This window comes from Ranitomeya variabilis, chromosome 1 (genome assembly GCF_051348905.1).
Source record: "Ranitomeya variabilis isolate aRanVar5 chromosome 1, aRanVar5.hap1, whole genome shotgun sequence".
NCBI classification, from domain to species: Eukaryota; Metazoa; Chordata; class Amphibia; order Anura; family Dendrobatidae; genus Ranitomeya; species Ranitomeya variabilis.
In genome coordinates this window covers 368,072,045-368,144,133 of record NC_135232.1, presented here as the reverse complement: position 1 = coordinate 368,144,133, position 72,089 = coordinate 368,072,045, and positions in this window count along the sequence as shown.

The window sequence follows — 72,089 nt, the reverse complement described above, 5'->3', positions numbered from 1 at the left end:
GATAAATAGGAAATGCTACCTGGCTATTTCTAGTTGCGCGGCAGGCTTAGTTCATGGTCAGTATAGTTCCATCTTCCGAGAGCTTGTCCCTCTATAGGCTTGCTATGATCTCTGCCTGCAGAGATCATGACAGCGGTCATTTGTACAGTCCTGTGGTACTTGTGCTCGAGCTAAGCCTTGCTGCTCTCGTGCCAGCGGGTTGCTCTTGCCCTTGCCTGTCCCGAAGAGACCTTGGACACACATCTCTATGGATTTCATTTCTGATCTTCCGGTGTCTCAGGGCATGTCTGTCATCTGGGTGATATGTGATCGTTTCTCCAAGATGGTCCATTTGGTTCCTTTGCCTAAGCTGCCCTCCTCTTCTGATCTGGTTCCTGTGTTCTTCCAGAACGTGGTTCGTTTGCACGGCATTCCTGAGAATATTGTGTCGGACAGAGGATCCCAGTTTGTGTCCAGGTTCTGGCGATCCTTTTGTGGTAAGATGGGCATTGAGTTGTCGTTTTCATCCGCTTTCCATCCCCAGACTAACGGACAAACGGAGCGAACTAATCAGACTCTGGAGGCTTATTTGAGGTGTTTTGTCTCTTCTGATCAGGATGATTGGGTGACCTTCTTGCCGTTGGCTGAATTTGCCCTTAATAATCGGGCTAGTTCCGCCACCTTGGTTTCGCCATTTTTCTGCAACTCTGGTTTCCATCCTCGGTTTTCCTCGGGACATGTGGAGCCTTCTGACTGTCCTGGGGTGGATTCCGTGGTGGATAGGTTGCAGCGGATCTGGGGGCATGTGGTGGACAACTTGAAGTTGTCACAGGAGAAGGCTCAGCGTTTTGCCAACCGCCGCCGCGGTGTGGGTCCCCGACTTCGCGTTGGGGATTTGGTATGGCTGTCTTCTCGATTTGTTCCTATGAAGGTCTCCTCTCCCAAATTTAAGCCTCGCTTCATTGGTCCTTACAAGATATTGGAAATCATTAATCCTGTATCCTTTCGCCTGGATCTTCCGGTGTCGTTTGCCATCCACAACGTATTTCATAGGTCCTTGTTGCGGCGGTACGTTGTGCCTGTGGTTCCTTCTGCTGAGCCTCCTGCTCCGGTGTTGGTTGAGGGCGAGTTGGAGTACGTGGTGGAGAAGATCTTAGATTCTCGTCTCTCCAGGCGGAGGCTTCAGTACCTGGTCAAGTGGAAGGGCTATGGTCAGGAGGATAATTCCTGGGTGGTCGCCTCTGATGTGCATGCGGCCGATTTAGTTCGTGCCTTTCACGCCGCTCATCCTGATCGCCCTGGTGGTCTTGGTGAGGGTTCGGTGACCCCTCACTAAGGGGGGGGGGGTACTGTTGTGAATTTACCTTTTGGCTCCCTCTAGTGGCTACTAGTGATTTGACTCTGGGTATGTCATTCATCCCTTGTATGCTCACCTGGGTCGTTAGGTCAGGGGTGTTGCTATATAAGCTCCCTGGACCTTCAGTTCAATGCCTGGCAACGTTGATATCAGAGCTAATCTGTAGTGCTCTTGTCTACTGATCCTGGTTCCTGTTTGATTAAGCTAAGTCCGCTTTCTTGCTTTTTGCTATTTGTTTTTGTTTGCATTTTTGTCCAGCTTGTGTATAATCTGTTTCCTGACCTTGCTGGAAGCTCTGGGGTGGCTGGTGTTCTCCCCCCGGGCCGTTAGACGGTTCGGGGGTTCTTGAATCTCCAGCGTGGATTTTGATAGGGTTTTTGTTGACCATATAAGTTATCTTACTATATTCTGCTATTAGTTAGTGGGCCTCTCTTTGCTAAAATCTAGTTAATCTCTGTGTTTGTCATTTCCTCTTACCTCACCGTTATTATTTGTGGGGGGCTTCTATCCTACTTTTGGGGTCTATTCTCTGGAGGCAAGAGAGGTCTTTGTTTTCCTCTTCTAGGGGTAGTTAGTCCTCCGGCTGGCGCGAGACATCTAGCGACCAACGTAGGCATGTTCCCCGGCTACTGCTAGTGTTGGCGTTAGGAGTAGATATATGGTCAACCCAGTTACCACTGCCCTATGAGCTGGATTTTTGTACGTCGCAGACTTACTTGTTTCTCTGAGACCCTCGCCATTGGGGTCATAACACCCCTAACCTGAAATACGTGGCACTGAAATACGTGGCACTGAAATATACGTTTATATACGTATATACGTATATAAGTGCCACGATATTTCAGTGGCCATGTATATAAGTGCCACGTATTTAAGTGCCACATATTTAAGTGCCACGTATTTAAGTGCCACGTATTTAAGTGCCACGTATTTAAGTGCCACGTATTTACGTGCCACGTATTTACGTGCCACGTATTTTTCAGTGCCTGAAATACGTGGCACTGAAATACGTGGCACTGAAGTATTTACGTGCCACGTATTTTTCAGTGCCTGAAATACGTGGCACTGAAATACGTGGCACTGAAATACGTGGCACTGAAATACGTGGCACTGAAATATTGTGGCACTGAAATATCGTGGCACTTAAATACGTGGCACTTAAATACGTGGTACTTAAATACGTGGCACTTAAATACGTGGCACTTATATACGTGGCACTTATATACGTGGCACTTATATACGTGGCACTTATATACGTGGCACTTATGACTGTCAGAAAATGTTCAGTAAACGGTTAGGGGTAGGGTTTCAGGTAGAATTGAGGAGTTTCCACTGTTCAGGCACATCAGGGGCTCTCCAAACGCGACATGGCGTCCAATCTCAATTCCAGCCAATTCTGCGTTGAAAAAGTAAAACAGTGCTCCTTCCCTTCCGAGCTCTCCCGTGCGTCCAAAAAGGGGTTTACCCCAACATATGGGGTATCAGCGTACTAGGGACAAATTGAACAACAACTTCTGGGGTCCAAGTTCTCTTGTTATCCTTGGGAAAATAAAAATTTGGGGGGCTAAAAATCATTTTTGTGGGAAAAAAAATATGTTTTATTTTCACGGCTCTGCGTTGTAAACTGTAGTGAAACACTTGGGGGTTCAAAGTTCTCACAACACATCTAGATAAGTTCCTTGGGAGGTCTAGTTTCCAATATGGGGTCACTTGTGGGGGGTTTGTACTATTTGGGTACATCAGGGGCTCTGCAAATGCAACGTGACGCCTGCAGACCAATCCATTTAAGTCTGCATTCCAAATGGCGCTCCTTCCCTTCCGAGCTCTGTCATGCGCCCAAACAGTGGTTCCCCCCCACATAGGGGGTATCAGCGTACTCAGGACAAATTGGACAACAACTTTTAGGGTCCAATTTATCCTGATACCCTTGTGAAAATACAAAACTGGGGGCTAAAAAATCATTTTTGTGAAAAAAAAAATAATTTTTATTTTCACGGCTCTGCGTTATAAACTGTAGTGAAACACTTGGGGGTTCAAAGCTCTCAAAACACATCTAGATAAGTTCCTTAGGGGGTCTACTTTCCAAAATGGTGTCACTTGTGGGGGGGTTTAATGTTTAGGCACATCAGGGGCTCTCCAAACGCAACATGGCATCCCATCTTAATTCCAGTCAATTTTGCATTGAAAAGTAAAATAGCGCTTCTTCCCTTCTGAGCTCTGCTATGCGCCCAAACAATGGTTTACACCCACATATGGGGTATCGTCGTACTCAGGACAAATTGCACAACAACTTTTGTGGTCTAATTTCTTCTCTTACCCTTGGGGAAATAAAAAAATGGGGGTGAAAAGATCATTTTTGTGAAAAAATATGATTTTTTATTTTTACGGCTCTGCATTATAAACTTCTGTGAAGCACTTGTTGGGTCAAAGTGCTCAACACACATCTAGATAAGTTCCTTAAGGGGTCTACTTTCCAAAATGGTGTCACTCGTGGGGGGTTTCAATGTTTAGGCACATTAGGGGCTCTCCAAACGCAACATGGCGTCCCATCTCAATTCCAGTCAATTTTGCATTGAAAAGTCAAATGGCGCTCCTTCCCTTCTGAGCTCTGCCCTGCGCCCAAACAATGGTTTACACCCACATATGGGGTATCAGTGTACTCAGGACAAATTGCACAACAATTTTTGGGGTCCAATTTCTTCTCTTACCCTTGGGAAAATAAAAAATTGGGGGTGAAAAGATCATTTTTGTGAAAAAATATGATTTTTTATTTTTACGGCTCTGCATTATAAACTTCTGTAAAGCACTTGTTGGGTCAAAGTGCTCACCACACATCTAGATAAGTTCCTTAGGGGGTCTACTTTCCAAAATGGTGTCACTTGTTAGGGGTTTCAATGTTTAGGCACATCAAGGGCTCTCTAAATGCAACATGGCGTCCCATCTCAATTCCAGTCAATTTTGCATTGAAAAGTCAAATGGCGCTCCTTCCCTTCCGAGCTCTGCCCTGCGCCCAAACAATGGTTTACACCCACATATGGGGTATCAGCGTACTCAGGACAAATTGCACAACAATTTTTGGGGTCCAATTTCTTCTCTCACCCTTGGGAAAATAAAAAATTGGGGGTGAAAAGATCATTTTTGTGAAAAAATATGATTTTTTATTTTTACGGCTCTGCATTATAAACTTCTGTAAAGCACTTGTTGGGTCAAAGTGCTCACCACACATCTAGATAAGTTCCTTAGGGGGTCTACTTTCCAAAATGGTGTCACTTGTGGGGGGTTTCAATGTTTAGGCACATCAGGGGCTCTCCAAACGCAACATGGCGTCCCATCTCAATTCCAGTCAATTTTGCATTGAAAAGTCAAATGGCGCTCCTTTGCTTCCAAGCTCTGCCATGCGCCCAAACTGTGGTTTACCCCCACATATGGGGTATCAGCGTACTCAGGACAAATTGTACAACAACTTTTGGGGTCTATTTTCTCCTGTTACCCTTGGTAAAATAAAACAAATTGGAGCTGAAATAAATTTTGTGTGAAAAAAAGTTAAATGTTCATTTTTATTTAAACATTCCAAAAATTCCTGTGAAACACCTGAAGGGTTAATAAACTTCTTGAAAGTGGTTTTGAGTACCTTGAGGGGTGCAGTTTTTAGAATGGTGTCACACTTGGGTATTTTCTATCATATAGACCCGTCAAAATGACTTCAAATGAGATGTGGTCCCTAAAAAAAAATGGTGTTGTAAAAATGAGAAATTGCTGGTAAACTTTTAACCCTTATAACTCCATCACAAAAAAAATTTTGGTTCCAAAATTGTGCTGATGTAAAGTAGACATGTGGGAAATGTTATTTATTAAGTATTTTGTGTGACATATGTCTGTGATTTAAGGGCATAAAAATTCAAAGTTGGAAAATTGCAAAATTTTCAAAATTTTTGCCAAATATTCGTTTTTTTCACAAATAAACGCAAGTTATATCGAAGAAATTTTACCACTAACATGAAGTACAATATGTCACGAGAAAACAATGTCAGAATCGCCAAGATCCGTTGAAGCGTTCCAGAGTTATAACCTCATAAAGGGACAGTGGTCAGAATTGTAAAAATTGGCCCGCTCATTAACGTGCAAACCACCCTCGGGGCTTAAGGGGTTAATTGTAGGGATGACAAAAATATCTGTATGATATGATAAATGTATGGTAAAAAATGAATTTCTGCATAAACTGGTAGCTGAACATGGCAAGAATATTAGACACTTTATTACTATCTCTGTAGCCTAATTCATGCAAGAAAGGGCTGCAATTGAATTTGACACATTATTAGTGATGATTATTGTTATAGATAAATTAGATTGAACAGAAAATAACCTTCATTTTTACCATGTTTTAGCTCTCAGAATTAATGTGATTTGGTGAACACATATAAATAAAATCTGATGAGTCCCCACTGACTGTGAGTGTGAAGTGTATTAATTTCATGCAGATGATGAATTCCTTAAACATTCAATGATAATCATGCTTGATTTGACAAGACTTTCTCATGCTATTTTAGGGCCTTAATTTTCTGTGAAGTTCTGTCAAGTACTCATCAAGAACCCACTTATCTCCCTATATTAACCTGGCATCCAATCACAAGGTTGCCTAACAGTGTTTCTGCCAAGTGCCGAGCCATTATTATTCTGATCATGTGATTGTCCAACAAGAGAAGCCAATCAATGACTGATTAATATTCAGATCACATGACTCCCAAGGAGAGTAAATGAGTTACACAGTGAGACATCAAACAAATTTTCATCTTGAAAGAGTGATTGCTTTTCCTGCTGCTGTGATGTTTGTCAAACTCGCTCTAGCCTTGTCCAATTAAGCTTCATGAGTTGAATTAATAATGAAAAGATGTGAGCTCTGTGCCAGCACGATAGCTAGCAGAAGCATTTCGGCTGAAAAACATTGACAAAATGATTGAAACACATCTGGATAACTGAAATAATTGCTTTCACAATTCTGTTTCCTATTCCGTAATCTCTAGTGCAAAGTGTGAATTGATGTTAGCTCTTCGCGAGCACTTTGTGTGGCACTTAACACGTCGAAAGGGGTTGTCTGTTTGAACATAGGCTCGTAATTAGGTCAAATAAATTAAACAAATATAGGTTAATTGAGAGATTCACAAGCCATGTTATAATCAATTAATTGTTAATGGTTTCTTCCTATTTAATCACAAATATGTATTCCACTGTATTAGTACTGAGCAAATATTAGTTTGTCATATGCAAGACACAGTAGTTCAGATGGTAGCTATTTAGCATTAGCATAATCTATCTGCAACTAATAATATTCAGGAATTGTTCATGTTTAATATTTCTAACAATTTGTAAAATAGGGTATAATTAATCAGGAGGATTAGCAACTAAGTCAGCATTGTTGAAAGTGACCCTTCAGGAAAATCTATAGCTACTGATTTTGCACAGAGGGAAGGTTTTTACCTTGTGCTTATGTTATGCATACTCGTTCCTTGCAATAATGAAGTTCAATGGCGGTCTTAAAGGGAATTTGTTAGCAGGTTTTTGCTACCTCACCTGAGAGTAGCATAATATAACATAGTAACATAGTAACATAGTAACATAGTTAGTAAGGCTAAAGACATTTGTCCATCCAGTTCAGCCTATATTCTATCATAATAAATCCCCAGATCTACGTCCTTCTACAGAACCTAATAATTGTATTATACAATATTGTTCTGCTCCAGGAAGACATCCAGGCCTCTCTTGAACCCCTCGACTGAGTTCGCCATCACCACCTCCTCAGGCAAGCAATTCCAGATTCTCACTGCCCTAACAGTAAAGAATCCTCTTCTATGTTGGTGGAAAAACCTTCTCTCCTCCAGACGCAAAGAATGCCCCCTTGTGCCCGTCACCTTCCTTGGTATAAACAGATCCTCAGCGAGATATTTGTATTGTCCCCTTATATACTTATACATGGTTATTAGATCGCCCCTCAGTCGTCTTTTTTCTAGACTAAATAATCCTAATTTCGCTAATCTATCTGGGTATTGTAGTTCTCCCATCCCCTTTATTAATTTTGTTGCCCTCCTTTGTACTCTCTCTAGTTCCATTATATCCTTTCTGAGCACCGGTGCCCAAAACTGGACACAGTACTCCATGTGCGGTCTAACTAGGGATTTGTACAGAGGCAGTATAATGCTCTCATCATGTGTATCCAGACCTCTTTTAATGCACCCCATGATCCTGTTTGCCTTGGCAGCTGCTGCCTGGCACTGGCTGCTCCAGGTAAGTTTATCATTAACTAGGATCCCCAAGTCCTTCTCCATGTGAGATTTACCCAGTGGTTTCCCGTTCAGTGTGTAATGGTGATATTGATTCCTTCTTCCCATGTGTATAACCTTACATTTATCATTGTTAAACCTCATCTGCCACCTTTCAGCCCAAGGTTCCAACTTATCCAGATCCATCTGTAGCAGAATACTATCTTCTCTTGTATTAACTGCTTTACATAGTTTTGTATCATCTGCAAATATCAATATTTTACAGTGTAAACCTTCTTCCAGATCATTAATGAATATGTTGAAGAGAACAGGTCCCAATACCGACCCCTGCGGTACCCCACTGGTCACAGCGACCCAGTTAGAGACTATACCATTTATAACCACCCTCTGCTTTCTATCACTAAGCTAGTTACTAACCCATTTACACACATTTTCCCCCAGACCAAGCATTCTCATTTTGTCTACCAACCTCTTGTGCGGCACGGTATCAAACGCTTTGGGAAAATCGAGATATACCACGTCCAATGACTCACCGTGGTCCAGCCTATAGCTTACCTCTTCATAAAAACTGATTAGATTGGTTTGACAGGAGCGATTTCTCATAAACCCATGCTGATATGGAGTTAAACAGTTATTCTCATTGAGATAATCCAGAATAACATACTTCAGAAACCTTTCAAATATTTTACCAACAGTAGAGGTTAGACTTACTGGCCTATAATTTCCAGGTTCACTTTTAGAGCCCTTTTTGAATATTGGCACCACGTTTGCTATGCGCCAGTCCTGCGGAACAGAACCCGTCGCTATAGAGTCCCTAAAAATAAGAAAAAATGGTTTATCTATTACATTACTTAGTTCTCTTAGTACTCGTGGGTGTATGCCATCCGGACCCGGAGATTTATCTATTTTAATCTTATTTAGCCGGTTTCGCACCTCTTCTTGGGTTAGATTGGTGACCCTTAATATAGGGTTTTCATTGTTTCTTGGGATTTCACCTAGCATTTCATTTTCCACCGTGAATAGGGTGGGGAAAGAGACCCTGATATCAGCAATGCATCACCTACTTTACTAAATGCAACAGTTTTGCTGCAATGAGAGTTTTCTCTTCTCTAGATGTAACAGAGCTCAGAAAGCTAATCTCACGCACACCAATGAATAGTAGTTTTTTATGTACATGGTGCAGTATTTCTAATCAGCGCTGAGGGCGCGATTGGATCAGGAGGCATGACACACCTAGTCATCTAGTAATAATCTGCTAAGTAAAAACACAGAAATTGGGCTGGAGTTTGAGTTGGCATATATGCAACACATAAACGCATGTTCACATTGGTCATTAAACAGACAATACCTGAAAGAAAGAAAATGAGCATGTACCCTGCTGTGACTAAAGTAGTAAAGAGTTTGTGTCTGTATTTCAATTAAAGGAATTTTCTCTGTGTGTCTTTATTACATTTGACTACGGGGTTAGTAATGGGGGCGTCTTATAGACGCCTCTCTGTTACTAACCTCTGGGCTTGATGCCGGCTGATAATAGAAAGCTGACATCAACCCCAATACTATCACCCCAATTGGGTGGGAAGAGCGAGGCAAAGAGCCAAATTTGGCACATCTTATGGATGCACCATTCCTGGGGCGGCTGAGAGCTGATGATATTTATTTTAAACAGTTAAAATGGAAGTAAAGAGATAGAAATTTAGCACCAAAGGGTGCTAAGCATGAAAGCTTGGATTTCTTCCAATACAACACATGGTAAATATATATATATGTTCACATATAATATATGAATTCACAAAGCCAAGTACATTTCATTGATTCTCATGTAAAGTTTCCCCAGTATAAGTTAGTACTAAAGGGCATAAAAATAGATAAATATATAAGTACTTATATGTGTAGACCAGTGTTTGTGGTAGCTTTCCTGCTTCTCCAATGCATGTTTCGCTTACAGCTTCATCAGGAGTAAATTCAAATATAATTTTATGTCATCAGATCATCATACAATCCCAGCTGGACAATAACATGATAGACACATCCCACACCTACATATTTAAATGGAACTAATGTCTATAGAGAAACAAGAAAATTATAAAGGTAAAAATAAAATAATGTTAGGACTCCTGTATGAATCGATGTTGCCATCATAGTTACATACAGTTGTGGCCAAAAGTATTGACACCCCGGCAATTCTGTCAGGTAATACTCAGTTTCTTCCTGAAAATAATTGCAATCACAAATTCTTTGGTATTATTATCTTCATTTAATTTGTCTTAAATTAAAAAACACAAAAGAGAATGAAGCAAAAAGCAAAACACTGATCATTTCACACAAAACTCCAAAAATGGGCCAGACAAAAGTATTGGCACCCTCAGCCTAATACTTGGTTGCACAACCTTTAGCCAAAATAACTGCGACCAACCGCTTCCAGTAACCATCAATGAGTTTCTTACAATGCTCTGCTGGAATTTTAGACCATTCTTCTTTGGCAAACTGCTCCAGGTCCCTGATATTTGAAGGGTGCCTTCTCCAAACTGCCATTTTTAGATCTCTCCCCAGGTGTTCTATGGGATTCAGGTCTGGACTCATTGCTGGCCACCTTACAAGTCTCCAGTGCTTTCTCTCAAACCATTTTCTAGTGCTTTTTGAAGTGTGTTTTGGTCATTGTCCTGCTGGAAGACTCATGACCTCTGAGGGAGACCCAGCTTTCTCACACTGGGCCCTACATTATGCTGCCAAATTTGTTGGTAGTCTTCAGAGTAAATAATGCCATGCACACGGTCAAGCAGTCCAGTGCCAGAGGCAGGAAAGCAACCCCAAAACATCAGGGAACCTCCGCCATGTTTGACTGTAGGGACCGTGTTCTTTTCTTTGAATGCCTCTTTTTTTCTCTTGTAAACTTTATGTTGATGCCTTTGCCCAAAAAGCTCTACTTTTGTCTCATCTGACCAGAGAACATTCTTCCAAAACGTTTTAGGCTTTTTCAGGTAAGTTTTGGCAAACTCCAGCCTGGCTTTTTTATGTCTTGGGGTAAGAAGTGGGGTCTTCCTGGGTCTCCTACCATACAGTCCCTTTTCATTCAGACACCGACGGAGAGTACGGGATGACACTGTTGTACCCTCGGACTGCAGGGCAGCTTGAACTTGTTTGGATGTTAGTTTAGGTTCTTTATCCAACATCCGCAGAATCTTGCGTTGAAATCTCTTGTCAATTTTTCTTTTCCATCCACATCTAGGGAGGTTAGCCACAGTGCCATGGGCTTTAAACTTCTTGATGACACTGCGCACGGTAGACACAGGAACATTCAGGTCTTTGGAGATGGACTTGTACCCTTCAGATTGCTCATGCTGCCTCACAATTTGGTTTCTCAAGTCCTCAGACAGTTCTTTGGTCTTCTTTTTTTTCTCCATGCTCAATGTGGTACACACAAGGACACAGGACAGAGGTTGAGTCAACTTCAATCCATATCAACTGGCTGCAAGTGTGATTTAGTTATTGCCAACACCTGTTAGGTGCCACAGGTAAGTTACAGGTGCTGCTAATTACACAAATTAGAGAAGCATCACATGATTTTTCGAACAGTGCCAATACTTTTGTCCACCCCCTTTTTTATGTTTGGTGTGGAATTATATCCAATTTGGCTTTAGGACAATTCTTTTTGTGTTTTTTCATTTAAGACAAATTAAATGAAGATAATAATAACAAAGAATTTGTGTTTGCAATCATTTTCAGGAAGAAACTGAGTATTATCTGATAGAATTGCCCGGGTGTCAATACTTTTGGCCACAACTGTAGTTACGTAGGATGAATAAAGACCTAGGTCCATCAAGTTCAACCTTTCTCCATCAACTCTACATTTCATCACTAATCTAGCTATAACCCGCAATGTTATGTGTAGTGAAGAAATCATCCAGCCCTTTTTAAAAAGCTGTTATAGTATCTGCCAGTACCACTTCTTGTGGTAGGGCATTCCACAGTCTGACTGCTCTAACCATAAAGAACCCTTTCCTGTTTAGCAGCCGGATTCGCATTTCTTCTACCCCTAATAAGATCCTCCTAGTCCTCAGGACAGTCCTTGGAAAGAACAAGTCATGTGCCAGTGTTTTGTACTGGCCACACATATATTTATACATGTAAATAAGATCCCCTCTGAGTCATCTTTTTTTCTAGGTTAAACAACCACAACTTTTCCAACCTCTTGTCATCATATGAGAGGCCTTCTATGCTATGTATTATAGGAGAGGTGTTCATCCTGTGTAATATAGGAGAGGCGTCCATACCTTGTAATAATCTAATTGCCCATTTTTGAACTGATTCTAACTTCTGAATCTCGTTTTTAAAATGCGGAGCCCAAACCTGGATCCCACATTCTAGATGTGGCCTCACCAGTGATTTATAAAGGGGTAATGATACGTTGGGATCGCGGGATTTTATCTCTCTTTTTATGCATCCTAAAATCTTGTTTGCTTTTGCAGCTGCTGCTTGACATTGAGTAGTGCTGCTCAGCTTACTTGTAATCAGAATACCCAAGTCCTTCTCCTGTTCTGTAGTCCTGAGTATACTCCCATTTAATGTATATACAGCAATAGGATTACTCTGTCCTAGGCGCATTACTCTACATTTATCTCCTTAAGCCTCATTTGCCAAGTGTTTGCCCATTCAGTCATCTTATCCAGATCGTTTCACAATAATGTAATGTTGTCACGGCCACTCCTTCCGCTCATGCTTACCCGCTGCAGCGCGCTCCTCCTGCAGGCGCACGTCCTCTCCTTCATTCTTCTCCGCTCCCTGGTTCTCGTTGGGTGCACGTGCGCACCGCCCACTCCAGCACTTCCTCTTTCTGATTTACAGGCTCTGTATCTCCTCTCTGTGATCCTGGAGGACCATGACCCGGAAGTCCTTCAGCACTCCATGAATATAAGGCGATTCCTTCCTCTGCTCCTTGCCTGTCTGTCATTTGTGCTTCAGTGACTCAGGTCCACCTTTTTCTTTGCACTGCCTGTTTTGAGTCTCCACTCTGTCCAGCCAGTTCAGCTTCTCTGTCTCTCCCAGGCTTCCTTGTCTCCTCATCCAGTCCAGCCTTCCCAGTGTCCTCTCCGTACTCTATTAGTCTGGTGTCTCTGTCCTGTCCTGCTTCCTTTGTGTCTTCCCCTTCCCAGTGCTCCTTTGGTTTTGCCTGTACCCAGCTCTTACCTAACTGTACTTCATCTTACCCCGCTCTGTCTGTCCTACGCCTAGCTTCTCTATTTTGAACCTCCTACTACCTGTCTCCAGGTTCCAGCTTCTGCGGCAATAGTCTCCCTTGGGTCTGCCCCTAACGCTTCCTGTATAGGGGGTGGTCTACCTGGTCAGCTCACCCTTGGGAGGTTCATTGTCGTGGATCTGCGGGTCCACCCCAGGTATTCCAAAAGATCTCACAAATGTCAAGGTCAGATTTTAATATCCTACATAGTTTGGTGCCGTCAGCAAAGACTGACAATTTACTCTTAATCCCATCCACAAGGTCATTAATAAAGAGGTTAAAAAGAATAGGTCCTAGCACAAATACCTGCGGTACCCCACTGCTGACTATATTCCATTTAGAGAAAGTACCATTTAGAGAAAGTACCATGCCGACTCTTTGTTTCCGGTCATTTCACCAATTTATTACCCATCTGCATATAGTTTCCCCCAGTCCCTGCTTCTGTAGCTTAAGTCTATTATGTGGAACTGTATCAAATGCCTTTGCAAAGTCCAGATAAATCACATCAACCACATTACCTACATCCAGATTTGCACTCACTTCCTCATAGAAACCCAACATGTCAGTTAGACATGACTTATTCTACATGAATCCATGCTGGTTGTCAGTTATTATATTATTCTCTGCAATATATTTCTGCAGGACATCTCTTATAAAGCCCTCAAAAATTTTGCACACTACTGATGTCAGGCTTACCGGACGGTAGTTGCCTGTCCCTATCTTCTTACCTTTCTTGAATATTGGTACCACATGAGCCATCCTCCAATCTTGTGGCACCACGCCTGTTACAAGAGTCTAAGAATATGAGAAATCAGGGGATAGTAAAAGTAAAGTAGTAAAGTTCATCATTTTTTGAAAGTCCTTAAGATATGAGCAACAGAAAGTCTGTAAGAAAAGTCCCACCATTTACTTCTCCATCCCATCATAAGGAGGCTTGGAACATTTGACACTCTTACTAAATCAAAGTCGTCGTATGCTCAGACATCCATGGCACAGGTCAAATTTCAATCATGGTAGAGGTAGTCACATACTGCAAAACTAAAAACAATTTATCGATTAAAAATCAAAAAATAAAAACAACCATATTTTAACCATTACTTTTTTTAAAGCCATAATCATCATTCTGTACATGATCATGCACCTTCTATGCACTGTCACTTTAATTACCCCCTTCCTATCACTACCGCAGTCACTTTAATGAGGAGGACCCTTTTTATCCTCTTATTCATATTTTTGGTCTATTCACCTTACACTGTTACTTTATATATATAGTGGCACGTTCTCTATAATAAATTCTGACGACTGACTGTTTTGGATTCAGTTTCATTATTTCACAATAAATGTGGTGTTATTTTTCACCCAACAAACAGTGTGTTTGTCCTCATGCACTTTTTTCATATTGCGCTACCCTTTTCTTAACTTCTTAATTACTAATGTCCCCTATCTGGTGAATACTATTTTAATTGAGAGATTATATTATTTCTCTCTTTATGGTATTGATATGCACTTATCACCTTCATTAACACTTTTATTTTTTCCCCTCTCATTGCACCTATACTAAGATCTTTTGATATTGATCATCTGTTAATCTGAAAATCAGGGATACCATCTCTTTTGGTGTTAGTAGCTATCTAAGCTGAAAATGTTTCCCCATACTTCTACTCTCCGGTTCTGCCAGCGCTGTGTGCATGCGCCCTTAGTCCGAGCCTCCGATTTCGGGCACTTCCAGCAATCGTGGTCGCTAGCATGCACTGTCATGTTCTTTGCCTGGGTGATGCTACATGCTTGCATTTCACATGCTGGAAGCCGGAAGTCAGAGGGTATCCAAAAGGTGGGACTGGAGCTTTATGCACTGATGAAGGAACGAAGAGTAAGGCCGGGATCACACTGGCAAGTGCAGTGCGTGAAACCCACGTGAGGCTCTCGCATCAGTACCCAGCACTGCTGCTGGCACTAGGGTCCGGAGCGTTCAGCTGCATAGAAATATATGCAGCCACATACTGCGGTCGCGAGAGCTGGTACCAGTGCTGGGTATTGATGCGCGAGTTTCTCGCATTGCACTAGCAAGTGTGACCCTGGCCTAACACTGTTACTCTTACTTACCGGGTCACATTATTATGCGCTCCAACATCATGAAACACCAATGTATATTTAACAGAGTAGCATCCCTCTCACTTACATGCCCCCAGAGAAAGTGGCATGAAACACGCGTCAGGGTAGAGGGACACAGAACCTAATCTACAACACTTTCCCTGTGATCTTCTTTTCTATATCTATCCAGGTAACTGTATTTATAACATTAGCTGAACTCTTTGATGTTAATGCATGTCTATGACAGCTTACAAACGACAGTGAGGCATGAGCTTACATCTATTATGTTACCGTTATGTTGAATATACTCATTTTGGGTTATATGTGAATTGTGTTCTATGCCCCTTCATTTTGAGGTATTCATTTTTTATTGTACATAGTATTTTATTGAATAAACCACTAAAAACAATGTTTTATTGCTAAAATTGGTGTTCGCTTAATATATCCAGCCAGTTCATTTTGGGGCTGTGATATTTATTGATATACAAATGCGACATTATATCAGACGACTGTGTAAATATTCATTACTTCTATTAAATTCTTAGCTGTCAAAATCACTTTTCAGTATTCTTAATTGCAAGAATTGTCCTTTTCTGCCACATTTAACCCCTTCACGACCTTGGTCGTATAGGTGCATCCAAGGTTGTGTCCTTGCATTTAATGCAGGCTCCGGCGCTGAGCCTGCATCTTTCCCTGCACATGACAGCTAATCGGAACAGTTGGCATGTGCCTCTAACAGCTGCAGGTGGATTTGAGATCCAACTGCAGCTGTTAACAAGTTAAATGCTGCTATCAATCTCTGAGAGTATCATTTAACTAACGCCGGGTGAAAGCGTGTCACAAGACCTGCCCATCGGTGCCCCTGTCACATAATCGCGGGGTGCTGATGGGTTGTCATGGCATGTCATGTCTACAGAAGACCGCCTTGCCCGTAACTGTAATCTTCTATGAACACCGGCCGCCATTCATAGGAGATCATGATTTCTGCTACACATAGCAGGGCTGAAGCATTGCTATATGATCGGATGATGATCGGAAGATCATAGCTTCAAGTCTCCTAAGTGAACATTTAAAATTTAAAAAGTAAAAAAAAAGTTTAAAAAATATATATATATATATATATATATATATATATATATATATATAAAAAAAATAAAACAATAAAAAATACACATATTAGGTATTGATGAATTCAGAAATGTCAGATCTATCAAAATATAAAGTAAATTAATCTGATCGGTAAACGGATCAACGAGAGAGAAAAATCGAAACTTCAGAATTACGTTTTTTTGGCCACTGCAACACTGCAATAAAATGTAGTAATGGGTTTTCAAAACATCATACATACCCCAAAATGGTATAGATAAGAACATCTGCTAAGAGCGCAAAAGATAAGCCCCCATCCTAAAAATGGAGACACTACAGGTCTTGTTTTTTTTTTCTTACAAACTTTGGATATTTTTTACCACTGAAAAAGACATATTCACATGCTTGGTTTCTGGGAACGTGCACTGACCTGGAGAATCATAATAGCAGATCAGTTTTATTTAGCATTTAGTGAACATTGTAAATAACCCTCCCCCTTTGACTACCATGATCTAATGTATAGCAAAATAACTGACTTTTTTTTTTTTTTTGCTTTTTTAATGCTATGATTGGGTCAGAATGTAAATTGCAGATAACATTAACTACACTTTTAATCTTGGCATGGACTGTGGCCGCTAATAAAACCAAGGAATCATCATGCTCTTGTAAAAAAAGTTTAAGTAGCTCAGTTCTAGAGGATAATCCTTATGCTTTTCTTAGTGTTTGTCAGCTAATCTTGAAAGGTTCACTTACAGTCGGTGTGATTAGCTAAAAATATAGATGGTAGCATTTAAATTGATGGCAAATGCCTTGGATGGCCTACATATATTTTGGTTCAGTGTTAAACATGAAGGTATGAGAAAGCTCTTAGATCTTAGATACACACAGCAGATTATTGTATTTTCACTTGAGTTCTCAACATTTGTAGCTTTACTTAATGTTTCATGCACTGCAAACTCAACTTCGTTTCGGTGTTAAGTATGTGGTAAGGCCAGTGCCTGCATCAAAAGAAATCTCCACTCACATGGCATCTAAAGGACTTCCTCTAGGTGTCTTACTAAAAGAGGTGGAGCTGCTGGCACATAACAGCAACCCCAATCAGGAGAATAACTATAGTGGGTGTGAGGGATGTAGTCGCAACCACGCCCTGGAGCTTAGGTGGCCCCAAAAGTTCCCTTTGGTCTCCATTAGAAGACAGATACTATTAGATCATGGTGGCTCAGAAGTTAGCAGTTACTTTGCTGCTTTGAGGTTCTGGGTTCAAACCTCACCAAGGCAAGGAGCAAGAAGTTTGTATGTTCTCCCTATGTTTTGTTTCCTGATAGGAAATTTAGATTGTGAGCCCTATGGGGACAGTGATGACGTCTGTAAAGTGCCGTGACATTAATGGAGTGAGTAAAAGAAATGAACCCATGATAGTTGAAAGCCCTGCTAGATATTATGTATTTGTACTCATGCACTTTGAGTTACACCACTAGTTTCGAGTCTAACCTACACTACACTGTATATATATACAGTACTTTTGAAATTGTGTCACAAAAATTAATTTCTTTACAAATTTTAAGCTTCAAATACATATTTCTAAGGCTTGATCTTAAACACTGTGATTGAACCCTCAATGACTGCAGATATGAGTATGGAAACAGGCAGCTAATGCGAATCCTAGTTCTTGCCAAAGGAAGAAGCGAAGCGATGAAACTACACTTCCCTCTATGAACCCTGTAAAATGTCTTTTTGACTAAAGTATCAAAATTTCTAACCAACCACACATTACGTGAAGAATGATTTTTAAAGCGAAGGTCATATTCAACAAAACGCACCTTTGTGTTCGCCATAGACATCATTTAAATGCATTTATGTAAAGAAACCCAGAGTTTTCCACTCTGATATCACAAGGTAAATAATGTAGTTATGCATTTATGGTGACTTATTCTACATGAATTGCTGCTCAGTTCCAATGTGTTGCACTAAGTAATAATTATGCTGTAATAACATAATTGAAGAGCGACTGAGTCTTGACTTTAAATGTCCAGTTGTTTGCTAAGTCCATGCCTAAATGGAAAAAAAACATGTTCAATATACATAAGTATGCATTCATATTTTGGCAACTCCGAGCTGGATGGAAAGGTGTCAGGATTTCCCTCCACACTACCTCTTATTTTACTTTGACTGACTTATATATGGATAAGTGCACATTAACCTTTTCAACTGACAGTGCAATTAGTTCTTCCTGGCCATTTGGATATTCTGGATTTTGTTAATGTTGGGCAGTATAGTTGCCCATTCACAATCTAATTTATTGGAATCTGATCAGCATTTCGAAAATTTTCAGCGATAGTCTTCTGATATTTGGCAATTTTGTTAAAAGAAAATTCTTCTGGTTCCAATCGCAATCAGGTAATTGCTACTTAGTAGTAGTAGAGACCCTACTGGGCTGCTTGCTGTAGTTTTCATAACATTGTACTTTTATCAGAAGGAGATTATCACTAGAGGACTAGTAAACCTGCTGCCGTGTAGTTCACCATGAGGTTTATATAACCCTACTGTATAACCACTGATTGGCAACTTTCTGCCTATGCACAGTGTACACAGAAAGCTGTCAATCAGTGGTGTGGGTGGGGTTATATAGAGTTTAACATTCAGACAACTGCTTGATCTGCAGGAGATAAGCAGGTAAGCAGTTTTTAATTACAACTGCAGCAAGCAGCCCAGTAAGGAATAAATCACTGTAATCAGGGTCCGTACTACTACTTCATGATGCTCTTAGATGGGGTTGCGAAAACCTGATGACAAATTCACTTTAACATCCTGAATATTGTTCAGCCGGTACCTTGACTTATAAAGCCAATGTTATTTTTAGAATGCCTTGTGAGTAATATCAGAGTGAATAGAAGAGAATCCCCTTTTGAGGAGCTACATCTATTAGCCAAGGTACACAGCAGCATATAGGCATAGCCATACAGACATAAAAGAGTTGAGCAGATCTTACAAAATTCAAAATTGCCAAATCATGCAGATTTTCCCAGGAAATTTTATTTTCAGCAAGTCGATATAAAATATGCTTGTTTTTAATTTTTCCCATTTTCTGAGACCTGTAGCGTCTCCATTTTCGTGATCTAGGGTTATTTTTTGCGCGTCAAGATGATGTTTTTAATGATACCATTTTGGTGTACATACGATCTTTTGTTCACCCGTTATTGTATTTAATTGCAATTTAGCGGCGACCAAAAAACACAACCAGGTTAATTCTTTTTTTATATTGATATATTGGGCGATTCTGAATGCGGCGATACCAAATCTTTATATATATGTATTTATTTACTGTTTTATTTTGAATGGGTCAAAAGGGGGGTGATTTGAACTTTTATATTTTTTTTATTTTTAAAATATTTTTACAAATAGTTTTTTTACTTTTTGCATAGAACCTACAACCTGCAGTACTTCAATCGACTCTGCTACACACAGGCGATGATCAGATAAGCAGATAAGCTTACTTGCTATGAGCGCTGACCACGGGGTATAGTAGTCTGCTGCAGACCTCTGGTTGTCATTCCAACACATCGGTGACCCGTGATCATGTGACAGGGTCACTGATGGGTGGGATAAACTACATGCTTCCGGTAAGCGCAAGTTAAATGCCGCTGTCAGAAATTGACAGCGACATTTAACTAGGTAACAGCCGTGGGTGGATCGAGATTCCACCCATGGCCGTTGCAGGCAAATGTCAGCTGTATAGATCAGCTGTCATATGCCCGGAAAGGTGCACATGTCCCACATTGGCTTACTATTACGCTTGATGTTGGAAAGAGGTTAAAATAGAAAAGAGAGGCTCCACAACATGTTTCCAATCTGCAGTCACTATTACATTGTGTGTCCAGTTGAACATGATTAATTTGGCGAACAGCGATTGACTGTCTATAACTATTTTCCAGTTCAGGTAGGCCTTTCTGGTTCTGTGCCATCTATGTGTTGTCCCTATTCACATACACATGTATTTAACAGATGTACTAATACAGTCCTGAGCTATCTTTTCAGCATTAGTGTAGGCAATAAACATAATTGGTATTGCTACATCTGCTTTTTAACTCATAATATTAAAATAAATTAAATTATGCCATTAAAAATACAACCAGTCCTGCAAAAGTCCTCTCGCGCCTATGGCAACAAAAAAGTTCTGGCTCTTGAGAGGTGCTAAAAAAAGCAAAAAAAAATTCTAACCTGCTGTGATGGGAAAGGTGTAATATATGTTACAAAAAATGTTTTTTGCTGCTTATTGTTGAAAAAAACTAACTATAAACACTGGAATGTTGCAAAGCATGAAGTCTAATGAGATCGCATATTTTTTGCTACTTTATTTGAAGAGTTTTTGACACAGTAGTTGGAACATCTGTCTTAACTAAATATCTTTGTATGTGATCCTTTCATTCGAATTATTGATCTCAACTTAGTGGAGTTCCTAAACCTAGTGGCTGAGTGTACTTGAAGTTGAGCCATCAGTGCCTGTATATGCATTAGTCAAAGCATTGCACCCTTATCGCTAATCTGAACCAACAACCAATCAATTCTTTTAATTCCTGAGTGTCTTTCTCCTGAAAGGTCTTATTGCAGAATCCAAGCTCTAATCAAAGCTCCGTAATATCAAGCACTAGTGACATAAATGGCCAAACTTTCCGCATGGTTGGCCGGATTCCAGTGACACCATTTTGATGATACAAAGAGGCTGTGTTGTGCCGTGGAATTCATTTTCTTGTTTACTTCCTACAGAAACAAGAGCATAATCAGCACTCAGTGCGTCGGATCAGACTGCTGAGTTGTTGACAGAAGCTTGGAGAGGCTTGCCAGCTTTCCACATGAAACGCTGGCTTTCTTCTAATACACCCCCTACCGTCTGTGTCTTTGCCAATTGTGGCACATCAGAGCAGCCATTGAGATAATGACCGTGAAGTCTCATGATACACTTTGATGAAGTGTAACATTTTTAAAGGATTTTTGTCTGTGCCAAACTGATAGAGACAGCTGACTAAAAATCATCCCATCAAAATCAAGGCTGATAAACAGCAGGCGAGAGCATGTGTCCCTACAGAGACCAAACAAATCATTTCTGAACTATTTTTTTTTCAAGGGAAAGCTGACAAAATGGAATATATTATTATCTTTTTTCATGCTTCGTGTGTGTGTGTTATATTTGTACAGAAATGATGTATAAACTGTATTTATTTAGAGTACTCTGAGATTATTGTGACAAAACCTAAATTCCAACTATCATTTACCATTTACAAAAGCATGTAATTTAAGCATTATTCATGTGTATGTGTATATATGTATGTCTGTGTGTGTGGTGCGTGTTTGAGTGTATGTGTGAGTGTGGTGTGTGTTTGTGTGTGTGGTGTGTTTGTGTGTATGGGTGTGTGTGGTGTGTTTGTGTGTATGGGTGTGGGTGTTTGAGTGTATGTGTGTAGATGTGTGTCTGAGTGTTTGAGTGTATGTGTGTGTGTATGTGTGTGTGTGTGTGTGTGTGTGTGTGGTGTATGTATGGGTGTGTGGTGTGTGTTTGAGTGTATGTGTGTGTGGTGTGTGTTTGAGTGTATGTGTGAGTGTGGTGTGTGTTTGTGTGTGTGTGTGGTGTGTGTTTTTGTGTATGGGAGTGTGGTATGTGTGTGTTTGAGTGTATGTGTGTGTGGTGTGTGTTTGTGTGTTTGTGTGTGGGTGTTTGCATGTATGTGTGTAGATGTGTGTCTGAGTGTTTGAGTGTATGTGTGTGGTGTGTTTGTGTGTATGGGTGTGGGTGTTGGAGTGTATGTGTGTAGATGTGTGTCTGAGTGTTTGAGTGTATGTGTGTGTGTATGTGTGTGTGTGTGGTGTATGTATGGGTGTGTGGTGTGTGTTTGAGTGTATGTGTGAGTGTGGTGTGTGTTTGTGTGGTGTGTGCTTGTGTGTATGGGAGTGTCGTGTGTGTGTGTTTGAGTGTATGTGTGTGTGGTGTGTGTTTGTGTGTATGTGTGTGTGTGTGATGTGTGTTTGTGTGTGGGTGTTTGCGTGTATGTGTGTAGATGTGTGTCTGAGTGTTTGAGTGTATGTGTAGTGTGTGTTTGTGTGTATGGGTGTGGGTGTTAGAGTGTATGTGTGTAGATGTGTGTTTGAGTGTATGTGTGTGTGTGTGGTGTACTGTATGTATGGGTCTGAGTGTTTGAGTGTATGTGTGCATATTTGTATGTATCTGTGTACAGTATGTGTATGTGTGTGTATTGTAAACATTTGTCTCACTAACAATAATAATCCGTACTCACGGCACTCCTAAAAAGGTAAAGAATGTGGTGCCCAAGTCAGTTATTCAGCCCGTAGTCAATAAAGATGAAAAGACTTGGCACTCATGAGAGAGTAAAGTGGGAAAAAATAAGGTTCCATTTATTGTGCAACCAAAAACATAACCGTTGTTTGTTAAACGTTTTTGGCCCTGGTATGGACCTTCATCAGTACTGGTATAATTGCAGAATTTCTATATTTGAGTGTAGTTGTTCTGTAGTCTAGCAGTATTTAAGCAGGGACTCAGGCTGCCTGGATGCCTGGATGCCATGTGTAAGAAAGGAGGAACATGTGGTCAGATGGCGCTAAGGGAACGGCGATCCACGTCACTGGGAATGGCGCTGTGTATTCATGAACTACCCGATGAACACACAGCCCCATTCCCAGCGACATGGATCGCCATACTCTTTAGTGCCAGCTGAACACGGGTTCCTCCTTCCTGACACATGGCATCCGGAGAGCCTGAGTCCCTGCTTAAGTACCACTAGACTACAGGACACTACACTCAAATATAGAAATTCTGCAACTATATCAGTTCTGATGAAGGTGGGTTAATTTTAACAATGAGAGATAGAATATCAAAAGTAAAATCCAGAAAATCACATTGTATAAATTCTATAAATTTATTTGCATTTTGCAGTGAGAAAAAATTATTTGATCCCCTACCAACCATTTAGAGTTCTGGCAACTATAGACTAGTTATATGCTACTAATCAACTCGTTACCTGCATTAAAGACAGCTGTCTTACATAGTCACCTTTATAAAAGACTCCTGTCCACAGACTCAATTAATCAGACTCTAATCTCTACAACATGGGCATGACCAAAGAGCTTTATAAGGATGTCAGGGACAAGATCATAGACATGAACAAAGCTGGAATGGGCTACAAAACCATAAGTAAGACGCTGGGTGGGGAGGAGATAACTGTTGGTGCAATAGTAAGGAAATGGAAGAAATACAAAATGACTGTCAATCGACATCAATCTGGGGCACCATGCAAAATCTCACCTCGTGGCGTATCCTTGACTATGAGGAAGGTGAGAGATCAGCCTAAAACTACACGGGGGGAACTTGTTAATGACCTCAAGGAAGCTGGAACCACAGTCACCAAGAAAACCATTGATAACACATTATGCCGTGAAGGTTTAAAATCCTGTAGGCCCTCAAGGTCACCCTGCTCAAGAAGGCGCATGTGCAGGCCCATCTGAAGTTTGCCAATGAACACCTGGATGATTCTGTGAGTGACTGGGAGAAGGTGCTGTGGTCAGATGAGACAAAAATTGAGGCATTAACTCAACTTGCTGTGTTTGGAGGAAGAGAAATGCTGCCTATGACCCAAAGAACACCGTCCCCACTGTCAAGCATGGAGGTGGAAACATTATGTTTTGGGGGTGTTTCTCTGCTAAGGGCACAGGACTACTTCACAGCATCAATGGGAGAATGGATGGAGCCATGTACCGTAAAATCCTGAGTGATGACCTGCTTCCCTCCGCCAGGATATTAAAAATGGGTCGTGGCTGGGCCTTCCAGCAAGACAATGACCCAAAACATACAGCCAAGGTAACAAAGGAGTGGCTCAAAAAGAAGCACATTAAGGTCATGGAGTGGCCTAGCTAGTCTCCAGACCTTAATCCCATAGAAAATGTATGGAGGGAGTTGAAGCTCCGAGTTGCCAAGTGACAGCCTCAAAATCTTAATGACTTACAGATGATCTGCAAAGAGGAGTGGACCAAACTTCCTCCTGACGTGTGCAAACCTCATCATCAACTACAAAAAATGTCTGACTGCTGTGCTTGCCAACAAGGGTTTTGCCACAAACCATTAAGTCTTGTTTGCCAGAGGGATCAAATACTTATTTCTCACTGCAGAATGCAAATAAATTTATATGATTTATACAATGTGATTTTCTCGATTTTATTTTTGATATTCTATCTCTCAATGTTAAATTTAACCTACCCTTAAAATTATAGACTGTTCATGTCTTTGTCAGTGGGCAAACTTACAAAATCAACAAGGGATCAAATTCTTATTTTCCTCACTGTATGTCTTTGAATTTACATACCGTAAAGACATAATAACAATAATAATCATAAATTGGCATATTTCATTGGCTCCATGTAAAGGGGAACCTATCAGCACCAGCCATTGGACAGCATGTTAAAGAGCAGGAGGACCCGAACAGATTGATACATAGAGTTGTAGTAAAAAATTCATTATAACTTGTATTTTATTTATTTAGATCCTTGCTCACTATATGATTAGCAATCAAAGGAGGAGCTAATCTATGAATGACAACCTCCCATATGTAAGGGTGGATTTATACAATTCGATTTAGCAGCGTGAAATGACAGCCAATTGGTAAATGATTGCCAGTTAGCGGTCATTTAATAACCTGTTTACACAGGTAGACCGCTCTTCAGATACGCATTGAATGATTTGCATTAGATTTTTCTATGTGCAGCTGCCAGGTGTCTATGCAGTCTGAATCCTGTTTACATAGGATGATGGCTGGCAAGAACATCGATCTTTTGTGCAGCACAAAAGAAAATTTCACCTGACGAACAAGTGTTTTGCTTGTTCATTGGGGACCAAAAGCCTTGGTAAACTGCAAGATTATTATGACTCCTGATACTCAGGCAGTGTAAATGCACCTTAGGGTACACTCACATAGCCGATGATTCTGTCATGTTAGAGAATCAGGCCAATTATGCGAATGTCTGACAGAGTTTGATCTGAGTGTCACCTTAGTGTGATCTGATTGTCTCGCATGAGAGAATCATATCACAGGTGTGGAGAAGATGAAAATCTTAATTTCTCCATCTTCTCTATTAGTCCAGTCAAAATATGAAAAAAAAATACTTAACCCTGAACAAATTCCAAGAAAGCGTTTTATAGTTTTTTTTTGTAGTATTACATGTAGGGAAAAACATACTAAAAGTTTACCAAGATAGTGTTACCACAAAGGGTCCAAATGTGACGTCAAAGAATATGGCCGCCAAAGCTGTAAAATGTTAAATGCGACTCGCCTTTCAGTGTCTATCATATTTCTTTTACAATTACTACTAGTGATGAGCGAACACTAAAATGTTCGGGTGCTCGTTGTTCGAGTCGAACATCTCCCGATGTTCGAGTGTTCGTTTCGAATAACGAACCCCATTGTAGTCAATGGGAGACTCGAACATTTTTCAGCGGGACCAAAGCTCTGCACAGGGAAGGTCGCCTAAAAACCTGGGAAGGTCAGAAAATGATGGAAACAACACTGGAATGGACAGGAAACAGCAGGGGCAGCATGCATAGTTGCCTCTGAGGCTGCCCAAATGCACCATTACGCCAAATTATGGCCAACAGCTTTGTGGTGACAGAGTGACCCACTTTGATGAGGTAGCAGGTGAAACACACCGAAATTGAGCCTGACACAGCATGGCAGCTATGGGCACGGCATGCGGAGGCAGCATCAGGCCGGAGAGCGGCACAGTGACGGACCCTTGAGGAGGCGGCAGCAGCATCATTCCTTACACATTGAGGCCACAGAGTGGCACAATTACATAGTTTGGAGGTAGCGAAGACCCAGCATGTGGAGGCGTCAGCACGGAGAGTGGCACGGTGACGGACCCTTGAGGAGGCGGCAGCAGCATCATTCCTTAATCCTTACACATTGAGGCCACAGAGTGGCACAATTACATAGTTTGGAGGTAGCGAAGACCCAGCATGTGGAGGCGTCAGCACGGAGAGTGGCACGGTGACGGACCCTTGAGGAGGCGGCAGCAGCATCATTCCTTTCACATTGAGGCCACAGAGTGGCACATTTACATAGTTTGGAGGTAGCGAAGACCCAGCATGTGGAGGCGTCAGCACGGAGAGTGGCACGGTGACGGACCCTTGAGGAGGCGGCAGCAGCATCATTCCTTACACATTGAGGCCACAGAGTGGCACAATTACATAGTTTGGAGGTAGCGAAGACCCAGCATGTGGAGGCGTCAGCAGCGTCAGCACGGAGAGTGGCACGGTGACATGACAGACTTCAGTTTGAGCTGCTTTAACACGGTGGCGAGTGGAAATCTGTAGAAATCCATGCTTTATTCATCTTGATAAGCGTCAGCCTGTCAGCGCTGTCAGTTGACAGGCGTGTACGCTTATCGGTGATGATGCCACCAGCTGCACTGAAGACCCGCTCTGACAACACGCTAGCGGCAGGGCAAGCCAGCACCTCCAAGGCGTACAGTGCCAGTTCTGGCCACGTGTCCAGCTTTGAAACCCAGTAGTTGTATGGAGCAGAGTGATCATGCAGGACGTTGGTATGGTCACCTAGGTAGTCCTTCACCATCTTTCTGTAAATCTCGCCTCTACTCTGTCTAGACTGTGGATTGGTGGCATACTCTTGCATGGGTGACATAAAACTGGCAAAGGCCTTGGAGATTGATCCTCTGCCAGCGCTTGACAAGCTGCCTGCTCCCCTCCTCTCCCTCGCTTGTTGGCCCTCAGAACCACGTCCTCTGCCGCTAGCGGTGTCAGATGGGAAGGCTATTTTCAGCTTGTGCACCAGGGCCAGTTGGTATTGATGCAGTCTCATACTCCTTTCCTCTATAGGAATTAGAGTGGAAAAGTTGTGCTTGTACCGGGGGTCCAAGAGGGTGAACACCCAGTAATCGCTGGTGGAAAATATTTTTCTCACGCGAGGGTCACGGGAAAGGCAGCCTAACATGAAGTCAGCCATGTGCGCCAGAGTCCCAACACGTAAGAATTCCCCCTCCGCAACAGGCCAACTCTCCATTTCCTCCTCCTCCTCCTCCTCCAACTCCTCCTCCTCAGCCCAAACACGCTGAACTGAGAAGAGGGAATGGGTACCGTCTTCAGTCTCGCCCACAGTCTCCTCCTCTTCATCCTCATCTTCCTCCTCCCCCTCCTCAGTTACACTCTGAGAAACAGACTGGCTGGTGTTCTGGCTCTCAGTCAACTCTTCTTCCCCCATCTCCTGTGACAATCGATGCGCCTCAGACTTCATGCTGAGCAATGATTTTTTCAGCAGACAAAGCAGCGGGATGGTGACGCTGATTATGGCGTCATCCCCGCTGACCATCAGTGTTGACTCGTCAAAGTGGCTTAACACCTTACATATATCAGACATCCACGTCCACTCCTCATTGTAGATTTGAGGAAGCTGACTAACTTGACTACCGGTTCTGGTGGAAGTGGTCATCTGACAGTCTACAATGGCTCTGCGCTGCTGGTAAACCCTGTTTAACATGTGTAGGGTGGAATTCCATCTCGTTGACACGTCGCACAACAGTCGGTGAGCTGGCAGTTGTAAGCGCCGTTGCACTGCCCTCAGGGTGGCAGCATCAGTGGTGGATTTGCGGAAATGGGCACAGATGCGTCTCACCTTGGTGAGCAAATCTGACAGATTGGGGTAGGTCTTGAGGAACCGCTGAACCACCAGATTGAACACGTGGGCAAGGCATGGAACGTGTGTGAGTCTGCCCAGTTGCAGAGCCGCCACCAGATTACGCCCGTTGTCACACACGACCATGCCTGCTTTCAGGTTCAGCGGCGCCAGCCAAAGATCCGTCTGAGCCGTCATGCCCTGTAACAGCTCCTGGGCAGTGTGCCTCTTGTCACCTAAGCTCAGCAGTTTTAGCACCGCCTGCTGGCGCTTGCCCACTGCGGTCCTGCTGCGACTGCAGCTGCCGACTGAAGGTGGCGTGTCCACGGATGGAAATTTACAAGTGGTGTTTGTGGAGGAGGAGGAGGAGGAGGAGGAGGAGGGGGGAGAAGTATAGTAATCCTGGGAAACAGTCACCGAGGTAGGCCCCGCAATCCTGGGTGTGGGCAACACATGAGCTGACCCCGGTTCAGACTCTGTCCCAGCCTCAACCAAATTAATCCAATGTGCCGTCAGGGAGATATAGTGTCCCTGCCCCCCAGCACTGGTCCACGTGTCCGTGGTTAAGTGGACCTTTTCTGTAACCGCGTTGGTCAGGGCACGGTTGATGTTCTGAGACACGTGCTGGTGTAGTGCTGGGACGGCACATCGAGAAAAATAGTGGCGGCTTGGGACGGAGTAGCGAGGGGCAGCCACCGCCATCAGGTTGCGGAATGCCTCCGTCTCCACCAGCCTGTAGGGCAGCATCTCCAAACTCAGGAGTTTGGAGACGTGGACATTTAAGGCCTGTGCATGTGGGTGGGTGGAGGCATATTTGCGCTTGCGCTCAAATGTTTCATGCAAAGACAGCTGAACACTGCGCTGGGACACATTGGTGGATTGTGGGGGGGATGGTGAAGGTGCAGGGGTGGTTGCATGGCGGGAGTCGCTGGTGCCGGGCTCCTGGGCTGGGGAGTTACTGGCAGAGCCAGCATGTGACACAGGGGAAGGAGCAGCGGTGCGACCAGAAGGAGGTGAACGGCCTTGATTCCAATGAGTTGGGTGTTTAGCACTCATATGCCTGCGCATGCTGGTAGTGCTTAGGTTGCTAGTGGTGGCTCCCCTACTGAGCTTGGTGTGGCACAGGTTGCACAACACAGTCCGTCGGTCCTCCTCACTTTCTTTAAAGAAGCTCCAGACTTTAGAACACCGAGGCCTCGACCAAACTGGTTCACTTGTTGAACCTCTGTCTGATGAAATTACTCTGGCCCTGCCTCTCCCTCTGGTCGCACGTCTACCTCTTGCAACGTTTTCTGATGTTACACTTGCCTCCCCCTCCGAAGCACTCTCTTGACTAGGCCTAACAACCCAGCTGGGGTCAGTCACCTCATCATCCACCGGCTCCTCCTCCTCCCATTCATCAGCCTGCTCCCCCCTGGGAATTACTGCACTGACAAGCACCTCACTGTCTGACACCCGTGTCTCATCCTCAGACACCTCTCCACAGACTATTTGTAAATCCCCACTTTCATCACCCACAGACTGGGAAAGCTCTCTATTTTGGGCATCGGGACAGACCCACTGGTCAGGTTGCTGCTCAGCAGTGCTTTGTGAATCTAGGAAGGGTTGGGAAAACAGTTCCTGGGAGTATGCAGGATTTGAATCACTAATTTCCAAGGAGGGGCCAGGCTGGGCGGGAGGAGGTTGAGCTGAAAGATCCTGAGGTCCACTCCCTTGGCTAGCGTTGGTGGACTGCGTGGAAGACTGGGCGGTGGATAAACTACTGGATGCATTATCCGCTATCCAGTTGATCACCTGTTCGCACTGCTGGGGATCCAATAGGGGTGTGCCACGTGACACTGTAAATTGGGACAGGAAGCTAGAAAAGGGTACTCTGCGGCGTTCCAGTGCTCCATCAGAAGCAGGTACTGTGTCACCCTGCCCAGGACTACGGCCTCTGCCTGCAACCTCACTTTGACGCCCACGACCACGTCCTCGTCCTCGTCCCTTACCCCTGGGGTTCACCATTGTAAAGGTTATGCTAGAAAAGCTAGTTATGAAGGTGAAATACACTCTATTTGTCCAAACAGAGGATATATTGCGTGTTGCAAAAAGGACTATTCGGTAAAGAGCGTATTTTATGCAACCAAACCTTGGTTTACAGCAAACTGATGTGTATCAGTAACAGATATAAAACTGTGTTTTATATTTGTGGTATTTCTTCAGATCAAATACCCCTTCTTTATGTAACTATTAGATATGGCGTGCACAAAACTGGCCACAGGCCTAGTCACTAAATACAGAGCTTATTTTTGGACCACAAAACTTGGGTACCAGTAACAGATATAAAACTGTGTTTATATTTGTGGTATTTCTTCACATCAAATACCCTTTATTTCTTTAACTATTAGATATGGCGTGCACAAATCTGGCAACAGGCCTAGTCACTAAATACAGAGCGTATTTTTGAACCACAAAACTTGGGTACCAGTAACAGATATAAAACTGTGTTTATATTTGTGGTATTTCTTCACATCAAATACCCTTTATTTCTTTAACTATTAGATATGGCGTGCACAAATCTGGCAACAGGCCTAGTCACTAAATACAGAGCGTATTTTTGAACCACAAAACTTGGGTACCAGTAACAGATATAAAACTGTGTTTATATTTGTGGTATTTCTTCACATCAAATACCCTTTATTTCTTTAACTATTAGATATGGCGTGCACAAATCTGGCAACAGGCCTAGTCACTAAATACAGAGCGTATTTTTGAACCACAAAACTTGGGTACCAGTAACAGATATAAAACTGTGTTTATATTTGTGGTATTTCTTCACATCAAATACCCTTTATTTCTTTAACTATTAGATATGGCGTGCACAAATCTGGCAACAGGCCTAGTCACTAAATACAGAGCGTATTTTTGAACCACAAAACTTGGGTACCAGTAACAGATATAAAACTGTGTTTATATTTGTGGTATTTCTTCACATCAAATACCCTTTATTTCTTTAACTATTAGATATGGCGTGCTATAAAAATGCAATTTTTATCTAATGCGGTTTTTTGGACACACAAAACCTTGGATTAGAATGTAGGGTATTCTATACTATATATATATACTATATATGTGGCAGAATTGCGTATTCTGTACACTGCGCTTATGTGTACGCTAAACAAATATTTTTGGGCCAGGTGTGGTATATCTGTATCACTCAAAAATGCATTTTTATATCTTATGCGGTTTTATTTTTAGGCCGCAAATATTTCCTTTTTTAATTTATTAATTATTGTTATTAATTAATATTATTATTATTAAATGAGGTGACAGCGTGTGCTGTACCACTCTACGGAGTCTGAGGCACTACAAGTCCCAGACAGCAGCACAAATGAGGTTACAGCGTGTGCTGGAGTCTGAGGCACTACAAGTCCCAGACAGCAGCACAAATGAGGTTACAGACAGCGTGTGCTGGAGGCTAAATGGAGTCTGAGGAACATCCAGCAGCCGATATTCTAATAGTGCGGCGTTCGCCCAAAATGGCGGACGCCGCACTATAAAGCCCAGCCTAATGCACACACGATCCCTGCCTAATGCCTAATGCCTATAAAGATTGACTTGGAGACTGAGATTGAGACTTGGCACTGAGACAGTGAGTGCGCAGCTAAGATGGCGGCCGCTGCACTCCTGGTCCCAGCTGCCACACAGCTAGCCAGCAAATACAAGAGAGGACTAGTAGTAGTAAACGTAGATTAGCCCTGACAAGGGCTGTTGATTTCTGCACCCTGCCTGCCTGATTAATTCTGGTCTTTGTCCCTGCTCTAGTCCCTATCAATTCCCAGTCCCCCCAGCACGTCTGTCCCTATGCTCTTTCACACTGCAAATGGCTGAAAGCGCCGAACATAATGAAAGCAGTCTATTGGCTGGTCAGGTCACCTGATCTGGCCAGCCACTCACTGCTCTCGTCTTGTACATGTCCCTACGTCATGCTAGTAGCTTAGAAGGCTCACCTAACATGATTGGCTCCTTGAAAAACCGCCAAAAATGAGAAAAACAAAAACGAGATTTCACTCGAGTACCGCGAGATGTTCGGCCGAATACCGAACACCTTCGAACGCCCTAATGTCCGATCGAACACCAGGTTCGAGTGAACACGTTCGCTCATCACTAATTACTACTATTATTATATTTATTATTTAACGATTTATTTATCTTCTTTTACAGAGCTGTGAATGATGGAAAGTCAAGAAACTTGCCCCTTATGCAGCCATGAAGTAGAAGTTGACGGAGAAAGAGTGGTGATTGGTGCGAAAGGAGCTAAAGGGATCAATAAAGCCAGTATTGAGAGGGGCGTTAGCACTGTGGTAGCTGCTGGAGCACTGGTGCACAAGAGATGTCGCATGAACTACATAAACAAGAAGCAAATAGACTTGCATAAGGGTACCGTCACACAGTGACATTTTCATCGCTACGACGGCACGATTTGTGATGTTCCAGCGATGCATTTACGATATCGTTGTGTCTGACACGCTACTGCGATCCGGATCCCCGCTGAGAATCGTACATCGTAGCAGATCGTTTGAAACTTTCTTTCGTCGTCTAGTGTCCCGCTGTGGCGGCATGATTGCATCGTGTGACACAGGTTGTATACGATGTGCGCACAGTAACCAACGGCTTCTACATCGCAAATACGTCATGAAATTATCGCTCCAGCGCTGTGTATTGCAACGTGTGACCGCAGTCTACGACGCTGGAGCGATAATTATACGACGCTGCTACGTCACAAATCGTGCCGTCGTAGCGATGAAAATGCCACTGTGTGACGGTACCCTAAGAAAGCTACTTCCGTTCATCGTTCACCTGCTAAGAGAGGTACACGGGTGTCTACTGGATCCTATGATAGCACGACGCAGTGTTTGTTCTGTGGACATGAAGTGGTGAAGACAAGATCTAGCAGTGATTTCGATGACTATAGCTTTGTTAAAACGGATGGATTTGTAAGGTCCATCATGTCACATTGCAAACAGCATAATGATGACTGGGCAATCACCATTCAAGGGAGAATCGCGTACTTTGGGAAGGACTTACATGCTGCAGACTGTCTGTATCATCATTCATGTGACATTAACTTTCAGACAAATTACAGAATTCCTATGCGTCATGGTTGTGGATCTACTACAAAGAAACCATGGAAGGTAGGGAGGCTGATGAACATGGACCAAGAGCAAGTGTTCTTGAGAATGTGTGCATTTCTCGAGGACAACGATGAAGAGCAACTGACTGTCACAGATCTTGCAAAGAAAATGATGGAGTATCTTGTCGAAGGAGACAGTGCTGCCTATAGTAATAAATTGCTGAGGTATAGGCTGGAGGAGAGGTATGGCTATTCGCTATTCATAGCAGAGTGTGAAGGGTTGCCTAACATTGTAACGTTCCGTTAAAAGACCAGAACAATCCTGAGGGACTATTTCCGTAGTCAGGAAACGGATGAAAAAGCCCAGAAGAGAGACATCAGAGACTGCGGCCAACTAATCAAGAGCAATATCAAGTCTAAGATCCCATCTTCAACCGATGAATATCCGAAGACTTCTTCGCTTGAATGTCAGTCTGCCTTAGATTATCTCCCCCTGAGTTTGCTTTGCTTGCTTCAAACCCTCTTCATTGGAAAGGACATTCACAGGAAAGTCGCAAGCATTGGACAATCAGTTGTTCAGGCTGTATGTCCCAGGGCTGTAGTAGCTCCATTGCAGCTTTGGTTAGCAGTCCAGCTCCATCATCATCATTTCAGGTCTTGATTTCTTGTAGATAGTCTCTCAGCCATGGGATATTGTTCATCATATTCGGAAGTTCAGCAATTCGAGGAAAACGCTGCCGCTTCTGTTGACCAGGATGTACTCGGTGGTACCATAGACAGACTGGATACGGCACTGCTGTTCGCTGTGGACAACGTCGATCATAATATCATCAAGTTAGATGGGAAGGGGACTTTCCATGGCATGGGGATGGTAGCTACTGTGACTCCAGGAAGGAAGGTCAGTCGCACTGTTCTCAGACGGAAGACTGCGGACTTGGAGATGAACAAAGCAGAGTTGATGTAAGGGAATACCGTTTCACAAAACACACTCGCCGAAACATAAAATTCAAGCCCTTGCCATTTCTCGACGCCATTGACCATCGTGTTGATGTATTGTGGGAGATGTCTTTGCACTTCAAACAGCCTGCACCGAGCTGGAATGGAATGATGCACATGCTACATAAAGACTGTGATCATCCGGGGTCGTCTTCGGTAATCTTCCTGCCCATCATTGACATGTATTCCGGAGACAAGTCATGCATCTTCTCTACTCTTGAGTATCTGTGCAACCTTGCTGATAAATACCGATCCGCTGCAGTTGTTACATTCAATCAGCCACTCTACTGGAAAGCGTCAGAAATCAAACACGAGGTGCTTGAAGACAGCCCTTTCAAGATGTTGTCCTGATGCTCGGGAGCTTCCACACATTGATGAATCTTATGGGTGCCATAGGAACGTTGATGGATGGGAGTGGAATCAAAGAGATCTTGGGAACAATTTACGATGACAATGCTGTGCAACACATCATGACTGGAAAGGCAGTTCAGCGTGCAGTTCGTGGCCATCTCCTCCTTGATCAGTGTCTTACTCAGCAAGTTGCAGACAAAGTACTTTGCGACCATCCCGGTTTTGCAGGCCTGTTGCAAGAACTTGAGCAGTTGTATGCTCGGACACTGACAGGGGAGAGTGACTTGAATTCGGTCATCACTTCTACCTTAGTGAAATTTTCCACCTCTTGTCCACCAAAAGAAATGGATTATCTGCTCACTCTCGCACCAGTAAACTATGGCTGAATTACCAACAGATGGTTGAAATTGAAAGGGAGCTTATCGAGGCCGATAGTACAGGATCCTGGCTGATGCACCTTCATGATGTAGCCGAACATTTGCCCATTCTTGCAGCAGCTGGGCATGGGAACTATGTGAAGGCCGCCTACCTTTACCTCCAGTCTATGACCACTCTGGAAGATGATATGTGTCATGATCTCAATGGCAAGAGAACATAGCATAAGCATATATAGGAACTAGCTCTTGGAAGATGGGAACTGAGCTGACCATGAACTAAACCTAACGCACAACTAGCAGTGGCCGGGTAGCATGCCTACGTTGATTCTAGATGCCCAGCCCAGCCGGAGGACTAAATAAAGCTAGCAGAGGAAAATATTAGTCCTAGCTCACCTCTAGAGAAATACCCCGAAAGGAGACAGAGGCCCCCCACATGTATTGGCGGTGAGTTGAGATGAAATAACAAACGTAGTATGAAAATAGGTTTAGCAAATTTGAGGTCCACTTACTACATAGCAGAAGACAGAAAGGACACTTTCATGGTCAGCTGAAAACCCTATCAAAAAACACCATCCAGAAATTACTTTAAAACTCTGGCATTAACTCATAACACCAGAGTGGCAATTCCCGTTCACAAGAGCTTTCCAGACACAGTAACGAAACTACAGCTGTGAACTGGAACAAAATGCAAAAACAAACATGGACAAGAGTCCAACTTATCTAGTAGTTGTCTAGGAGCAGGAACAAGCACAGAGAGGCTTCTGATAACATTGTTGACCGGCAAGCAACTAACAGAGCAGCAAGGTTATATAGCGACTCCCACATCTTGATGGGAACAGGTGAACAGAGAAGATGAAGACACCAGTTCAATTCCACCAGTAGCCACCGGGGGAGCCCAGAATCCAAATTCACAACAGTACCCCCCCCTCAAGGAGGGGGCACCGAACCCTCACCAGAACCACCAGGGCGATCAGGATGGGCCCTATGAAAGGCACGAACCAGATCGGAGGCATGAACATCAGATGCATTCACCCAAGAATTATCCTCCTGGCCGTATCCCTTCCACTTGACCAGATACTGGAGTCTCCGTCTGGAAACACGAGAGTCCAAGATTTTCTCCACAACGTACTCCAACTCACCCTCAACCAACACCGGAGCAGGAGGCTCAACGGAAGGCACAACCGGTACCTCATACCTGCGCAATAATGACCGATGAAAAACGTTATGAATAGAAAAGGATGCAGGGAGGTCCAAACGGAAGGAAACAGGGTTAAGAATCTCCAATATCTTATACGGGCCGATAAACCGAGGCTTAAACTTAGGAGAAGAGACCCTCATAGGGACAAAACGAGAAGACAACCACACCAAATCCCCAACAGAAAGCCGAGGACCAACACGACGGTGGCGGTTGGCAAAAAGCTGAGTCTTCTCCTGGGACAACCTCAAATTGTCCACCACCTGCCCCCAGATCTGATGCAATCTCTCCACCACAGCATCCACTCCAGGACAATCCGAAGATTCCACCTGACCAGAGGAAAATCGAGGATGAAACCCCGAATTACAGAAAAACGGGGACACCAAAGTGGCAGAGCTGGCCCGATTATTGAGAGCGAACTCCGCCAATGGCAAAAAAGCAACCCAATCATCCTGGTCAGCAGACACAAAACACCTCAGATATGTCTCCAGGGTCTGATTAATCCGCTCGGTCTGGCCATTCGTCTGAGGATGGAAAGCGGACGAAAAAGATAAATCTATGCCCATCCTAGCACAGAATGCCCGCCAAAATCTAGACACGAATTGGGTCCCTCTGTCAGAAACGATATTCTCAGGAATACCATGCAAACGAACAACATTTTGAAAAAACAGAGGAACCAACTCGGAAGAAGAAGGTAACTTGGGCAGAGGAACCAAATGGACCATCTTAGAAAAACGGTCACACACCACCCAGATGACAGACATCTTCTGAGAAACAGGCAGATCTGAAATAAAATCCATCGAGATGTGCGTCCAAGGCCTCTTAGGAATAGGCAAGGGCAACAATAATCCACTAGCCCGAGAACAACAAGGCTTGGCCCGAGCACAAACGTCACAAGACTGCACAAAGCCTCGCACATCTCGTGACAGGGAAGGCCACCAGAAGGACCTTGCCACCAAATCCCTGGTACCAAAAATGCCAGGATGACCTGCCAACGCAGAAGAATGAACCTCAGAGATGACTCTACTGGTCCAATCATCAGGAACAAACAGTTTATCAGGTGGGCAACGATCAGGTCTCTCCGCCTGAAACTCCTGCAAGGCCCGCCGCAGGTCTGGAGAAACGGCTGACAATACCACTCCATCCTTAAGGATACCTGTGGGCTCAGAGTTACCAGGCGAGTCAGGCTCAAAACTCCTAGAAAGGGCATCCGCCTTAACATTCTTAGAACCCGGTAGGTATGACACCACAAAATTAAACCGAGAGAAAAATAATGACCAGCGCGCCTGTCTAGGATTCAGGCGCCTGGCAGTCTCAAGATAAATCAAATTTTTGTGGTCAGTCAATACCACCACCTGATGTCTGGCCCCCTCAAGCCAATGGCGCCACTCCTCAAAAGCCCACTTCATGGCCAAAAGCTCCCGATTCCCAACATCATAATTCCGCTCAGCGGGCGAAAATTTACGGGAAAAGAAGGCACAAGGCCTCATCACGGAGCAGTCAGAACTTTTCTGCGACAACACTGCCCCAGCTCCGATCTCAGAAGCGTCGACCTCAACCTGAAAAGGTAGAGCAACATCAGGCTGACGCAACACAGGGGCAGAGGAAAAACGGCGCTTAAGCTCCCGAAAGGCCTCCACAGCATCAGGGGACCAATCAGCAACATCAGCACCCTTCTTAGTCAAATCGGTCAATGGCTTAGCAATATCCGAAAAACCAGCAATAAATCGACGATAAAAGTTAGCAAAGCCCAAAAATTTCTGAAGACTCTTAAGAGAAGAGGGCTGCGTCCAATCACAAATAGCTTGAACCTTGACAGGATCCATTTCAATGGAAGAGGGGGAAAAAATATATCCCAAAAAGGAAATCCTCTGTACCCCAAAAACACACTTAGAACCCTTCACACACAAAGAATTAGACCGCAAAACCTGAAAAACCCTCCTGACTTGCTGGACATGAGAGTCCCAGTCATCCGAAAAAATCAGAATATCATCCAGATACACAATCATAAATTTATCCAAATAATCGCGAAAAATATCATGCATAAAGGACTGGAAAACTGACGGAGCATTAGAAAGACCAAAAGGCATCACTAAATACTCAAAGTGGCCCTCGGGCGTATTAAATGCGGTTTTCCACTCATCCCCCTGCCTGATTCGCACCAAATTATACGCCCCACGAAGGTCAATCTTAGAGAACCACTTGGCCCCCTTTATGCGAGCAAACAAATCAGTCAGCAACGGCAATGGGTATTGATATTTAACAGTGATTTTATTCAAAAGCCGATAATCAATACATGGTCTCAAAGAGCCGTCTTTTTTTGACACAAAGAAAAAACCGGCTCCTAAGGGAGATGACGATGGACGAATATGTCCCTTTTCCAAGGACTCCTTTATATATTCTCGCATAGCAGCATGTTCAGGCACAGACAGATTAAATAAACGACCCTTTGGGTATTTACTACCCGGGATTAAATCTATGGCACAATCGCACTCTCGGTGCGGAGGTAACGAACCAAGCTTGGATTCTTCAAAGACGTCACGATAGTCAGACAGGAACTCAGGAATTTCAGAGGGAATGGATGATGAAATGGAAACCACAGGTACATCCCCATGAGCCCCCTTACATCCCCAGCTCAACACAGACATAGCTCTCCAGTCGAGGACTGGGTTATGAGATTGCAGCCAAGGCAATCCTAGCACCAAATCATCATGTAGATTATACAGCACCAGAAAGCGAATAATCTCCTGGTGATCCGGATTAATACGCATAGTTACTTGTGTCCAGTATTGTGGTTTATTATTAGCCAATGGGGTGGAGTCAATCCCCTTCAGAGGAATAGGAGTCTCCAAAGGCTCTAAATCATACCCACAGCGTTTGGCAAAGGACCAATCCATAAGACTCAAAGCGGCGCCAGAGTCGACATAGGCGTCCGTGGTAATAGATGACAAAGAGCAAATCAGGGTCACAGATAGAATAAATTTAGACGGTAAGGTGCAAATGGAAACAGATTTACCAAGCTTTTTAGTGCGCTTAGAGCATGCTGATATAACATGAGTAGAATCACCACAATAGAAACACAACCCATTTTTCCGTCTAAAATTCTGCCGCTCGCTTCGGGACAGAATTCTATCACACTGCATACTCTCTGGCGACTTCTCAGTGGACACCGCCAGATGGTGCACTGGTTTGCGCTCCCGCAAACGCCTATCGATCTGAATAGCCATTGTCATGGACTCATTCAGACCCGCAGGCACAGGGAACCCCACCATAACATCCTTAATGGCATCAGAGAGACCCTCTCTGAAAGTCGCCGCCAGGGCGCACTCATTCCACTGAGTAAGCACAGACCATTTACGGAATCTTTGGCAGTAAATTTCCGCTTCATCTTGCCCCTGAGATAGGGACATCAAAGTTTTTTCTGCCTGAAGCTCCAAATGAGGTTCGTCATAAAGCAACCCCAAGGCCAGAAAAAACGCATCCACATTGAGCAACGCAGGATCTCCTGGTGTCAATGAAAAAGCCCAGTCTTGAGGGTCGCCCTGGAGCAAGGAAATCACAATCCTGACCTGCTGTGCAGGGTCTCCGGCAGAGCGAGATTTCAGAGACAAAAATAATTTGCAATTATTTCGAAAATTCTGAAACCCGGATCTATTCCCCGAGAAAAATTCCGGCAAAGGAATTCTCGGCTCAGATACAGGTGCATGACAAACAAAATCTTGCAAATTTTGTACCTTCGTGGCGAGATTATTCAAACCTGCAGTTACACTCTGAAGATCCATTACAAACAGGTGGACACAGAGCCATTCAAGGGTTAAGAGGAGGTAAGAAGCAGCTAGACAGCAATTAAGGGCTAGGCAGCAAAACTCTGAGGGGAAAAAAAAAAAAAAAAAAATTTCCCTTCAACACTTCTTTTTCTCCTGCTTCAGCCCAAACAATTAACACTTTGCGGGCCGGTCAAACTGTCATGATCTCAATGGCAAGAGAACATAGCATAAGCATATATAGGAACTAGCTCTTGGAAGATGGGAACTGAGCTGACCATGAACTAAACCTAACGCACAACTAGCAGTGGCCGGGTAGCATGCCTACGTTGATTCTAGATGCCCAGCCCAGCCGGAGGACTAAATAAAGCTAGCAGAGGAAAATATTAGTCCTAGCTCACCTCTAGAGAAATACCCCGAAAGGAGACAGAGGCCCCCCACATGTATTGGCGGTGAGTTGAGATGAAATAACAAACGTAGTATGAAAATAGGTTTAGCAAATTTGAGGTCCACTTACTACATAGCAGAAGACAGAAAGGACACTTTCATGGTCAGCTGAAAACCCTATCAAAAAACACCATCCAGAAATTACTTTAAAACTCTGGCATTAACTCATAACACCAGAGTGGCAATTCCCGTTCACAAGAGCTTTCCAGACACAGTAACGAAACTACAGCTGTGAACTGGAACAAAATGCAAAAACAAACATGGACAAGAGTCCAACTTATCTAGTAGTTGTCTAGGAGCAGGAACAAGCACAGAGAGGCTTCTGATAACATTGTTGACCGGCAAGCAACTAACAGAGCAGCAAGGTTATATAGCGACTCCCACATCTTGATGGGAACAGGTGAACAGAGAAGATGAAGACACCAGTTCAATTCCACCAGTAGCCACCGGGGGAGCCCAGAATCCAAATTCACAACAGATATGCCATCAGTCTTCCATAGATTTATGAATGGCTTGCATGTTGTAAGGCGGACTGATCAGTACTGGGCAGGCCTGGGTTGTGACCTAGTCATCGAACAAGCTCTGATGCGCTCCCTAAAAACTGCAGGAGGACTCACCAGAGGAAGTGGAATGTTCGAACATCAGAGGGCCTTGTGGACTCTGTCTGTGCCAGTGTCCTCTTCCTACAGTGATGCAATGCAGGGTTTCACTCGCCAGAGCTTTGTCACCAGTGAACAACACAAGGAGGCAAGAATGTCAAGGACGAGAAGAGATCGTGAAGACCTGGAGAAAATTGCAGATAAACTCAAGACCTTTTCACCTTTCTCTGATGAAGTGTCTCTTTGCAACATTATCACCGGTGTCAGTGCAAATAAGGATGTGAATGTCCATAACCTGTTCACCATTGGCAGAGAAATAGTGGCAACAATGGAGGGTCAATCACTGTTTTCAGTTAAGTACAAGCGGTCAATGAAAGCCAAGACCCTGGCATCCAGTGAGGCTATTGACGTTGCTAAGGACAAAACAATAGACCCCGCTATAGACCCCCCGGATACTTCACCCGTGCCAGAAACACTTCTGAAAATAATTCACTGCATTTGTTCTCGTGGTTGTAGTACACTTCGGTGCACTTGCAAAAGACACGGACTTACCTGTTCACGGGTATGCAGACCATGTCAAGAAGGGCATTGTGACAATGAGTGAGGAAGCAGTGTCTGATGATGAAAATAGTGACTATTGACCTGACACGCTTATTCAGTGATGAAGTAGGTCTTAAAATGCACTGTGTATTAATTCTATAATTTCTAGAAATGTACATACCGTATATGTCATGACGTCATTGATGACGTCATGACCTCGCCTGTCCATGTAGTTAGTATAAAACTTTGTATAAAAATAGTTATATGAAAATATATTATACAAAATGCAAACTCTTCTGTAACCTAAAGCTACAGCTTTGAAATAGGGAAATATTCGTTATTTTTAGTGCGATGGCTGTCATCGTATTATGACATCATAGTTAGGACTAGGGTTGAGCGAAACGGGTCGGCAATTTTCAGAAGTCGCCGACTTTTGGCAAAGTCGGGTTTCATGAAACCCGACCCGACCCCTGTGTGGGGTCGGCCATGAAGTCGGCGATCTTCTGAATCTGGAATTGGAATTCTGATACCGATTCCCGATATGTTTAAGATATCGGGAATTGGTATCGGAATTCAGATTTAAGTGTAAAATAAATAATTAAAATCAAAAATATCGCTATACTTACCGTCTGACGGGCCCTGGTACTAAACGGGAACCTTCCTTCCTTAGAATCAGCCTTCCAGGACCTTGCGGTGACGTCACGGTGACGTCGCGGCTTGTGATTGGTCGCGCGGCCGCCCATGTGACCGCTCGCGCGACCAATCACAAGCCGCGACGTCACCGTGACGTCACCGAAGGCCCTGGAAGGGCTGATTCTTAGGAAGGAAGGCTGCCGGAAAGAAGCAGGGCGTGTCCGAGGGTGAGTATATACCTAATAGGAATATACTCACCCTCGGCTTCGTTCCGTCAGCCTTCCTTCCTAAGAATCAGCCCTTCCAGGACCTTCAGTGACGTCACTGATACTCGCAGCATGCTGTGATTGTTTTCCCATGCTGAATTAGCATAAGAAAAAACGCTGATCTACACTGCCCCATAGTATAACAGTGGGCCGAGTGCTGTCCGATAGAACATCGGTTACTGCTCGGCCGTGTTATACAATAGTGCGAGCGTACCCTGAAGTACACATACAGAGATAGCTATCAATCACTAGTTGGGACCAGCCCCATTAGTGCCAACAAAGTGAAAGGCATCCATCACTCCATACAGCAGAGAGGGTACATTAATCAGAGGAATTTTTTAAGTCAGTTTTGCTTTTAATTGCATTGCTGCTATTTGTGCAAAGTGTATCAAAGTGTTGCGGTTTTTACTCTACCCTCAGTATTTGGTCAGTATTTTATCTCAGTATCTGTAAGCCAAAACCAGGAGTGGGTGATAATACAGAAGTGGAGCATATGTTTCTATTATACTTTTCCTCCGATTGTCCCAATTCTGATCTTTTGTGTTGGGCCTCTTTGAGCCCAATGAGTGTCATATCCCACCCACTATGGCTTTTGCTATCAACCATTCTTCAGTTCTCCCATTGATCCATGGCAGGACACTCGGTGTTACAGCAACCTCTTAGCATGATTCTTACTTTTACCGAATTCTCTCTCAACCACCTACAGCTACCAGCTCTCAAGCACTGCTCGGTGGGTGAACTGGGTGAACTCTGGTCTACTTGAAAGTCAGGCCCAGAACAAGATCTGCTCGTACCTCATGTGGTCTCACTGCACACTCCATGTTTGGAGTCAAACACTGCCCTTTTTAATAATCCCATCTAGACCCTCCTTCCAGAAGTGGGACTCACCACTTAGTGCCTCACTGCAAATCATTACCTCAGTGCTGGGTTCTTTGGCCTACGTAGTTGACTCCACCTCTTCCTGAAAGCTGGCATCCAGTAAACAATGATTGCTACCCTGACCATGACAGCCAGTGTTTCTAAGCACCATCAACCAGTTCTCTATACCCATATTCCAACAGACATACAAAGCTATGTGGGACGCGAGGGATGTACAATATACTATAGCAAAATCGCTATAGCAAAGTCACAGATATACAGTTTTAAGTGAGTTGGGTATGAGAGAGTTACCACCTTATATGTATATTTAGTCGTTTAGGCAGCACAATAGTAATTTTCATCCTCTATGCAACTCCTAAAACCTATTATGCTAATATTTAGGTGTGATGTAACACTTAAGAAATAGAGTTCCATATGAGATTTATTTGTAATGAAAATTAATATTTGTATTCTTTTTTATAGAAAGTAAAAAACAAATTCCAAAGTGATTCAGTATTGGTTACATACAAAAGTAAGAGTCCAGGTGGAGGTGGTGGTACTTTTTTGAAGTCACTGTTATTTAAGGGAAGATTTATTAATATTTGAATATTTTTATATGTAAGTAAATAAATGGAACTAAGTGAGGTAGAACTCCTTATGAGAGATTAAGGAAATATTAGGAAAGTGATGTTAAACTGGACTTTTAAAGTCATGGCTGAAAGCATTGGCAGACACCCTTGAAATTATGTCAGAAAATTAAGTGTTTCTCCTCGAAAATCATTGCAATTCCACGTTTTGTTATACAAGTTTATTTTCTTTGTGTGTTTTGGAACAACACAAAAAAACTGAAAAAAGGCAAATTGGACAGTATTGGACAAGGCAATTGAAAGCATTGGCAACTATTGACAATTGGCAATAAGACAAGTATTGGAAAGGCAAATTGGACAGAAATTCAATACGTTTGGTTCTTAAGTTCTCAGACAGTTCTCTTCTCCTCTTTCTGTTCTCCAAGTTTAGCATGGCACACACAATGCAAATATTGAGTCAACTTCTCTTTCTATCTGGTTTCAGATGTGATATTTATATTGCCAACACCTGTTACTTGTCACAGGTGAGTTTAAACGAGCATCACATGTTTGAAATAAAGTTGTTTCTCCCCAATTTTGGAAAGCTGCCAACAATTTTGTCTGACCCAGTTTTGAGTGACATGTTCAATTTGCCTTTTTTCCTCTTTTTTATGTGTTGTTCTAATACACACAAAGAAAATAGACATGTGTATAACACATCAAGTGTAATGTCTGTGATAAATACTCCATTAAGTGTAACAATTTCAAGGGTGTCAACACTTTTGGCCATGACTGTATGTGATTCTTTAGAAAATCCTCCAGCAAATCCAATGCAATATGGTTTACATCTTGTCTAATGGTAACTGCAGTAGAAATGGATAAGATAGCTTCATTACCCTTACTATGTATGTACTTTTTTCTAGTATCTCATTGGGACCAATTTGGCGTGTCCCAACAAGGTTAAAGGATTAACTTTGTGTCCTTCAATCTGTAAGGTTGATCTAGTACTGAAGAAGAGAATGAAGCAACTATCTGTGTTTGAAGATGTCAAGAAGCCATTTGTTTAGATTTTAAATGGGTTGTCCACTACTAGGACCTGTTCTCTATCTGAATGCTTGCCCCCGTGAAAATAACACCACCTATACGTCTGAAGGTGGGTACAGTGATGTTAGCGCTGTTTGGGCACAGGGCTCTTGTATCATAACAACTGCATATGAGCACCAGGAACTCAAGTGATGACACCGCTGGAAGAGCATCGGCATGGGAAGTGCACTCTCTGTTGTTACTATTTTTTAACAGACAGCACACCTTAAAGAAGTTATCAGATGCATAATATGCCATTTATAATTATTTATTTTTAAGTCCCTTATTTGAAAATTCCCTATAGTTCTCCCTTTCCTGCTAATCCCAATATCTGTGTTTTGTATTGCTTTCTGTGATATTTCATTTTGGGGAAGTCTCAAATGGGACATTATTAGGAAGATGACCTCAAAGTTTCTAACACCTCAGCTGGAACAAGATGTCATCAGGGGGTGGCACTGTGGTCAGTTACCGTACCTTCTTTTGTTGTTGGTGGCTCAGTGGTTAGAAGTGCAGCCTTACAGCGCTGGAGTCCTAGGTTCAAACCCCACCAAGGACAACATCTGCAAGCAGTTTGTATGTTCTCCCCGTGTTTATGTGAGTTTCCTCTGGGTTCTCCGGTTTCCTCCCACACTCTAAAGACATACTGATAAGGAATTTAGATTGTGAGCCCCAATGGGGACAGCGATGATAATGTGTGTAAACTGTAAAGTGCTGAGGAATATGTTGGCGCTATATAAATAAAGGATTATTATTAGGGTTGAGCGAAACGGATCGGACAATTTAAAAAATCGCCGACTTTTGGCAAAGACAGGTTTCGTGAAACCCGACCCGATCCCAGTGTGGGATCGGCCATGCTGTCGGCGATCTTCGCGCCAAAGTCGCGTTTCGTATGACGCTTTCAGCGCCATTTCTCAGCCAATGAAGGTGGACGCAGAGTGTGGGCAGCGTGATGACATAGATCTCGATCCCCACCATCTTAGAGAAGGGCATGACAGTGATTGGCTTGCTTTCTGCGGCATCAAAGGGGCTATAAAGGGGCGTGCACGCTGACCGCCATCTTACTTCTGCCGAACTGAGCATAGGGAGAGGTTGCTGCAGCTTCGTCAGAAGAAGGGATATAGTTAGGGAGGGAAGATTAACCCCCAAACCGCTTGTGCTGTAGCGATTTCCACTGTCCAACACCACCTTTTCTTTGCAGGGACAGTGGAGGCTAGATTTCTGTGCATCAGCTCTGTAGCTTATAAGGCTCCCTGATATGTGCATTGCTGTTTGTATGCCGCTGTGCAAACCAACTGCTTTTTTAAAAGCAAAAGTCCTGTTGCTCCTTTCTACACAGTTCTATTGTTTATTTGTCCCCACTTTTGTGTGCAGCAGTCCTTTTTATTGCTGGCTGCCATACTTGTCCTCCTGAGATCATTGTAGGGAGATTGTTATTGTAGTATAGTCCCTTTTTTTCATATGTCTTCCAGCCACTTTCTGGCACTTATACTGTGTAGTAGGGTTGAGCGAAACGGGTCGATCATTTTCAAAAGTCGCCGACTTTTGGCTAAGTCGGCGTCTCATGAAACCCGATCCGACCCCTGTGCTTGTCGGCCATGCGGTACGCGACTTTCGCGCCAAAGTCGCGTTTCAATGACGCGAAAAGCGCCATTTCTCAGCCAATGAAGGTGAACGCAGAGTGTGGGCAGCGTGATGACATAGATCCTGGTCCCCACCATCTTAGAGAAGGGCATTGCAGTGATTGGCTTGCTGTCTGCGGCGTCACAGGGGCTATAAAGGGGCGTTCCCGCCGACCGCCATCTTACTGCTGCTGATCTGAGCTTAGGGACAGGTTGCTGCCGCTTCGTCAGAAGCAGGGAGAGCGTTAGGCAGGGTCCACTAACCACCAAACCGCTTGTGCTGCAGCGATTTGCACTGTCCAACACCACCTTCGGTGTGCAGGGACTGTGGAAGCTATTTTTTTTTTTTTTTCCCCTCAGCGCTGTAGCTCATTGGGCTGCCCTAGAAGGCTCCGTGATAGCTGTATTGCTGTGTGTACGCCACTGTGCAAACCAACTGCTTTTTTCAAAGCACATATCCTCTTGTTCCTTCCTTTCTGCACAGCTATCTTTTTTGTTTGTCCACACTTTTTATCTAATTTGTGCATCAGTCCACTCCTATTGCTGCCTGCCATACCTGGCTTAGATTACTGCAGGGAGATAGTAATTGTAGGATAGTCCCTGTTTTTTTTTTGTTTTTTTTGTGGGAGATTAAGATTGGCATTTCTGCTACAGTGCCATCCCTGTGTGTGCCATCTCTCACTGAGTGGGCCATAGAAAGCCTATTTATTTTTTCCGTGATTTGTGTTCTAAATTCTACCTCAACACAAAAACACTACATCAATCAGTGGGAGAAAAATATTGGCCTCAGTCAGGGCTTGTGTGTCACTGCTGTGTGTGCTATCTCTCATTCAGTGGGCTATAGCAAGCCTATTTATTTTATTTTTTTTTTTAATATTATTTGGTTTCTAAAGTCTCCCTGAAAAAAAAAAAATACCTAAAAAAACAGTGGGAGAGTAATATTGCCCTTTCAGCTTGTGTGCCAGTCTTGACTCCTGGGTGTGCCACCTCTCTCTCTCATTCAGTGGGCCATAGAAAGGCTATTTTTTTTTTTTGTTTTTTTAATATTATTTGGTTTCTAAAGTCTCCCTGAAAAAAAAAAAAAAAACATAAAAAAACAGTGGGAGAGTAATATTGCCCTTTCAGCTTGTGTGCCAGTCTTGACTCCTGGGTGTGCCACCTCTCTCCCTCTCATTCAGTGGGCCATAGAAAGCCTATTTATTTATTTTTTTAAATATTATTGGGTTTCTAAAGTCTCCCTTAAAAAACAAAAAATACATAAAAAAACAGTGGGAGAGTAATATTGCCCTTTCAGCTTGTGTGCCAGTCTTGACTCCTGGGTGTGCCACCTCTCTCCCTCTCATTCAGTGGGCCATAGAAAGCCTATTTATTTTTTTTTTTAAATATTATTGGGTTTCTAAAGTCTCCCTTAAAAAACAAAAAATACATAAAAAAACAGTGGGAGAGTAATATTGCCCTTTCAGCTTGTGTGCCAGTCTTGACTCCTGGGTGTGCCACCTCTCTCTCTCATTCAGTGGGCCATAGAAAGGCTATTTTTTTTTGGGTTTTTTTAATATTATTTGGTTTCTAAAGTCTCCCTGAAAAACAAAAAAAAAAACATAAAAAAACAGTGGGAGAGTAATATTGCCCTTTCAGCTTGTGTGCCAGTCTTGACTCCTGGGTGTGCCACCTCTCTCCCTCTCATTCAGTGGGCCATAGAAAGCCTATTTTTTTTTTTTTTTAAATATTATTGGGTTTCTAAAGTCTCCCTTAAAAAACAAAAAATACATAAAAAAACAGTGGGAGAGTAATATTGCCCTTTCAGCTTGTGTGCCAGTCTTGACTCCTGGGTGTGCCACCTCTCTCCCTCTCATTCAGTGGGCCATAGAAAGCCTATTTATTTTTTTTTTTAAATATTATTGGGTTTCTAAAGTCTCCCTTAAAAAACAAAAAATACATAAAAAAACAGTGGGAGAGTAATATTGCCCTTTCAGCTTGTGTGCCAGTCTTGACTCCTGGGTGTGCCACCTCTCTCTCTCATTCAGTGGGCCATAGAAAGGCTATTTTTTTGGGGGGTTTTTTTAATATTATTTGGTTTCTAAAGTCTCCCTGAAAAAAAAAAAAAAAACATAAAAAAACAGTGGGAGAGTAATATTGCCCTTTCAGCTTGTGTGCCAGTCTTGACTCCTGGGTGTGCCACCTCTCTCCCTCTCATTCAGTGGGCCATAGAAAGCCTATTTATTTTTTTTTTAAAATATTATTGGGTTTCTAAAGTCTCCCTTAAAAAACAAAAAATACATAAAAAAACAGTGGGAGAGTAATATTGCCCTTTCAGCTTGTGTGCCAGTCTTGACTCCTGGGTGTGCCACCTCTCTCCCTCTCATTCAGTGGGCCATAGAAAGCCTATTTATTTTTTTTTTAAAATATTATTGGGTTTCTAAAGTCTCCCTTAAAAAACAAAAAATACATAAAAAAACAGTGGGAGAGTAATATTGCCCTTTCAGCTTGTGTGCCAGTCTTGACTCCTGGGTGTGCCACCTCTCTCTCTCATTCAGTGGGCCATAGAAAGGCTATTTTTTTTTTTGGTTTTTTTAATATTATTTGGTTTCTAAAGTCTCCCTGAAAAAAAAAAAAAAAACATAAAAAAACAGTGGGAGAGTAATATTGCCCTTTCAGCTTGTGTGCCAGTCTTGACTCCTGGGTGTGCCACCTCTCTCCCTCTCATTCAGTGGGCCATAGAAAGCCTATTTATTTTTTTTAAAAAATATTATTGGGTTTCTAAAGTCTCCCTTAAAAAACAAAAAATACATAAAAAAACAGTGGGAGAGTAATATTGCCCTTTCAGCTTGTGTGCCAGTCTTGACTCCTGGGTGTGCCACCTCTCTCCCTCTTATTTAGTGGGCCATAGAAAGCCTATTTATTTTTTTTTTTAAATATTATTGGGTTTCTAAAGTCTCCCTTAAAAAACAAAAAATACATAAAAAAACAGTGGGAGAGTAATATTGCCCTTTCAGCTTGTGTGCCAGTCTTGACTCCTGGGTGTGCCACCTCTCTCCCTCTCATTCAGTGGGCCATAGAAAGCCTATTTATTTTTTTTTTAAAATATTATTGGGTTTCTAAAGTCTCCCTTAAAAAACAAAAAATACATAAAAAAACAGTGGGAGAGTAATATTGCCCTTTCAGCTTGTGTGCCAGTCTTGACTCCTGGGTGTGCCACCTCTCTCTCTCTAATTGTGGGCCATAGAAAGCCTTTTTTTTTTTTTTTTTTTTAATATTATTTGGTTTCTAAAGTCTCCCTGAGAAAAAAAAAAAAATAAATTAGGTGGGAGATTAATATTGACATTAGTGCTTGAGTGACAGTCCTGCGTGTGTGTCATCTCTGTGATTTTGTGCCACAGAAAACAGAGTGTGTAACATTGTGCCTGATTTTCCTTGTGGTCTCACCAACCTGTTAAGGGATATTGAAATCATACTGAAGTTATAGCTCACCGTGTAAGTTGTTTGACAGCAACAAATAAAGTTACTTTGGTTAAGATTTTAAAACAATGAGGAAGTCTGGTGCAAGAGGTCGTCGTGGGCGTTCATTGTCAGCTGGTAATGATGGTAGTGGTAGTGGAGCATCAGGTGGTCGTGGGGATAAAAATATTCCACCTAAGTCTGGAGCTGTGGAGCCAGTTTCGTCGTCAGGCTACACAAGGCCTCGAACGCTCTCTTTTCTGGGAGTAGGAAAACCGCTTTTAAAGGCGGAGCAGCAACAGCAAGTTTTGGCTTACATTGCAGACTCAGCCTCTAGCTCTTTTGCCTCCTCTTACGAAACTGGTAAATGTAAAAGCAGCGTGTCGCTTGTGGATGTTCACGGTCAGGGACAAGTCGCTTCCTTGTCCTCCTCAGCAAAAACTACAACAAGAGAGAAGGATGCAGCAGGCGACACAACGGGTCACTCCATGGAGCTCTTTACACATACCGTCCCTGGCTTAGAAAGTGAAACATTTAACAGGCCATGCCCATTACAAGTATATTCTGACATGGAGTGCACTGATGCACAGCCACAGCCAGAGTACTATGCTGCTCCTTTGACTCAGACCACCACATTGCCCTCTCAGGGTACAGATCCACAATCAGACCCTGATGAGACTATGTTGCCCCGCCACGAACGCTATACCACCGACCGACACAGTGACACAGACGAAGTTGCACACGAGCTCGAAGAGGAGGTAATAGATGACCCAGTTATTGACCCCGATTGGCAGCCATTGGGGGAACAGGGTGCAGGCGGCAGTAGTTCAGAAGCGGAGGTGGAGGAGGGGCCGCAGCAGGCATCAACATCGCAACAGGTTCCATCTGCCGGGCCCGTATCTGGCCCAAAACGCGTGTCAAAGCCAAAACCTGTTGGAGCACAGCGTTGCCATCCGGTTAAAGCTCAGTCTGCAATCCCTGAAAAGGGATCCGAGTCTAGGAAGAGTGCAGTCTGGCATTTTTTTAAACAACATCCAACAGATCAGCGCAAAGTCATTTGTCAAAAATGTTCAACTAGCTTAAGCAGAGGTCAGAATCTGAAAAGTCTAAATACTAGTTGCATGCATAGACACTTAACCACCATGCATTTTCAAGCCTGGACTAACTACCAAACGTCCCTCAAGGTTGTAGCACCCTCGGCCAATGAAGCTAGTCAGCAACGCAACATCCCTTCCGTCACTGTAAGGCCACCATTTTCTGCACCACCGGCAGTATCTGTGCAGGTTTCTTTGCCAGCCAAAAGCAGTCAGGGTCAGGGAACCACCAGTTTTGTAGGAGGAAATATTGCATCTAGGGCACCGGCGGAAACAATACCGTCTCCAACCGTCTCTCAGTCTGCCATGTACACCGGCACACCCGAAAGTTCCACGATCTCCAGCTCTCCAGTCCAGCTCACCCTACATGAGACTCTGGTTAGAAAAAGGAAGTACTTATCCTCGCATCCGCGTACACAGGGTTTTAACGCCCACATAGCTAGACTAATCTCGTTAGAGATGATGCCCTACCGGTTAGTTGAAAGCGAAGCTTTCAAAGCCCTGATGGAGTACGCTGAACCACGATACGAGCTACCCAGTCGACACTTTTTTTCCAGAAAAGCCATCCCAGCCCTGCACCAGCATGTTAAACAGCGCATCGTCCATGCACTCAGGCAATCTGTGAGTACAAAGGTGCACCTGACTACAGATGCATGGACCAGTAGGCATGGCCAGGGACGTTATGTGTCCATCACGGCACACTGGGTGAATGTGGTGGATGCAGGGTCCACAGGCGACATCAATTTAGGGACAGTTGTGCCTAGCCCACGGTCTAGGAAACAGTTGGCTGTAGGCGTTCGCACCCCCTCCTCCTCCTCCTCCTCGTCCTCCTGCAGAAGCTACAGCTCTTCCACAGAACGCAGTCTGCCAACCACTCCATCGGCAGATGACACTGTTGCACACCAGTTGTCCCATTATGGGCCAGCTACTGCCAAGCGTCAGCAGGCTGTATTGGCTATGAAGTGCTTGGGCGACAACAGACACACCGCGGAAGTTCTGTCCGAGTTCTTGCAACAAGAAACGCAGTCGTGGCTGGGCACAGTAGATCTTGAGGCAGGCAAAGTAGTGAGTGATAACGGAAGGAATTTCATGGCTGCCATCTCCCTTTCCCAACTGAAACACATTCCTTGCCTGGCTCACACCTTAAACCTGGTGGTGCAGTGCTTATTGAAAACTTATCCTGGGTTCTCCGACCTGCTCCTCAAAGTGCGTGCACTTTGCTCACATATCCGACGTTCGCCTGTACACGCCAGCCGTATGCAGACCTATCAGCGGTCTTTGAACCTTCCCCAGCATCGCCTAATCATAGACGTTGCAACAAGGTGGAACTCAACACTGCACATGCTTCAGAGACTGTGCGAACAGAGGCGTGCTGTTATTTATTTGTGGGAGGATACACGGGCAGGCAGTAGGATGGCAGACATGGAGTTGTCAGGTGTGCAGTGGTCGAAGATACAAGACATGTGTCAAGTCCTTCAGTGTTTTGAGGAATGCACACGGCTGGTTAGTGCAGACAACGCCGTAATAAGCATGAGCATCCCCCTAATGCGTCTGCTGATGCAAAGTTTGACGCACATAAAGGAGCAGGCGTCTGCACCAGAGGAAGAGGAAAGCCTTGATGACAGTCAGCCATTGTCTGGTCAGGGCAGTGTACAGGACGAGGTAGCGGGCGAAGAGGAGGTGGAGGACGAGGAGGATGATGGGGATGAGTATATTTTTAATGCCGAACCTTTCCCGGGGGCACAGGAAATTGGTTGCGTGTCACGGCCGGGTTCTGGTTTTTTGAGGGACACAAGTGACGTAGATTTGCCTGCAACTGCCCCTCAACCAATCACAACCGGAGATTTGACAACTGGAACTTTGGCCCACATGGCGGATAATGCCTTACGTATCCTAAAAAGGGACACACGCATTACGAAAATGATGAACGATGACGATTACTGGTTGGCCTGCCTCCTTGATCCACGCTATAAAGGCAAATTGCAAAATATTATGCCACATGAGAACTTGGAACTAATATTAGCAACCAAACAATCAACTCTTGTTGACCGTTTGCTTCAGGCATTCCCAGCACACAGCGCACGTGATCGTTCTCACACGAGCTCCAGGGGGCAGCAGACTAGGAGTGTTAGGGGTGCACACATCAGAAGTGGCGTTGGACAGAGGGGTTTTCTGACCAGGTTGTGGAGTGATTTTGCTATGACCGCAGACAGGACAGGTACTGCTGCATCAATTGAAAGTGACAGGAGACAACATTTGTCCAGTATGGTTACTAACTATTTTTCATCCCTTATCGATGTTCTCCCTCAACCGTCATTCCCATTTGATTACTGGGCCTCCAAATTAGACACCTGGCCAGAATTGGCAGAATATGCATTGCAGGAGCTTGCTTGCCCGGCAGCAAGTGTCCTATCAGAAAGAGTATTCAGTGCTGCAGGTTCAATATTAACCGAAAAAAGGACTCGTCTGGCTACCCAAAATGTTGACGATCTAACATTCATTAAAATGAACCACAACTGGATTTCGAAATCTTTTGCCCCACCTTGCCCGGCCGACACCTAGCTTTCCTATGAAAGGCTCTTGCCTGTGAATTACTTTTCTAATGTCTAATTTGCTGCAGCTGATTGTACAGCATACGACATGTTTACACCTCCCTAAATGGCCAAACTCCCCACACGGGGCCGTGGTATCGCGACTTGGCGCAAGCACCCGTGAGACTGCTGTTTGTCTGAAGAGGTGGGTGTGCTCGCTTTTGGTTGACGGCATTGCTACTGGGTCCCTCATAGTACAATGTAGTGTCTCTGGCGGTGGTGGTGCGCACCCAACGTCAGACACACCGTTGTAACATGAGGGGCCCTGGGGCGGTCCCGCCGGCCTCTAGAGAGTTCCCCCCTACCCCAGCTCAAAATGTGCTCTACCACATGCAAAATTATGTCGCACAGCTCCACCAATCTTTAGTCTATTCGCTGACATCATTCAATGTCTGGCACTGACAATACACATTTGTAGACATCTATGATGCAACTTAAAGTAGTCTGTGTCTGTGTCCTATATTGGCACCATTAAATAGTTACTGCCAAATTACTATGTCAGAAACTCAGCAGATGAGCCCACCCCTGTACCTAAGTATGCCACCTTTTTTTTTGTTTTGGTTGTTTTGCGAGACATTAACATCTATTTATATTTTGGGAGTACTGGGACAGACACTCCTTGCACTACTCCTCCACTCACCACCAAGCTGCCCGTGTATCCATGTAACCGCTGTAAAACTGCCATGAGCCTATTGTTTGTTATTTTAGGCCTTTGAAGCCTGTCTGCGGTCCCTCCTTCCACTAGTCCTCCACTGACCAGACCACTGCTGCCCGTGTACCCCTGGAACCAATTATAAAGTGCCTACAGCCAGCCCATTTTTTTATGTTAGGCCTTTGAAGCCTGTCTGCGGTCCCTCCTTCCACTAGTCCTCCACTGACCAGACCACTGCTGCCCGTGTACCCCTGGAACCAATTATAAAGTGCCTACAGCCAGCCCATTTTTTTATGTTAGGCCTTTGAAGCCTGTCTGCGGTCCCTCCTTCCACTAGTCCTCCACTGGCCAGACCACTGCTGCCCGTGTACCCCTGGAACCAATTATAAAGTGCCTACAGCCAGCCCATTTTTTTATGTTAGGCCTTTGAAGCCTGTCTGCGGTCCCTCCTTCCACTAGTCCTCCACTGGCCAGACCACTGCTGCCCGTGTACCCCTGGAACCAATTATAAAGTGCCTACAGCCAGCCCATTTTTTTATGTTAGGCCTTTGAAGCCTGTCTGCGGTCCCTCCTTCCACTAGTCCTCCACTGACCAGACCACTGCTGCCCGTGTACCCCTGGAACCAATTATAAAGTGCCTACAGCCAGCCCATTTTTTTATGTTAGGCCTTTGAAGCCTGTCTGCGGTCCCTCCTTCCACTAGTCCTCCACTGGCCAGACCACTGCTGCCCGTGTACCCCTGGAACCAATTATAAAGTGCCTACAGCCAGCCCATTTTTTTATGTTAGGCCTTTGAAGCCTGTCTGCGGTCCCTCCTTCCACTAGTCCTCCACTGGCCAGACCACTGCTGCCCGTGTACCCCTGGAACCAATTATAAAGTGCCTACAGCCAGCCCATTTTTTTATGTTAGGCCTTTGAAGCCTGTCTGCGGTCCCTCCTTCCACTGGTCCTCCACTGACCAGACCACTGCTGCCCGTGTACCCCTGGAACCAATTATAAAGTGCCTACAGCCAGCCCATTTTTTTATGTTAGGCCTTTGAAGCCTGTCTGCGGTCCCTCCTTCCACTAGTCCTCCACTGACCAGACCACTGCTGCCCGTGTACCCCTGGAACCAATTATAAAGTGCCTACAGCCAGCCCATTTTTTTATGTTAGGCCTTTGAAGCCTGTCTGCGGTCCCTACTTTAAATACTCCTCCACTCACCACCAAGCTGCCTGCCCGTCTATCCATGTAACCGCTGTAAAACTGCAATGAGCCTATTGTTTGTTATTTTAGGCCTTTGATAGCCTGTCTGCGGCCCCTACTTGCAATACTCCTCCACTGACCACAATGCTGCCTGGAGTGCCTGCCTGTGTATCCATGTAACCGATGTAAAACTGCCATGACTGCCTACTGTTTGTTATTTTAGGCCTTTGATAGCCTGTCTGCGGCCCCTACTTGCAATACTCCTCCACTGACCACAATGCTGCCTGGATTGCCTGCCTGTGTATCCATGTAACCGATGTAAAACTGCCATGACTGCCTACTGTTTGTTATTTTAGGCCTTTGATAGCCTGTCTGCGGCCCCTACTTGCAATACTCCTTCACTGACCACAATGCTGCCTGGAGTGCCTGGCTGTGTATCCATGTAACCGATGTAAAACTGCCATGAGTGCCTACTGTTTGGTATTTTAGGCCTTTGATAGCCTGTCTGCAGCCCCTACTTGCAATACTCCTCCACTGACCACACCAATGCTGCCCGTGTACCCCTGGAACCTATTTAAAAGTTCATAGAGCCTAGTTATATATTTTATTTACTATTAATAAGGCCATGATGGACTACGCTGTACCACGCTACAAGCTAACCAGTCGACACTTCTTTTGCGAGAAAAGCCATCCCAACCCTCCACCAGCATGTAGAAGACCGCATTGTCCATGCACTCTGGCAATCTGTGAGTACAAAGGTGCACCTGACAACAGACGCATGGACCTGTAGGCATGGCCACGGAAGATTACGTGTCCATTACGGCGCAATGGGTTAATGTGTTGGATGCATGGTCCACAGGGGACAGCCTACTAAGTCTGTCTGCAGTCCCTAATTCAAATTGTCCTCCACTGTCTAAATCGGAGCTTCCACCTTCTGGCTTTCGGCCTATAGTATCAGAAATTAAACTGCATTTGGCCTTCAACTTTGGTTAGGGCCTACTAACGGCTTCTGCCCCTCCCTGGTGTTGCCCTCAACTAAATAAAGCTGAGCTTCAACCTTCTGCTCCAAATTACCATTTTAAAAAATGCAATAGGCTTTTCCGGCCTACTAAAGGTGTCTGTCTGTGTGCCCCTGCCTGGTGTTGTCCTCAACTAAATAAAGCTGAGCTTCAACCTTCTGCTCCAAATTACCATTTTAAAAAATGCAATAGGCTTTTCCGGCCTACTAAAGGTGTCTGTCTGTGTGCCCCTGCCTGGTGTTGTCCTCAACTAAATAAAGCTGAGCTTCAACCTTCTGCTCCAAATTACCATTTTAAAAAATGCAATAGGCTTTTCCGGCCTACTAAAGGTGTCTGTCTGTGTGCCCCTGCCTGGTGTTGTCCTCAACTGAATAAAGCTGAGCTTCAACCTTCCGGCTCTCATTAAGTGGTTTTTAAAAAACAAAATGGTGGTTAGGGCCTACTAACGGCTTCTGCCCCTCCCTGGTGTTGCCCTCAACTAAATAAAGCTGAGCTTCAACCTTCTGCTCCAAATTACCATTTTAAAAAATGCAATAGGCTTTTCCGGCCTACTAAAGGTGTCTGTCTGTGTGCCCCTGCCTGGTGTTGTCCTCAACTAAATAAAGCTGAGCTTCAACCTTCTGCTCCAAATTACCATTTTAAAAAATGCAATAGGCTTTTCCGGCCTACTAAAGGTGTCTGTCTGTGTGCCCCTGCCTGGTGTTGTCCTCAACTGAAAAAAGCTGAGCTTCAACCTTCCGGCTCTCATTAAGTGGTTTTTAAAAAACAAAATGGTGGTTAGGGCCTACTAACGGCTTCTGCCCCTCCCTGGTGTTGCCCTCAACTAAATAAAGCTGAGCTTCAACCTTCTGCTCCAAATTACCATTTTAAAAAATGCAATAGGCTTTTCCGGCCTACTAAAGGTGTCTGTCTGTGTGCCCCTGCCTGGTGTTGTCCTCAACTAAATAAAGCTGAGCTTCAACCTTCTGCTCCAAATTACCATTTTAAAAAATGCAATAGGCTTTTCCGGCCTACTAAAGGTGTCTGTCTGTGTGCCCCTGCCTGGTGTTGTCCTCAACTGAATAAAGCTGAGCTTCAACCTTCCGGCTCTCATTAAGTGGTTTTTAAAAAACAAAATGGTGGTTAGGGCCTACTAACGGCTTCTGCCCCTCCCTGGTGTTGCCCTCAACTAAATAAAGCTGAGCTTCAACCTTCTGCTCCAAATTACCATTTTAAAAAATGCAATAGGCTTTTCCGGCCTACTAAAGGTGTCTGTCTGTGTGCCCCTGCCTGGTGTTGTCCTCAACTAAATAAAGCTGAGCTTCAACCTTCTGCTCCAAATTACCATTTTAAAAAATGCAATAGGCTTTTCCGGCCTACTAAAGGTGTCTGTCTGTGTGCCCCTGCCTGGTGTTGTCCTCAACTAAATAAAGCTGAGCTTCAACCTTCTGCTCCAAATTACCATTTTAAAAAATGCAATAGGCTTTTCCGGCCTACTAAAGGTGTCTGCCCCTCCCTGGTGTTGTCCTCAACTGAACAAAGCTGAGCTTCCACATTCTGGCTTTCGCCCTATACTATCAGATATTAAACTGCATTTGGCCTACTAGTGTGGTTAGGCCCTTGAAACAGTGTCTGCTGCTCTTGGGTTTGCTACTCCACTGAACAAAGCAATGCCGCCTGTTTAGTCCTGTTACCAATTTTGAACTGCATTTAGCCTACTTTATTCTTTGGCCCTATATCTGTTTCCTCCTCATCCTGCCCATTGCCCAGCCACTGCTAAATGAGTCTGCTGGTACATTGACCTAGACCACTACATTCCCCTTGTACTCTACACAGCCAGAATCTGACCCTGCTGAAAGTAAGGTTCCCCTTCCCGCATGTTATACCACCTTACACAGGGACAAAGAGGAAGGTGCAGATGAAAGTGCAGGTTCCTTCATCAGGTGGGGGGGCATACTCGTTGGCGACGTCACTGGCACAGGGCCCCTCAGAGTACGCAAAAGTGTCGCTGCTGGTGGGAGGCGCCCCCGCCATGCAAACACACCGCCGTACTTTGAGGGGCCCTGTGCCAGTGCCAATGCGAACGAGTGGGCCCCCCCCTGCTTGCTCAGGATCACAGCACTTGCAACGTTTAAATACTTACCTTTCCCTGCAACACCGCCGTGACGTAGTCCGCATTTCCTGGGCCCACGAAAAACTTGAGCCAGCCCTACTCCCCCCACAACTTTCCCCCAATTCCCTATGCCCAACTATTATTATACAGTTAATTAAGATTGGCAAGCTTCAGAAACAAGAATGGATGTTTTTGGCATTAAAATGGGCACTGTAGGTGTTTTCCTGGCCTCCACTCACTGCCGACTATGCTTCCCCATTGACTTGCATTGGGTTTCGTGTTTCGGTCGATCCCCGACTTTTAGCGATAATCGGCCGACTGCACTCGACTCGACTCTGGACAAAATCGGGTTTCCCAAAACCCTACTCGATCTTAAAAAAATGAAAGTCGCTCAACCCTACTGTGTAGTGTAATACAATGGGCCTGATTTTTTTTTGCAGCAGTCTGCCACACAAAAAAGGGAGATTTATATTGCCACTAAGTGCATCTGCGTCAGTTCTGTTTTGGTATATCTGCCAGCCACGTTCTGCCACTTATACTGTGTAGTGTAATACAGTGGGCCTGTTTTTTTTTTTTGCAGCAGTGTCCCACACATAAAAAGGAAGATTTATATTGCCACTAAGTGCATCTGGGTCTGTTCTGTTTGGCGTATATCTGCCAGTCACTTTCTGCCACTTATACTGTGTAGTGTAATACAGTGGGCCTTATTTTTGCCGCAGTCTCCCACACATAAAAAGGAGAGTTAAATTCTCAACAAGTTTACATACACCTTCTACCTTGCTTTACAGTACCATATAACGGTTGATAGTTTGTTTACACTTTCCCAAAAATTAGGAAGTCTGGTGGAAGAGGCCATGGACGGTCATTGCCAGCTGGTAATGATGGTGGTGGTGGTGGTGGAGGAGCATCTGGTGGTAGTGGGAAAAGCAAAATAGCACCTAAGGCTCGAGTTGTTGAGCCAGCGTCATCATCTGGCTACACAAGGCCTCGAAGGCTCCCTTTTCTGGGAGTAGGAAAACCGCTTTTAAAGCCGGAGCAGCAGGAAAAAGTTTTGGCTTTCCTTGCTGACTCAGCCTCTAGCTCTTTTGCCTCCTCTTCCAAAAGTTCCAAATTTAAGAGAGAGAGTCGTCAGTGGATGCTCACGGTCAGGAACAAGTCGCTTCCTTGTGTCCTTCACCCAAAGCAATAGTGAAGGATGCAGCAGGTGACACTACAGTTTACTCCATGGAGCTCTTTACACATACCGTGCCAGGGTTAGAAAGGGAAATAGTTCACAGCCCATTACAAGATGAATCGGACATGGAGTGCACAGATGCCCAGCCACAGCTAGATTTTTATGCTGTTCCATTGACTCAGATCACAACATTGCCCTCGCAGTGTACTCAGCCAGAATCTGACCCTGATGACACTATGGTGCCCCGTCCCAAACGCTGTAGCACCTTACATGGTGACACAGAGGAAGGTGCAATGGACATTGAAGAGGAGGTGATAGATTACCCAGTTGTAGACCCAGATTGGCAGCCATTGGGGGAACAGGGTGCCGCTGGCAGTAGCTCTTAAGTGGAGGAGGATGAGCCGCAGCAGGCATCAACATCGCAACAGCTTTCATCTGGCAGGCCCGTATCAGGCCAAAAACGTGTGTCGAAAACAAAACGAGTTTTAGGACAGCATGGCCATCCGGTGAAAGCAGCACAGCGTGCAATGCCGGAAAAGGTATTCGATAGTAGGAAGAGTACAGTGTGGCAATTTTTTAACCAAGATCCGAATGATCAGTGCAAAGTTATCTGTAAGAAACGCTCAAAGACCTTTAGCAGAGGGCAGAATGTCAAAAATATAAATACAACATGCATGCGTAGACATTTAACCAGCATGCACTTGCAAGCCTGGACTAACTACCAAACGTCCCTTACCGTTGGTGCACCTGCTCAGAATGAATGTAGTCAGCAACGCTACATTGCTTCCCTCACTGTAAGCCCACCGGTTTGGACACCACCAGCAGCAAATGTGGAGGTATCGTCGCAAGGCCAAAGCAGTCAGGGAATCACAAGGTTTTTGGTAGGAAACTGTTGTGAAATTGGATTCTGTGCTCCCCCGGTGGCCACTTGTGGAATTGTACTTGTGTGCATCATCCCCTCTGTTCACCTGCTCCTATCAGGATGTGGGAGTCGCTATATAACCTTGCTCCTCTGTCAGTTTCATGCCGGTCAACAATGTAATCAGAAGCCTTTCTGTGCATGTTCCTGCTACTAGACAACTCCCAGCTAAGTTGGACTTTTGTCCTTGTGTGTTTTTGCATTTTGTTCCTGTTCACAGCTGCTGTTTCGTTACTGTGTCTGGAAAGCTCTTGTGAGCGGAAATTGCCACTCTGGTGTTATGAGTTAATGCTAGAGTCTTAAAGTAATTTCTGGATGGTGTTTTGATAGGGTTTTCTGCTGACCATGAAAGTGCCCTTTCTGTCTTCTTGCTATCTAGTAAGCGGACCTCGATTTTTGCTAAACCTATTTTCCTACTACGTTTGTCATTTCATCTAAAATCACCGCCAATATATGTGGGGGCCTCTGTCTGCCTTTTGGGAAAATTTCTCTAGAGGTGAGCCAGGACTGTCTTTTCCTCTGCTAGGATTAGGTAGTTCTCCGGCTGGCGCTGGGCATCTAGGGATAAAAAAACGTAGGCATGCTACCCGGCCACTTCTAGTTGTGCGGCAGGTTTAGTTCATGGTCAGTATAGTTTCCATCTTCCAAGAGCTAGTTCTCATATATGCTGGGCTATGTTCTCTCGCCATTGAGAATCATGACAGTTTGACCGGCCCAAAAAAAAGGGTTAAATTACTGGCTGAGAAAGGAGAGAAAAAAGAAGTCTGCTACAATTTTTTTTTTTTTTTTTTTTTCCTCTAGTTCTGAGTGTGCTCTTGATTGAATCACTTGCTGGTCTGCCTGTGCTGCGGCCTTCCTCTCTTTCTCTCCTTCTTGTCCTTGAATGGCTCTGTGTTCACCTGTTTCAAATGGATCTTCAGAGTGTAGCTACAGGTTTGAATAATCTCGCCACAAAGGTACAAAATTTGCAAGATTTTGTTGTTCATGCACCTATGTCTGAGCCTAGAATTCCTTTGCCTGAATTCTTCTCGGGGAATAGATCTCACTTTCAAAATTTTAAAAATAATTGCAAATTGTTTTTGTCCCTGAAGTCTCGCTCTGCCGGAGACCCTGCACAGCAGGTCAGGATTGTAATTTCCTTGCTCCGGGGCGACCCTCAAGACTGGGCTTTTGCATTGGCACCAGGGGATCCTGCGTTGCTCAATGTGGATGCGTTTTTTCTGGCCTTGGGGTTGCTTTATGAGGAACCTCATTTAGAGCTTCAGGCGGAAAAGGCCTTGATGTCCTTGTCTCAGGGGCAAGATGAAGCTGAAATATACTGCCAAAAATTCCGCAAATGGTCTGTGCTTACTCAGTGGAATGAGTGCGCCCTGGCGGCGATTTTCAGAGAAGGTCTCTCTGATGCCATTAAGGATGTTATGGTGGGGTTCCCTGTGCCTGCGAGTCTGAATGAGTCCATGACGATGGCTATTCAGATCGATAGGCGTCTGCGGGAGCGCAAACCTGTGCACCATTTGGCGGTGTCTACTGAGAAAACGCCAGAAAATATGCAATGTGATAGAATTCTGTCCAGAAGCGAGCGGCAGAATTTTAGACGAAAAAATGGGTTGTGCTTCTATTGTGGTGATTCAACTCATGTTATATCAGCATGCTTTAAGCGTACTAAGAAGCCTGACAAGTCTGTTTCAATTAGCACTTTACAGTCTAAGTTTATTCTATCTGTGACCCTGATTTGTTCTTTGTCATCTATTACCGCGGACGCCTATGTCGACTCTGGCGCTGCTGTGAGTCTTATGGATTGGTCCTTTGCCAAACGCTGTGGGTATGATTTGGAGCCATTGGAGGCTCCGATACCTCTGAAAGGGATTGACTCCACCCCATTGGCTAGTAATAAACCACAATACTGGACACAAGTGACTATGCGTGTTAATCCGGATCACCAGGAGGTTATTCGCTTTCTGGTGCTGTATAATCTACATGATGTTTTGGTGCTGGGATTGCCATGGCTGCAATCTCATAACCCAGTCCTCGACTGGAGAGCTATGTCTGTGTTAAGCTGGGGATGTAAAGGAACTCATGGGGACGTACCTTTGGTTTCCATTTCATCATCTATTCCCTCTGAGATTCCTGAATTCTTGTCTGACTTTCGTGACGTTTTTGAAGAACCCAAGGTTGGTTCACTACCTCCGCACCGGGAGTGCGATTGTGCCATAGACTTGATCCCGGGTAGTAAATACCCTAAGGGTCGTTTATTTAATCTGTCTGTGCCTGAACACGCGGCTATGCGAGAATATATAAAGGAGTCCTTGGAAAAGGGACATATTCGTCCTTCGTCATCTCCCTTAGGAGCCGGTTTTTTCTTTGTGTCTAAGAAAGACGGCTCTTTGAGGCCGTGTATTGATTATCGACTTTTGAATAAAATCACGGTTAAATATCAATATCCGTTACCACTGCTTACTGATTTGTTTGCTCGTATAAAGGGGGCCAAGTGGTTCTCTAAGATTGATCTCCGTGGGGCGTATAATTTGGTGCGAATCAAGCAGGGGGATGAGTGGAAAACCGCATTTAATACGCCCGAGGGCCATTTTGAGTATTTGGTGATGCCTTTTGGTCTTTCAAATGCCCCTTCAGTCTTCCAGTCCTTTATGCATGACATTTTCCGCGATTATTTGGACAAATTTATGATTGTGTATCTGGATGATATTCTGATTTTTTCGGATGACTGGGACTCTCATGTCCAGCAGGTCAGGAGGGTTTTTCAGGTTTTGCGGTCTAATTCCTTGTGTGTGAAGGGTTCTAAGTGTGTTTTTGGGGTTCAAAAGATTTCCTTCTTGGGATACATTTTTTCCCCCTCTTCCATCGAGATGGATCCTGTCAAGGTTCAGGCTATTGGTGATTGGACGCAACCCTCTTCTCTTAAGAGTCTTCAGAAATTTTTGGGCTTTGCTAACTTTTATCGTCGATTTATTGCTGGTTTTTCTGATGTTGTAAAACCATTGACTGATTTGACTAAGAAAGGTGCTGATGTTGCTGATTGGTCCCCTGATGCTGTGGAGGCCTTTCGGGAGCTCAAGCGCCGCTTTTCTTCCGCCCCAGTGTTGCGTCAGCCTGATGTTGCTCTTCCTTTTCAGGTTGAGGTCGACGCTTCTGAAATCGGAGCTGGGGCGGTGTTGTCGCAGAGAAGTTCCGACTGCTCCGTGATGAGACCTTGTGCTTTTTTTTCCCGTAAATTTTCGCCCGCCGAGCAGAATTATGATATTGGGAATCGGGAGCTTTTGGCCATGAAGTGGGCTTTTGAGGAGTGGCGTCACTGGCTTGAGGGGGCCAGACATCAGGTGGTGGTATTGACTGACCACAAAAATTTAATTTACCTTGAGTCTGCCAGGCGCCTGAATCCTAGACAAGCGAGCTGGTCGTTGTTTTTCTCTCGGTTTAATTTTGTGGTGTCTTACCTACCGGGTTCTAAGAATGTTAAGGCGGATGCCCTTTCTAGGAGTTTTGAGCCTGACTCCCCTGGTAATTCTGAGCCCACAGGTATCCTTAAAGATGGAGTGATATTGTCTGCCGTTTCTCCAGACCTGCGGCGGGCCTTGCAGGAGTTTCAGGCGGATAGACCTGATCGTTGCCCACCTGGTAGACTGTTTGTTCCTGATGATTGGACCAGTAGAGTCATCTCTGAGGTTCATTCTTCTGCGTTGGCAGGTCATCCTGGAATCTTTGGTACCAGGGATTTGGTGGCAAGGTCCTTCTGGTGGCCTTCCCTGTCACGAGATGTGCGAGGCTTTGTGCAGTCTTGTGACGTTTGTGCTCGGGCCAAGCCTTGTTGTTCTCGGGCTAGTGGATTGTTGTTACCCTTGCCTATCCCGAAGAGGCCTTGGACGCACATCTCGATGGATTTTATTTCGGATCTGCCTGTTTCTCATAAGATGTCTGTCATCTGGGTGGTGTGTGACCGTTTCTCTAAGATGGTCCATCTGGTTCCCTTGCCTAAGTTGCCTTCTTCTTCCGAGTTGGTTCCTCTGTTTTTTCAAAATGTTGTTCGTTTGCATGGTATTCCGGAGAATATCGTTTCTGACAGAGGGACCCAATTCGTGTCTAGATTTTGGCGGGCATTCTGTGCTAGGATGGGCATAGATTTGTCTTTTTCGTCTGCTTTCCATCCTCAGACTAATGGCCAGACCGAGCGGACTAATCAGACCTTGGAGACATATTTGAGGTGTTTTGTGTCTGCGGATCAGGATGATTGGGTTGCTTTTTTGCCTTTGGCGGAGTTCGCCCTCAATAATCGGGCCAGCTCTGCCACCTTGGTGTCCCCGTTTTTCTGTAATTCGGGGTTTCATCCTCGATTTTCCTCCGGTCAAGTGGAATCTTCGGATTGTCCTGGAGTGGATGCTGTGGTGGAGAGGTTGCATCAGATTTGGGGGCAGGTGGTGGACAATTTGAAGTTGTCCCAGGAGAAGACTCAGCTTTTTGCCAACCGCCGTCGTCGTGTTGGTCCTCGGCTTTGTGTTGGGGACTTGGTGTGGTTGTCTTCTCGTTTTGTCCCTATGAGGGTTTCTTCTCCTAAGTTTAAGCCTCGGTTCATCGGCCCGTACAAGATATTGGAGATTCTTAACCCTGTGTCCTTCCGTTTGGACCTCCCTGCATCCTTTTCGATTCATAATGTTTTTCATCGGTCATTGTTGCGCAGGTATGAGGTACCGGCTGTGCCTTCCGTTGAGCCTCCTGCTCCGGTGTTGGTTGAGGGTGAGTTGGAGTACGTTGTGGAAAAGATCTTGGACTCTCGTGTTTCCAGACGGAAACTCCAGTATCTGGTCAAATGGAAGGGATACGGTCAGGAGGATAATTCTTGGGTCACTGCCTCTGATGTTCATGCCTCCGATCTTGTCCGTGCCTTTCATAGGGCTCATCCTGATCGCCCTGGTGGTTCTGGTGAGGGTTCGGTGCCCCCTCCTTGAGGGGGGGGTACTGTTGTGAAATTGGATTCTGGGCTCCCCCGGTGGCCACTTGTGGAATTGTACTTGTGTGCATCATCCCCTCTGTTCACCTGCTCCTATCAGGATGTGAGAGTCGCTATATAACCTTGCTCCTCTGTCAGTTTCATGCCGGTCAACAATGTAATCAGAAGCCTTTCTGTGCATGTTCCTGCTACTAGACAACTCCCAGCTAAGTTGGACTTTTGTCCTTGTGTGTTTTTGCATTTTGTTCCTGTTCACAGCTGCTGTTTCGTTACTGTGTCTGGAAAGCTCTTGTGAGCGGAAATTGCCACTCTGGTGTTATGAGTTAATGCTAGAGTCTTAAAGTAATTTCTGGATGGTGTTTTGATAGGGTTTTCTGCTGACCATGAAAGTGCCCTTTCTGTCTTCTTGCTATCTAGTAAGCGGACCTCGATTTTTGCTAAACCTATTTTCCTACTACGTTTGTCATTTCATCTAAAATCACCGCCAATATATGTGGGGGCCTCTGTCTGCCTTTTGGGAAAATTTCTCTAGAGGTGAGCCAGGACTGTCTTTTCCTCTGCTAGGATTAGGTAGTTCTCCGGCTGGCGCTGGGCATCTAGGGATAAAAAAACGTAGGCATGCTACCCGGCCACTTCTAGTTGTGCGGCAGGTTTAGTTCATGGTCAGTATAGTTTCCATCTTCCAAGAGCTAGTTCTCATATATGCTGGGCTATGTTCTATCGCCATTGAGAATCATGACAGGAAACACTGTAAGTAGGTCAACATCAAGAATACCATCACCAACCCTCTCTCAATCCGCCATGTCCACCACCACCACCACCGCTTGTTCCACCATATGCACCTCTCCAGTCCAGCTCACCCTACAAGAGACTCTTGTTAGGAAAAGAAAGTACTTACCATCTCATCCGCGTACACAGGGTTTGAACGCCCACATTGCTAGACTAATCACGTTAGAGATGATGCCCTAACGGTTGGTTGAATGCGAAGCTTTCAAAGCCCTGATGGCCTACACAGTACTACGCTATGCCTACCCAGTCGACACTTCTTTGAGAGAAAAGCCATCCCAGCCCTCCACCAGCATGTCAAAGACCACATTGTCCATGCACTCATGCAATCAGTCAGTAGAAAGGTGCACCTCACAACAGATGCATGGACCAGTAGGCATGGCCAGGGACGTTACGTGTCCATCACGGCGCACTGAGTTAATGTGATGGATGCAGAGTCCACAGGGGACAGCCATAGTGGGACAGTTCTGCCTAGCCCAATTTCTAGGAAACAGTTGGCAGTAGGTATTCGACAACCCTCCTCCTCCTCCACCTCCAGAAGCGAAAGCTCGTCCACAGAGCGCAGTCGCCCTACCACTCCATCCACAGCTGCCAGTGTTGCACATGAGGTGTCCCATTATGTAACATCTAGTGGTAAGCCTCAGCGGGCTGTGTTGGAAATGAAGTGTTTGGGCGAAAACAGACACACCGCGGAAGTTCTGGCCGAGTTCTTGCAGCAGTCATGGCTGGGCAGTGTACATCTTGAGGCAGGCAAGGTAGTCACTGATAACGGAAGGAATTTTATGGCTGCCATAGCCCTTTCAGAACTGAAACACATACCTTGCCTGGCTCACACCTTAAACCTGGTGGTGCAGTGCTTCCTGAAAAGTTATCCGGGGTTACCAGCCCTGCTCCTGAAGGTGCGAAGACTTTGCTCGCACATCCGCCCATACACTACAGCCATATGCAGAACCATCAGCGATCGCTGAAGCTTCCCCAGCACCACATAATAATCGACGTTGCAACAAGGTGGAACTCCACACTGCACATGCTTCAGAGGCTGTGCGAACAGAGGTGTGCTGTAATGTATTTGTGGGAGGATACACATACACGGGCAGGCAGTTGAATGGCAGACATGGAGTTGTCAGGTGTGCAGTGGTCGAAGCTACAAGACCTCTGTCTAGTCCTTCAGTCTTTTGAGGAATGCACATGGCTGGTAAGTACAGATGACGCCATCATAAGCATGAGCATCCCACTAATGTGTCTTTTGATGCAAAGTTTGATGCACATTAAGGAGCAGGCCTAATTCTGCATTCAGGACCTGAAAATTACGTCACGGCTTGCTGTGATTGGTCGCGTCGCGGTCACATGGGCGGCACGCAACCAATCACAAGCCGTGACGTAATTTTAAAATGCGCGCGTCTCCTGCCTCCCGTGACGTCATGGCTTGTGATTGGTCGCGTCGCCCATGTGACCGCGACGCGACCAATCACAAGCCGGAACGTAATTTTAAAATCCTGAATGCCTAGAATTAGGCATTGAGGACCTGAAATTACGTCACGGCTTGCTGTGATTGGTCGCGTCGCGGCCACATGGGCGGCACGCGACCAATCACAAGCCGTGACGTCACGGAAGGAAGTAAACACGCGCATTTTAAGCAAAGAACGCTGCCGGTTCCCTCGGTGAGGTCCAGGCTGCGTCGGAGAGGTGAGTATAGCAATATTTTTTATTTTAATTCTTTCTTTTACACATTAATATGGATCCCAGGGCCTGAAGGAGAGTTTCCTCTCCTTCAGACCCTGGGAACCATCAGGGATACCGTCCGATACTTGAGTCCCATTGACTTGTATTGGTATCGGGTATCGGTATCGGATTAGATCCGATACTTTGCCGGTATCGGCCGATACTTTCCGATACCGATACTTTCAAGTATTGGACGGTATCGCTCAACACTAGTTTATTATTTTTCCTCCCTTATCGATGTTCTCCCTCACCCGTCATTCCCCTTTGATTACTGGGAATCTAAAATAGACACCTGGCCTGAATTGGCAGAATATGCATTATAGGAGCTCGCTTGCCCAGCTGCTAGTGTGCTATCAGAAAGAGTATTCAGTGCTGCTGGTTCAATACTGACCAAAAAAAGGACTTGTCTGGCTACCCAAAATGTTAATGATCTAACCTTCATTAAAATGAACCAATCATGGATTTCAAATTATTTTGCCCCACCTTCCCCTGCTGACACGTAGCTTTCCTGTAAAAAGGTCATGCTTTTGGCCTCCTCTTACTGACTGCTCCAATTCCTCCATTTGCAGCTGCTGAATGTCCACCATAGGCCATTTTTAGACCTCCCAAAATGGGCTCACTCCCCCCACGGGGCCGTGGTCACCACTTGGCGCAAGCACCCGTGCGAGTGCCATTTGCCTGGACAGGTGGGTGTGCCCACTTTTGGGCGATGGCACTTGCACAGGGTCCCTCATAGTACAATGAAGTGTCTCTGGCGGTGGTGGTGCACACCCAACGTCAGACACACCGTCGTAATGAGTGGCCCTGGGCCAGTACCGCCGCCCACGAGAGAGTGTTCCCCCCCAGCTCAAACAGTGCTCTACCACTTGCAAAACTTACCTCTCACTGCTCCACCACTGTTTAGTCTGTGCTGTTAAATCCTTCAATGGCACTGCCAATACAAATTTGTTGAAATGATAGATGATAGTAAAAATATACAGGGGCCCTGCCCTCCATTTAGACCTGTGAATACTGTGCGCGAACTACCACTGCCTGCTACTTCAGCAGAGGAACCCACCCCTGTACCTAGCTTTGCCACCTGTTTATTTAGGAACTTTTTTTGACAGACATTTAGCCCACTTTACTATTTTGGCCAATTAACTGTGTCAGCCACTTCTTCCAGTTGTCCTCCACCGAACAAAGCAATGCGGCCAGTTCACTCCTGTTACCAGTTTTGAACTGCATTTAGCCAACTTTTTTATTGCAGGCCTACTACCTGTCTGTCTGCGCCACTCATTACAGCTGTCCTCCACTGATCAAAGCAATTCCGCCCGTTCACTCCTTTTACCAGTTTTGAACTGGATTTAGCCTACTTACTTTTTTGGGCCTACAAACTGTGTCTGCCCCTCATTACAGCTGTCTTCCGCAGAACAAAGCAATTATGCCACTTTACTCCAGTTACCAATTTTGAACAGAATTTAGCCTACTTTTTTATTTTAGGCGTACTACCTGTGTGTCAGGACTCTGAACATTTTTTACCTTTTGTGCATTACTGCGATTTTCCAACATGGCGTCTTTGGTCTCATGTGCACTTGTCTTCCTGCTATAAAACTCCACCCCAGCCTTCAGTCTGTGCTAGATTATTCTGCTTTGCATCCAGCTCCTGATTACTCCCTGGTAGTGTTGAGCATTCCGATACTGCAAGTATCGGGTATCGGCCGATACTTGCTGTATCGGAATTCCGATACCGAGATCCGATATTTTTGTGGTATCGGGTATCGGTATCGAAACAACATTAATGTAAAAATGTGTAAAAGAAAGAATTAAAATAAAAAATATTGCTATACTCACCTCTCCGACGCAGCCTGCACCTTACCGAGGGAAGCGGCAGCGTTCCTTGTTTAAAATTCGCGCTTTTCTTTCCTTTACTGAAGTCCCGGCTTGTGATTGGTCGCGTGCCGACCATGTGGCCGGGACGCAACCAATCACAGCAAGCCATGACGTAATTTCAGGTCCTTCAGGATTTTAAAATTACGTTCCGGCGTTGTGATTGGTTGCGTCGCAGTCACATGGGCAACGCAACCAATCACAGCAAGCCGTGACGTAATTTCAGGTCCTTAAGGATTTTAAAATTACGTCCCGGCTTTGTGATTGGTTGCGTCGCAGTCACATGGGAGACGCAACCAATCACAAGCCGTGACGTCACGGGAGGCTGGACACGCGCGCATTTTAAAATGCGCGCGTGTCCAGCCTCCCGGCTTGTGATTGGTTGATCGCGACGCAACCAATCACAAGCCGGGACGTCACGGGAGGCTGGACACGCGCCCATTTTAAAATGCGCGCGTGTCCAGCCTCCCGTGACGTCACGGCTTGTGATTGGTTGCGTCTCCCATGTGACTGCGACGCAACCAATCACAAAGCCGGGACGTAATTTTAAAATCCTTAAGGACCTGAAATTACGTCACGGCTTGCTGTGATTGGTTGCGTTGCCCATGTGACTGCGACGCAACCAATCACAACGCCGGAACGTAATTTTAAAATCCTGAAGGACCTGAAATTACGTCACGGCTTGCTGTGATTGGTTGCGTCCCGGCCACATGGTCGGCACGCGACCAATCACAAGCCGGGACTTCAGTAAAGGAATGAAAAGCGCGAATTTTAAACAAAGAACGCTGCCGCTTCCCTCGGTAAGGTGCAGGCTGCGTCGGAGAGGTGAGTATAGCAATATTTTTTATTTTAATTCTTTCTTTTACACATTAATATGGTTCCCAGGGCCTGAAGGAGAGTTTCCTCTCCTTCAGACCCTGGGAACCATCAGGAATACCGTCCGATACATGAGTCCCATTGACTTGTATTGGTATCGGGTATCGGTATCGGATTGGATCCGATACTTTGCCGGTATCGGCCGATACTTTCCGATACCGATACTTTCAAGTATCGGACGGTATCGCTCAACACTACTCCCTGGCCTTGCACCTGCACCTGCTCCTGTGAACCTGTGTTGGAGATCCTGCCACTCTGCTCTGATTTCCTGCTGCATACACCATTGTTCAGTAATCCTCCTTCATCTGCTGCTCGTGTTACTTCCATCTGCATTTGCTGGACATGTAAGCTGTTTCTGCTCTGCAAAACCTGAGACTATTAACCAGGCCTCCCTGGTTGAGCTAAGATATGATTTGAACTGCCTAATAGCATATCTATCTGTGTCTGGACTAAGTCAAGGATCTATTCGTGTCAAGTTTCCTCAAGTATAACTGTGCTTAATAGACTTTCTGTTTGTTTGCATCTGCCTCTGAAGTTTCCTATTGACTGCTAAGCTGCGTTTATTATTTGCACCAAGTGTTGTGGACTTGAGTTTCTCTCTGCACCTGCTTGAATCACCGTGTGATAATATAAACTTTTCCACTTATAAAACTGTGTCCTGTTGTCTTGTTCCACGCAGAGTCTCCTGAATTATCCCCTATAATTATTACACTGTGTCTGTCTGCGCCACTCGAGTCATTACAGCTGTCCTCCACTGAACAAAGCTGAGCTTCAATCTTCAGGCTTTCGGCCTGTATTTAGAATATGAAACTGCATTTGGCCTACTAGTTTGGTTGGGCCCTACTAACGGTGTCTGCAGCTCCTTGGTGTTCACCTCCACTGATCAAAGCTGAGCTTCAATCTTCAGGCTTTCGGCCTGTGTTTAGAATATGAAACTGCATTTGGCCTACTAGTTTGGTTGGGCCCTACTAATGGTGTCTGCCACTCCTTGGTGTTCTCCTCCACTGATCAAAGCTGAGCTTCAATCTTCAGGCTTTCGGCCTGTATTTAGAATATGAATCTGCATTTGGCCTACTAGTTTGGTTGGGCCTACTTACGGTGTCTGCCGCTCCTTGGTGTTCTCCTGTGCTTTTCTCCTGTGCTTCAATCTTCAGGCTTTCGGCCTATATTTAGAATATGAAACTGCATTTGGCCTACTAGTTTGGTTGGGCCTACTAATGGTGTCTGCCGCTCCTTGGTGTTCTCCTCCACTGATCAAAGCTGAGCTTTAATATTCAGGCTTTCAGCCTGTATTTAGAATATGAAACTGCTTTTGGCCCACTAGTTTGGTTGGGCCTACTTACGGTGTCTGCCGCTCCTTGGTGTTCTCCTGTGCTTTTCTCCTGTGTTTCAATCTTCAGACTTTCGGCCTATATTTAGAATATGAAGCTGCATTTGGCCTACTAGTTTGGTTGGGCCTACTTACGGTATCTGCCGCTCCTTGGTGTTCTCCTATGCTTTTCTCCTGTGTTTCAATCTTCAGGCTTTCGGCCTATATTTAGAATATGAAACTGCATTTGGCCTACTAGTTTGGTTGGGCCTACTTATGGTGTCTGCCGCTCCT